The 72,089-nt window shown below is 37.9% G+C and overlaps 1 protein-coding gene across 1 annotated transcript; it reads right to left on the bottom strand.

Annotated features, from left to right (window-relative positions):
• Positions 1–41,325: 41,325 nt before the first annotated feature.
• Positions 41,326–70,678, bottom strand: LOC128643629 (guanine nucleotide exchange factor DBS; the record flags this gene model as incomplete). The annotated part of the gene is given in 4 exon segments (XM_053696462.1): positions 41,326–43,770; positions 43,862–43,965; positions 60,365–60,471; positions 70,548–70,678. Coding segments are annotated over 4 exon segments (437 nt in total), but the record flags the coding sequence as incomplete, so codon positions are not given.
• Between the last annotated feature and the right edge of the window lie 1,411 nt (positions 70,679–72,089).

Below are 72,089 nucleotides of genomic sequence, written 5' to 3'. Positions count from 1 at the left end.
CTGCAATAACTTGCTAACTGGCCTCCCTCTCTCCTGCCTCTTTCCCCTTCAATCCATCCTAAATGCATCTGCCAGGCTAATCCACCTCTCTCGACGCTCCGTTTCTGCTGCACCTCTTTGTGAGTCCCTTCACTGGCTCCCCATTCACAGCAGAATTTAATTAAAAATTCACACCCTGATCAACAAAGCCCTCACCAATTCTGCCCCACCCTACCTGTCCTCACTCATCACCAAATATACTCCAGCCCGCCCCCTAAGATCCAACAATGACCTGCTCCTTGCGTTCTCTACTATCACCTCCTCTCATGCTAGACTACAGGACTTCTCTCATGCGGCACCAACCCTCTGAAACGCACTTCCTCGAGCAGTCAGACTTCCCCCAACCTCTCCTCCTCTAAACGTTATCTAAAGACATTTTTGTTCAGGGATGCCTATCACCCGACTCATTAACAAATGAACTTCACTAACCCAACAGTTGCCCCATCTCCCCACTATCATTCCCACCTTTTCAGTCCCAACCTCCTGTTTCCCATCCTCCTACCCATCTAGATTGCAAGTTTCCACAGGAATAGGGCCCTCAATTCCCCCTGTATCATTCTGTAAAATTTTGTCTTTAATTGTATTGTTTCTCCGTTGTACTTCTATCCTTGTACCCATGGGCATGGAGCAATGCGGGACAGATGGCTAGCAACCCGGGACAGAGGGACAGAACCCTAAAATCAGGACTGTCCCGCGAAAATTGGGACAGTTGGGGGTATGCAGTTGCAACTTTCAAAAGAAGAAATCTGGGTCTGAAAAAACTGAATGCTGCTGGAGACAGGCATATTCTGCATTCTTTTTATGACAAATAGTCTGAATACATATCCCTAAGAATTATGGACAAATATGTCACAGAGATAGCCTTGATAAGTCAGTAGGGTGCATTTCAAATTCTAAAATTGCTCAATTTTAAGAGGTAAATTGCATAAAAGGAGGCAATTAAATAATTAGTGAAAAACATAATTTATGCTTACCTGATAAATTCATTTCTTTCATGGTGGTAAGAGTCCACAATCCATTACTCCTGGGAATTACCTTCCCTGCCACTAGGAGGAGGCAAAGATTCCCAAACACCAAGAGCTCTATATAACCCCTCACACCTCTATGGTAGTTAGTCTGATGTATAGCCAAGCAAAAAGAGGTAGAAAAAGCAATAAAGAGCAAAAAATATAGGACCCGGGAAAAAGATGTGCCACAACATAAAAACCATCACCAAAAAAACCCCAACAGGGTGGGGTCTTGTGGACTCCACCACCATGAAATAAATTAATTTATCAGTAATGCATAAATTATGTTTTCTTTCATAAAGGTGGTAAAAGTCAACAATTCATTACTCCTGGGAACCAATACCAAAGCTGTGGAAAATCCACGAGTAATAAAAAGATAGAGTGGGATATAAAACATATTTTTCAATACGGAAACTAAATTCACAACCCTCAAAAGAAAGTACATATATTTTTATGCACTTAAAAACAGCTAACCAGGCAAAATTACACAAACACATACAAACGAAAACATCAAAATGTATGTACAAATTTGGTCAACAGAAGCTTTATTCTTGAAAGCCCAAAAAGTTTCTACTGATCCAGTAGAATGAGCAGTAATCCGATTAGGAGAGGTCTGACCTTCCTTCAAGTAAGCTTCACGAAGAAGCCAAAGACCTTGGCAAAGAAGATCTGGCCTCAGAGGAAGAACCCAGGGAGAGCAACTGGACATCTGGATCAGATCTGCATACCAGACTCTGCAAGACCAGGCTAGATCAATTAGAATCACTGATGGATTCTCTTGCCTGATCTTGGAAATGACTCTTTGAAGAAGTACTAGAGGAGGAAACACATAGGGAAACTGAAAGGACCATGGAACTATCAGAGCATCCACAAAATCTGCCCGAGGGCCCCTTGCCTGTTATGTCCATGAAATGTTTCTTTATCAGACCAATCCTGGCCAGTAGTCTTCTTATCCCGGCTTCAAGTGGAAAGATAAAGACAAATTCCAGGATAGACTAGATAGGATTAAAGGAATGAGGAAAAGCAGATATAAAGGCACAGAATTGGATAACAGGAAATTTTAAAAGTACCAAGGGCAAGCAAAAGATTAGGACTCAAGGCAAAGCAGGGTTCAGCAAGAGGTAATTATTCCAATCTTTTAAGGTACTAGAGGGCAAGGCAAAAGGGTTGGTCACAAGGCAAAGCAGGATTCTGCAACGGGTAATCAGATACAATGAGTAACACCAAAAACTGACACTAATTACACCCAGGAAAGCACAAGGCAACCTATACTTGGGCCCAGAGAAACAAAGTGAGGTTGTCACACTGCTCCGCTCCACTTCCTTTCCTGTGGCCGTTGCCACAGACGCAGTTGGCTCTTTCCAGTTGCTGGGATGGTTGTTATGGACGCGGCGGTGCTCTGGGGGCACTTGCTGCAATGTCATCCCTCTGAGCCTCCTGGAACTGTTCCTTGGCAGGAACCTGGGGCTATGTAAGTACCTCTGTTCTATACTTACATTGCCCAAGTATAGGTGTTACTTTTCGTGCTCCGGGGTGCTGTGTACTTTATTACTGGATTGCTATTACATTACTGAACTCTGCCTTAGAATTTCTCACCTTGGCACATGAAACCAGCTGGGATTGCAGTACTCTCAAGGCGGCCTTTCGGAGAGGTCTACATGAACGCATCAAGGATGAGCTCACATCATGATGTTCCATCTACCCTGGATGAATTTATTAAGCTTTGTATTAGCCTGGATTCTCGCTTTCAGGAGCGACAAGCTGAGAGAGAGAGAACTTGCAGAGTCCTGCCGTCTCGTCCTCCTACCCAAATGGCAATAAAAAGCTAAAAAAAACTGCCAAAACAAGCTCACACCCGAACACACCTGTGCACACTCACATACACACACATCTGTGCACATCCGTGAGCCCTTACACATGCACCAAAGCACGCACCCACATGCACTTGTGCAGCAAAAAATAAAGTAACTTAAAATTAATAAAAAAAAACAATTCCCTGGAGGATAAATAAACTATATATTTACCAAAAAAAGAACCCCTTAAATATGTGAAGAAAGCAAGTGATCTGACTCCAGGCTAGATATATATATATATATATATATATATATATATATATATATATATATATATATATATATATATATATAACAGAACAAAATGCTTGCACTCACTGGTCTTTTTATGAAAAACTTTTACTTAGAACAATGGAAGGTTTAAACACTCACCAGGGGAGACACGTCCTTGATCGCTACAGACCCATACCACTGCAACACTACACAACGCCGTGTACAGAAACCCGGAACTAGCCAGGTCAATCACGTGGGGGGCGATGAGCCAATCACAGGAATTGTGTACTGCTGCCATGGTGATTGATCGCACCGAGCCATACACAGCAGCGCGGGACTAAGAGGAACAGATAATCACACTGTCAACAAAGATTTATAGTTTTAACGTGACAAATATACCCACATACACAGGGGGTATAATCATAGAGGATCAGCCAACACCGCTAAGAGAGTCACCCATACCACCTTACATATCAGTAGATCTTACGAACCAGCTACTGTAAACGTATGTACACACACCACCATAAATACCCATACAAACTAAATGCTGGGGCTAGTGATATTAGTTACAAACCTCAACTGCGTAATCAATTACAAAGCGCATATACATTGCGCCCTTTAAATTGATATGTCAGATTTACTAACTAGATAGATTGCTGACAATGGAATGTGGCCAAAATAGACCCATCCATGCCACGGTAGGGGTTCAACTAAGCATTTTTCATCCATTCGAGAGCACATTCATATAGTGAAAAAATATTAGAACATGCAAGTACCAAGACCCACTATTCACCAGTGGGGACTATGAACAGAATAAGCAGCAAAGGTGTATATAGGTTAGTACAGCACCAGTGGAGATAATTGTTGCATTAAATGATAAGTGGACTCTCTTGGTCCGTCATAAGAGGTTAGAAGAAAATGACATTCAGCAGGAAATGTCCATCAGAGCAGCATACATAGCTATAGAAAGCAGTGCCAGTCAAACATTGTGTTTTGTCCATGGGGCTGCAAGGTGTTTAGCCGGAAGATCCACTTGGCCTCAATCTGTAAGAGAAGTGTATCTCTATCACCCCCTCGCCTTAATGGGGGGACATGGTCTATCAAGGTGAATCTAAGGTCCTGGAGACCGTGGCCTTTTTCCACGAAATGCCTAGCCACAGGTTGGTCGCTTGAACCCTTTTTAAGGTATGTCCTAATGGAAGACCTATGGTTGGCTAACCGAGTTCTGGCATCATCAGTGGTTTTACCCACATAAAAACGCCCACAACTGCAGTTTAATAGATAAACCACATGTGTGGTAGTGCAGGTCAGCACATGTCTAATCTTATATCTCTGGTTACGATGTGGGTGGCCAAAAGTGGCCCCTGGGATCATAGAATTGCAGGTAGTACATCCCAAGCACCTGTAACATCCCGGTTTCTTTTTTCTTCCTGATAACCATGTCTCAGCAGTATAACAATGGGTTGGGTCAGTCAACATCAAAAGATCTTTTAGATTTTTGTCTTGTTTATACCCCACTCTGGGGTGTTGCCAGCCATTAAAAGGAAGTCGAGGATCACCTTTACGACTATATACAGCCCCTTAACTAGATCTTTGGGAAAATCATTGCGTGAACATTGGCACATTGTACAAGGTGATCCTCGACTTCCTTTTAATGGCTGGCAACACCCCAGAGTGGGGTATAAACGAGACAAAAATCTAAAAGATCTTTTGATGTTGACTGACCCAACCCATTGTTATACTGCTGAGACATGGTTATCAGGAAGAAAAAAGAAACCGGGATGTTACAGGTGCTTGGGATGTACTACCTGCAATTCTATGATCCCAGGGGCCACTTTTGGCCACCCACATCGTAACCAGAGATATAAGATTAGACATGTGCTGACCTGCACTACCACACATGTGGTTTATCTATTAAACTGCAGTTGTGGGCGTTTTTATGTGGGTAAAACCACTGATGATGCCAGAACTCGGTTCGCCAACCATAGGTCTTCCATTAGGACATCCCTTAAAAAGGGTTCAAGCGACCAACCTGTGGCTAGGCATTTTGTGGAAAAAGGCCACGGTCTCCAGGACCTTAGATTCACCTTGATAGACCATGTCCCCCCATTAAGGCGAGGGGATGATAGAGATACACTTCTCTTACAGATTGAGGCCAAGTGGATCTTCCGGCTAAACACCTTGCAGCCCCATGGACTAAACACAATGTTTGACTGGCACTGCTTTCTATAGCTATGTATGCTGCTCTGATGGACATTTCCTGCTGAATGTCATTATCTTCTAACCTCTTATGACGGACCAAGAGAGTCCACTTATCATTTAATGCAACAATTATCTCCACTGGTGCTGTACTAACCTATATACACCTTTGCTGCTTATTCTGTTCATAGTCCCCACTGGTGAATAGTGGGTCTTGGTACTTGCATGTTCTAATATTTTTTCACTATATGAATGTGCTCCCGAATGGATGAAAAATGCTTAGGTGAACCCCTACCGTGGCATGGATGGGTCTATTTTGACCACATTCCATTGTCAGCAATCTATCTAGTTAGTAAATCTGACATATCAATTTAAAGGGCGCAATGTATATGCGCTTTGTAATTGATTACGCAGTTGAGGTTTGTAACTAATATCACTAGCCCCAGCATTTAGTTTGTATGGGTATTTATGGTGGTGTGTGTACATACGTTTACAGTAGCTGGTTCGTAAGATCTACTGATATGTAAGGTGGTATGGGTGACTCTCTTAGCGGTGTTGGCTGATCCTCTATGATTATACCCCCTGTGTATGTGGGTATATTTGTCACGTTAAAACTATAAATCCTTGTTGACAGTGTGATTATCTGTTCCTCTTAGTCCCGCGCTGCTGTGTATGGCTCGGTGCGATCAATCACCATGGCAGCAGTACACAATTCCTGTGATTGGCTCATCGCCCCCCACGTGATTGACCTGGCTAGTTCCGGGTTTCTGTACACGGCGTTGTGTGGTGTTGCAGTGGTATGGGTCTGTAGCGATCAAGGACATGTCTCCCCTGGTGAGTGTTTAAACCTTCCATTACTGAGTTAATGCTCCCCTTGTTTGATGGATATGGAGTTGAAAGCGTTAGTTGAATGACCGAATGTACACTATCATTCCGCTTTTTCTGTTCTGTGTGTTATCCGCCTCAGTCTCTATTTTTCCACAGTTCCTCTATACAGCACCTGGGCAGTCACTTTTAATTTTGGAGCCAGGATGGCTTATACATAATTTTCTAATAATATGTTAACACTTGATTGTTTATAGTGTGACTCATAAGTCACCATGGTTACTTGTTTGGCGTTTTTTTTGCTCTAATTGGGGGGAGGGGTTTGTTTGCAACATTGTATAAAGTCACTATTGTTTGATGCACGCGTTGTCTGAAGAAGGGGATATTGTCCTCGAAACGTCACAGTTTTTGTTCTAAGTAAAAGTTTTTCATAAAAAGACCAGTGAGTGCAAGCATTTTGTTCTGTTATAACTAAGTCTTACTAGCACCCTGGCAGTCGGCGATAAGTGAGAGTGCACATCTTCGCTATAAATATATATATATATATATATATATAAAACTGCCAAAAGATGGTTAAAAAAACCCACAACACTTACCTATAACATTCTCCTACTATGACGGATAGCATGAAACCAATCCTGTACTGAAAACATATCAGCAAAGGACATAATGAAAAAAGCATAGGTGTGTAGCCACCATTTACTAGTTAGCTCCCAATAAATAAATAAATAAATAAATAGATAAGAGGGCAGTCTGCAGATACTTAGATACAAGGTAATGAAAGAGGTAAAAAGTGTATTAATATCATAGTGTTGATTATAAAAAACTATGGAATGGGTAATAAAGAAATTATCTATCTTTTTAGACAATAGATATTCTGGAGTAGACTGTCCCTTTAATTTTTTTTTTTCTTCCATATCCAGAATATTAATGTGTTGTGCCTTTAATACAATTTTCCTCAGAGGTAAAAGTTTTGAACTAAACATAAAAAAGTGTAAGGTGTTCAGCAAATCTCCAGTGAAATTGTTTTTTCAAGAAATTAAATGATGAATTTGCTGCATATGATGTTCACAGAGATTTGGAAAGACCTAACAACTATTTTTAGAGTAAGACAAAAACTAAATCAGCAGGTAAAATAAATGTTATATTTTCCCTTCTAGCACTGTACTAAGTAAGATTTTAATCGACGTGCACAATCAAAAATAGTTGATTTGGCTGAATTGTTCATCAAGAAAAATGTATTTATTTTGTTTCATCTGATATTTGCTTATGCGTCATTCCGAATTTGTTAACAAAAATCAATTAACCCACTATTTCTTGGAAGCAGCGTAAACATAATTAAAATTGAAGTAGCAGCAAGTGCTTCTGCTACAAGCCAGCAGCTACAGCAAAAAAACAAAACTTTTTTCTTCTTTCTTTTATTGGGTCAAGATTTACCAAGAACAAAAGTAAAGCTTACATACTTATTGGCTGACACAGGAATCAATCAATTTACAAGGACATTGCTAGATTATTGAATAACTAGTCCTAAAGCCCGTGTACACGGGCCATTTTTTGCAGTACAGCGGTCGCTCCCCTTGCTCTCTCCCTCCTCTCTTTTGATCTCTCCCTCCTCTCTTTTGCTCTCTCTCTCCCCCCTCTTGCTCTCTCTCCCCCCTCTCTTTTGCTCTCTCTCTCCCCTTCTCGTTTGCTCTCTCTCTCCCCCTCTCTTTTGCGCTCTCTCTCCCCCTCTCTTTTGCTCTCTCTCCCCCCTCTCTTTTGCTCTCTCTCTCCCCCCTCTCTTTTGCTCTCTCTCTCCCCCCTCTCTTGCTCTCTCTATCTCCCCTCACTTGCTCTCTCTCATCCCCCTTTATTGATCTCTCTCACCCCTCTCTTGCTCTCTCTCTCACCCCCCTCTCTTGCTCTCTTTCTCACCCCCTCTCTTGCTCTCTCTCTTCCCCCTCTCTTTTGCTCTCTCTCTTCCCCTCTCTTTTGCTCTCTCTATCTTCCCTCTATTTTGCCCCCCCCCTCTCTTTTGCTCTCCCCCCCCTCTTCAAGTCAAGTAATTTTTTTAAGTTGCATGCATTTGTTTAATAATTTACTCATTTTTTATAGCATTTGTTTTAATTATCAATGGTCCACTCCATTGAGTATCTTTAGCTGTTATTCAAAATGCTAAAAACATATTTCAACATTACAAATACAGTATTACAATGTTACCAATAATATATTTTTTCCTTATTGAAAAAAAAGTAGTCAATTAATTAATTTGTGATATACCCCATATCTTCCAATACTTCTCTGGGTACAGATTCACTTACATTTTTGTAAGCAATCTATTGTTCCCTCCTTGAGACTATTTTAAAGAAAAAATATTATTTTACTCTCATCTATACACACCTTACTTGTCTCTGAAAAGCAGTTGCATTCATGTACTTGCATTCAATAGCTTATGATTTACAGGACATGTGAAATATGTAGGGCTAGAAGTAAGCTTTTTGCACACAACAGGTTGCTGCTCATATTATGAGTTGAACGTAAACTGTTTTCACTCGTGCGCCAAAAAGCAGAACTTAGAATATTGCGTTTACGTATTACCCCATAAAAGTCAATGGAAAAAAACACCCTACTTGCACGCAAACCCCGATCGCATATTGCCATGTGCGCTGACTCAACTATATATATAATACAGTAGTTACATATTTACATGATTGTACATAGGTATAGATATATACAGGAATATATTTATAAATACATATAACATATTCTACTATGTGAAGAACATTGGAATGGAAAATATTACAGTAAATACACAGTATGACACTTTATTAAATATGAATATAACAAATATGATTTTACATGTTTTCTTCTACTTCAATGCAAAGGGTTCCAATGCACTTATATACTGTATATGACTATATATGTATTTGTGTTTATATGTGTATATATGTCTGTAAATACATATATACACAAATAAATACATATATACACAAATAAATACATATATACACAAATAAATACATATGTACACACACACACACATACATATACATATTTAGACATATATATGTATGTATCTCTATGTTAAAGTCTTTTGCTTTCCTTTTATTTTCTAACACCTGAGACCTCATCACTTTTGTGTGCAATATTTTTTTAAATAATTGTTATTAGATGGTGTTATTATGAGTGTAACTGTACTTTGTAATGTATTTTTTATGTGTTTTGTGGCACTTTTTTGTTTTGAAAATCAGTTAACCAGAGCGCTGAGGACGCAGTATTCATTCTAGCGTAAATCGCGATTGCCCTCAAGCGATTACATTTACATTCAACCTGCAATACCAGTGTTAAACCCGATGCGCACAAACACCCATGATAACCCCCTTATTGCTTGCACGCAAATGTTTGCGCAACTCATAATCTGGCCCGTAATGTCCATGAGTCTGCTATAATCTTGGACTGTGAATAGGAGGATGCTTCAATTGTTATGGAAATAAGTTTTTATTATTATATCATTCTTATAATGTGCTAGCATAAATTATATAAAAAGTAACAAAGTCCTCCAGCTTTTCAAGTAAAAAAGACCTTTATTAGTATTCCATCATGGGTCACATAATCAACCGCAACGTTTCGGGCCTAACTCAGCCCTTTCTCATGCAGCCCTTCCTCATGCTGGTGAGAACGGCGGGAGGTAGGCAAGTTTTTGGCCCAGTGGAGGAGGGGGAAGGAGGGTTCTCTACAATACAGAAAATTATTTTGAAGTGAGAGAAAGGGATGAAGTCCTACACCACGGAAAAATATCAGCTCGAGGAGGGGAGGAAGGATCCTACACTACAGAAAAATAAGTGAGGTTGGTGAGGGGAGTTCCCTACATTACGAAAAAAAAATAAAAAAAAATATAAAATAGCTACAAATAACATAAATGGTGGGGAATAGTGGAAGGGTGGAGGGTTAGAGCGTTGTTTGGGGAGGATCAAAGAGGAGAGTGTGTGGGGAGGGATTCCTACACTACAAAAAATGTAAGATGGTGGTAACCTGCCTGATTAAATTAATCCCTTCACTGCCTGGAATTTCAAAATTGTGGGGCACAGCTGCAATAAGTGGCATTCTTATTGCCAAAAACCAATGGTAAAGCCATGCATGTCTGAACAAAGGGGATGCCAGAGAAGCTTTTACAATCATTTGTCTTATGACTGCAGTAGTTGTGTGTAAATAATTTCAGTGAGCAAGCCAAACTTTGCAAAAAAAAAAATATATTTTTTTTTATTCATATAATAGTATTTGAGGACCAAATAGTGGCATGAAATCTACCAAAATGGGACTAGATCAATACTTTGGGTTATCTACTTTAAATATATAAATAAATATAGTATATATAAATTGTATAGGTAAATAAAATTTAAAAAAAAAAATATTTCGGTTTAAACGGAGTGATAGCAAAAATGCTAAAAATTATCCAGTATTTTGGGCAAAGTTTTTCTCTGAAATGCCTGGTAGCAAAAGGGTTAAACCGTCAGTTAATTCATGATTTGAAAAACTCTGCTTAATAAAGCCCTGATTAAATGTATTAGTCATCTTTTTTATAAATATTTATTTATACCCAATTAAAGATACAGCATACAGAAAATAACAGAAACAGGGCGTATTAGATTAAATCCACTTACTCATCTTAATTGATTAATGCGACTAAGGGATAAGTGTAAATGCATTAAAGGGACCGTCTACACTAAAATTGTTATTGTTTAAAAAGATAGATAATGCCTTTACTACCGATTCCCCAGCTTTGTACAACCAACATTGTTAGATTAATATACTTTATAACATTTAAACCTCTAAATTTCTGCCACTATAGACAGCTTTTGTATTTGCTTTTCACAACAGGAGACTGCTAGTTCATGTGGGCCATATAGATAACATTGTGTTCACGCCTAGGAGTTATTTAAGAGAGCACAACACAGTACTACATGCAAGTCAATAGATAATAAATAAAAAGCAATGTGATCAGGGGGCTGACAGAAGATGCTTAGATACAAGGTAATCACAGAGGTAAAAAGTATATTAATATAACTGGGTTGTTTATGCAAAACTGGGGAATGTGTGAAAAATGGATTATCTATCTTTTAAAACAATAACAATTCTATGTTTTAACCCTTTGAGTGCTAAGCTGGATTAAATGTTTTCATTTTTTTACTATTTTTTTTTTTTTAAAAGCCCCCCCCAGGTTAGGCGATTACCTTTCCAACGGTGGGTCTTGGGGGTCTGTAGCTGTTTAGATGCCTGAGATACAGGCTTCTAAGCAGCATGCCCCCTTTCCCTATACTTTGTATTGTAAATTTTAAATAAAGTTGTGCGGTGACGTCATCACGTCGTTGCGCGTGACGTCATCACACGTAACGGGAAGCCCCAGCGATGTCTGTCCCTATACAGGCCCGATCGCTGGGGTGGGAGTCGGTAGGAGCCCCCAGATTGCAAAAAAGGTTTGTAACATTGTGCACCGTACTTAGGATACAGAATTTGTACTTCCAGTCTTTCTAGGGAATGTGGGACAAGCAAAATAGGCAAAATAATTAATGAAAGTATATATTGCAATATTGTATCATTTTCATTAACTAATTACTTAACTAATTTAGGTGGAATTTAATTTAAATAGAGATAATACAAAGTTTAAATGCACGTGTAATTTTGAATAGAACCATTGAACCAATTTGAAACCTTTTCTTAAGATTCTGCTCTAGTTTAGAATGATGAAAACATGTTGAATCCTGATAAGCCTGGGTGTTCCAAGAGGTTATGTCTTAAATACATAGGTAAAGTGCTACTTACCAGGATTGTGCAAAAACGCTTGAGGCTCATGACGCGACTTTACCTTTGTACTACAAAGTGCCTTTAAAAAGTTTGCAACGTATATTTATAGTTTAGATGAGAATAATGAGTGGCGCTAATGAAAGCTGAGGTTATATAATATAAAAAAATCGGATTCAATTCAATTGCGTAAAAAAAGGTTTATTAACCCTAAACAAAGTAATATAGTACAGTACTTGATTTAAAATCAGCAAGAAAATAAAAAACGAATAAAAAGAATATAGTTGTGGCCACAACATATAAAGCTTATGTCTATCCTGGATGCATATACTGTATTTAAAATGAGCTATGACAATTTTGTTAAGCCGTTTAACATATTAAAAAAGTGAGGCTTAAAGTAAGCCTAAAAAAGCATAAAAAAGTACAATATCTCAAGGTGAGTATAAGATACATTTGTATCAACATATAAAATAATATAAAATAATGCTGAAATCTAACCGCTAAGCCTGAACAGGGATCCGACGATACTAATCTCTAAATACCTGACCGGTCAGGAACTACTATTATCAACACTATTTTACGATTTTCCTAACTCTCACTGGTATTATATTACCTTCTATTTAAACAACCATTTACAAAAGGTAGACTATTGCTTTCTTTTTTCTACACACTACTTTCACTAGATTGTAACTAAGAGAGATATTTATCAATTCCTCGAAATCTGCTTACACAGGGATATCACAAAGATACCCTTACTAATAAAGACACTTTTTTCCTGAATCACCTACTAAGTAACGCATTGAATAGCAAATATACAAAGAGTTATACGGAGCTCTGGAAGCATTTTCATCTTTTTATTTTTCATTTTTTCTATATCTTTTGGAAATTGACTTAGCGGCATGTCATATGTATCTACTTTATGCTGAATATTGTTATTATTTAATATGTTGATACAATTGTATCTTATACTCACCTTGAGATATTGTACTTTTTTATGCTTTTTTAGGCTTACTTTAAACCTCACTTTTTTATATGTTAAACGGCTTAACAAAATTGTCATAGCTCATTTTAAATACAGTATATACATCCAGGATAGACATAAGTTTTATATGTTGTGGCCACAACTATATTCTTTTTTATTTTCTTGCCGATTTTAAATCAAGTACTGTACTATATTACTTTGTTTAGGGTTAATAAACCTTTTCTACGCAATTGAATTGAATCCGATTTTTACAGAGATTATTTAGGACAAGTATTCCAGTTTTTTTTTTTATATTATATATCCTCAGCTTTCATTAGCGCCACTCATTATTCTCACCTTTAACCGTGTAGAGAGATCACAGTTTAATTTATGAGAGGCTAAAAGGATTAGACTAAGTCCAGATATTATATTATTTGTTTTTTAGTATATTTATAGTTCGCATGACCAGCTTTTGCTTTAATGTACCTAAACATTTTTTGCCTTGTTCAAAATTAGTTTCCTTTGCTCTTGGTCTATTATCACTTAAAGTGAAGGTCAATTTTGACGAATTAGTGCCCAGTTTTTAATAATCCTACTAAAAACAGGGGCACTTTAATTCATTAAAATTGACATTTCAAGCGTTTTCTTAAAAAAAATTACCTTTTAATCCTGAGAGCCGCTGCAGCGCTTCCTCCGCTTGACGAAAATCCTCTTTGTGGGTCCAAAATGACGAATCCAGCTTCATCCAATCACGGTGTTCCCTCAGGCCATGATGCCCCCGGGGGGGAACGCCGTGATTGGAGGAAACCGGATTAGTAATTTCTGAAGTAAGCAGAGGGTTCCGACGGCCGGGGGAATCGATGGAGCAGCTTTCAGGATTAAAAGATAAGTTTTTGAAGAAAACGATTGAAATGTCAATTTTGATGAATTAAAGTGCCCTTGTTTTTAATAGGATTATTAAAAGCCAGGCACTAGGGGACTTCCGGGCAGCGGCCATCTTGCTGGTCGCACTGAGCTTCAGCTCCTGAGTTACTTACCAGATTCTCCTAAGTTTACCTTGAAGTTTTGGTGACAGGCCATCCAAACTGGTAGAGCAGCTCAACTGAAGGCACTCTGACACAAACGACAGGGGTTTTTGGAATATAGTGTGGCTTCCCAGCCCTCAGTACCGGACTTTCAATTTGAGGCCTTCCCCTGTGTATGAAGCCTCACCTGTCCTCACCATTGCCACACCATTGCCGTGTGGCCAGTGCCTTTCGGTGGCAAACTATCCAACTGATTAACCTACGTTGGGTTAATAAGAGAAAGCTACAAGAATACTGATATAAAATGGATCCTAGAGAAGCATCGCTAATTGCCGTCATTACCAAACTACTAGACGACCAACTCACAAGCATCTCAGACCACCTGGCATTAGAATATGGCGGAATCTGCACTTCCAAGACCGCAACAAGCTCCCCAAAGAGGCGAGAAACTGCAGCTACTGTAGGAGAGGAAGTTACTTGGGAAAAATATATCTCGCTTGTGGTGACAGCTGTTGTTCAGCCTGATTCCGAGATCGGAGGTGAACAGGAAGCTGCCCCTGAAAATGGAGGTCTGAGCGGGTACCCTGAAAGAGAGGAGCTCTCTGTTGAACTCATACCCCAGAGCTTACAATTTCCACCGGGAGCACAAACGGTGTCGGCACAGATGGAGAGAGGGCATGATCTACCAGCCCGCTATACCTACGCTGGCTGTAGAGCAACATATGGCATGGAGATGCCTGCTGTAGCTGACGGGGATCCTAGATCAGAAGATGTTCTGCGTCTAGATATAGGAGCAGCGGCTGTATTCACTCATGCCGTAAAGAAGGAGGCCACTGCAGAAGCAAACCTGCGTGCTTGTCACTAATGTTAACATTGCAGATGCACATACATAACTTCTACTACCACTGGGACAATATACTAGGATCTAAGTATGTGTGTGAACTTTCTCTTTTGAATATTATTGCCCACTATGCTTCCTTCTTCACTTTGTCCCCTGTGATCTCCGGTGTGGAGTCGGGTATGAAGTTGAACTTTTATATGTGTTTGCCGGGAGGTATATGTGTGTCCTAGAAGACCTCTAAGCTTTTTATAATGGTAAACGGGTACTTTTTACATTGGCACTCTTATGAACCAACAGGCTGATCCCCCTACATAATCTATAGCTTATTCTACTGCTACTATAGTATCTTCATGCTTGGCCCTGTTAGGTGCACTTGGGCATTTGAAAGCTGTGCTGCACTGAGAGACGTAGTCTGCACAATATATATTAGAAGTTAACTCTTAAATTTAAGAAACACAAAAGGTGAGAGTTGCACACTAATAAGTAATTAACTAGAGAACAGGTGCTTCCTAGAAAGATACATATGAGAACAACATAGAAAAGGAAGTGGGGATTTCACAATAAGAAATTCCCAAAAGTCTAGGTAAATCCAGCACAACTGTAAAATTGAATAAAAGCGCTACAAAAAGCTTGTATGTCAAAAACAATGTAAATATTTATTAAACAAATGCACAATACACACATTCACATTCATACAGGGGATCCCACACAAAGCAGTATTTATGAAGTACTGGCCAAAAAAATATTATCTGGTGCACCAGGGGAAATAGACCAAAAACAGTCCATTTAAAACTTGCAGGTATTTGTAATCCAATAAGTGCAGCGTTAATGCAAGAAATGGATGCAGTTATACAGTCCCCGGTGTATAAAAACCAGTTACTTCAGACTTGAACCCCCAGAGTTAATGAGTCGGTTGGTGCTTAAAAGACATAGCATAGGAGGAGCAATAGAAACACGCGTCTTTATTCACAGGTGCTGTATTCCTTTAAGACAGTGATATTCGGTGTACAGATGCGTATAACATATTCTACCTGTATTTGTTCACGCGGTCGCTCCTCCTAGCTGCCTTGTTCATGGAGTGTCCAGACATCAGGGGTAAGTCACGATGAGCAGGGGATCTGCTGTAAGGGCTGCCAAGCACGACGAGTCCAAACGCTCGTTTCGCTCCTTCAGTCAGTGCAGCATGGAGCTTCTTCCAGGTGCTAACGACACCTTGATTACCAGCCTTTTTATTGGATACCGGTTTCCAGAGTCTTTTCAATTTGATGAAATTTATGTCAATCACAATTAGCCGTTGTTGCAATGTCTTTGCAATTGTTACTTTTAAATACAGCTAAATTCAGGGCTTCTCAAGTAACCAAGGTGAGGTATTCAATAGCAGAAGTTGGTTATATACAATTAAATGATTCAGATACTCACTCACACACACATCCGCAACAAATCATATATACAAAATATGCTAAAAACAGTTTTATTTTAATACACCATTGTGCAATATTTAAAAGACAATACTTAATTATAATGTTATGTGTGTCAAATTATTCTAACAGCAAATATGTGCATTTTAGCTCATCATAGTAGTATATATTTACACTTTTGATTTATTTTATTACTTTTGAGAACCCATTATCCATACATATATGGAAATAAATGGAAATGTGCAGATAAAGTAAGGTATAAGGAATTAGCCTAAAAAGGAAGCAAATTCCAATTTTTCATTTAAGCCATTAGGAGATAGAGTGTTTAGTTTGTACATCCATCTTGTTTCTTTTTGTAAAAGAATTTTATCAATGTCCCCCCCGCGCATGCTCAGTTTGACTGATTCTATTCCAATGAAGTGGAGTTCATCAATTTTTGATTTGTGAAATTGAGCAAAATGTCTCGCCACTGGGCTGTCAATATTGAAGTCCTTTATATCGTCTCTATGTTCTGTAATGCGGGAGCGTAATTCTCTAAAAGTTTTACCCACATAAAAGCATTTACACAAGCAATAGAGAAGATATATGACTCCTTTTGTGGAACAATTAATAAAAGAATTGATTTTATATGTGACACCTGTATTCGTGCTAAAAGTCTTAGTTTTCTGCACGAATTGACAGCAGACACAGTGATTACAGGGGGAACTGCCGACTATTTTTTGGGCATTGCGTTCTAACCAGTTAGATGTAGGCACTTTGTTAAATTCGCTCTTAACAAGGAGATCTTTCAAATTGTTAGGTCTCCTTGCTGTCATTAGGGGATAGTCCCCCACATGTTGGTGTAATGTAGAATCATTAGTCAGCAAATGCCAGTTATTGTTAAGAATACTTTTAACTTTACTCCAATGGGCATTATATTTAGTAATAAATCTGATTTTAGTGTCTTCCACATTCTCACTTTTGGTATTCTTTTTGTACAGAAGATCTTTTCTTTGATGCTGAGATGCTTTATAGAGTGCTCTTTTTACACATCTTTTTGAATAGCCTCTCTCAAGGAAACGAGTCGCCATATCTTTGGCCTGTTGTTTAAAGGTTTGATCTCCAGAGCAAATTCTGCGAAGGCGCAGAAATTGCCCATAGGGAATACCCCTCTTAAGATTTTCAGGATGATGACTCGTTCCCAAAAGAAGGCTATTAGTTGCAGTCGGCTTTCGAAACACTTCTGTTTCAATTTTGCCTTCGTTCTTACTAATTTTTAAGTCCAAAAAATTGATGGTAGTAGAATCATAACTACAAGTTAAGAAGATATTTAAATTATTCTTATTCAGGAGGGAAACAAATTTAAGTAGATCCTCCTCACTGCCATCCCATAGCAGGAGGATATCATCCACATATCTGATCCAGAGGGCTACATGCGCCTCAACTATGTCAGAATGCTCACCAAAAACAATTTGATCTTCCCATCCACCAAGGTGTAAACAGGCATATGTTGGGGCGCATGTAGCCCCCATTGCTGTCCCTTGTTTCTGTTTATAGTATTTGCCATCAAAAATAAAAATATTGTTTTCCAGAACAAATTTCAAAAGTTTACTTACAAATTTAGAATGTTTGCTATAGCCCACTCCTCTTGTATTGAGAAATTTTTCACAAGTTGCAATTCCAATAGAGTGGGGAATTGAAGAATATAAGAATTCAACATCCAACGAGACCAAAATGGTCTTGTCAGAAACATTGATTCCATCGAGTTTTTTAATCACATCTGTTGAATCTTGGACAAAGGTACGTAAGTCATTTACAAACGGCTGTAAAAACCTATCAACATAGTTACTTATTCCTTCAGTGGGGCCCCCCATTCCAGAGATGATGGGGCGTCCAGGTGGATTTTTAATGGATTTATGTAACTTTGGTATCCAGTAGAAAACTGGTGTTTTTGGTTTGTGACTATACAGGAAGCCAAACTCTTGGCTTGTAATCAAATTATTTCTACGTGCTTCATAGGGGGAATGAGGAAAGGTTGACAATACCCATTTTATGAGAGGGGTGTGGGCCTAGAAGTGAGTCACTTTCCTCTTCTAGTTGTAGTACTATGATTCAGGTACAGATAATTCTGATATGGATTCTGATGGTGAAAATAAAAATAATGATTCAAATAACCAACGTATGCACCCTTTAGGGGTAGGACTAGACGAGGTGGGAGGAGGAGGCACGGGAGGGCAATCCCAAGAGAGGAGAGAAGGAAGAGGGAGGGGGAACAGACGACATCAGGGACAATATATGATGACCAGAAATCGTATGAGATACAACTAGAAGAGGAAAGTGACTCACTTCTAGGCCCACACCCCTCTCATAAAATGGGTATTGTCAACCTTTCCTCATTCCCCCTAAATCGCGAACATATAAAGGTACTGGAAAAGGGACTTAGTTTTTGCCCTTCTAATAGTCTAGATCTATTTGAGGTCACCAAGGACTTACATCTTTTTGCGAGAAAACTCGCATTAAAAAAGATAATGACGCCAAAAATACAAGTAGATCTGGCCTGTAGAAAAGAGAGAGATACTCTGGATTGTCTGGAGACTCTTCTCTACGAACAGAGTAATGAAATTACAGATATCCTTCCAAAAACAGATTTAAAGAAAAAATCTACTTACATGCCCTCTTTTTCTTCCATTCCAAATATTTCGGTTTTTGTTCAAAATGTCTCCCAGGAGTTGACACAAATTCAAACTACAAAGATTGTCAATGATAATCTTACTAAATCTGAACGTAGAGCCCTTAAAGAACTGATTAATCATCAGGAATTGGTCATAAAACCGGCCGACAAGGGGGGTAATGTTGTCATTCTTAATCAAGAATACTACATCAAAGAGGCAATGCGGCAATTACTTGATGAAACACAATATGCCAAATCTTCTTTTGAAGAATTTCATAGATCTCACAATGAACTTCTTTTTTTACTAAATGAAGCACGTAGAAATAATTTGATTACAAGCCAAGAGTTTGGCTTCCTGTATAGTCACAAACCAAAAACACCAGTTTTCTACTGGATACCAAAGTTACATAAATCCATTAAAAATCCACCTGGGCGCCCCATCATCTCTGGAATGGGGGGCCCCACTGAAGGAATAAGTAACTATGTTGATAGGTTTTTACAGCCGTTTGTAAATGACTTACGTACCTTTGTCCAAGATTCAACAGATGTGATTAAAAAACTCGATGGAATCAATGTTTCTGACAAGACCATTTTGGTCTCGTTGGATGTTGAATCCTTATATTCTTCAATTCCCCACTCTATTGGAATTGCAACTTGTGAAAAATTTCTCAATACAAGAGGAGTGGGCTATAGCAAACATTCTAAATTTGTAAGTAAACTTTTGAAATTTGTTCTGGAAAACAATATTTTAATTTTTGATGGCAAATACTATAAACAGAAACAAGGGACAGCAATGGGGGCTACATGCGCCCCAACATATGCCTGTTTACACCTTGGTGGATGGGAAGATCAAATTGTTTTTGGTGAGCATTCTGACATAGTTGAGGCGCATGTAGCCCTCTGGATCAGATATGTGGATGATATCCTCCTGCTATGGGATGGCAGTGAGGAGGATCTACTTAAATTTGTTTCCCTCCTTAATAAGAATAATTTAAATATCTTCTTAACTTGTAGTTATGATTCTACTACCATCAATTTTTTGGACTTAAAAATTAGTAAGAACGAAGGCAAAATTGAAACAGAAGTGTTTCGAAAGCCGACTGCAACTAATAGCCTTCTTTTGGGAACGAGTCATCATCCTGAAAATCTTAAGAGGGGTATTCCCTATGGGCAATTTCTGCGCCTTCGCAGAATTTGCTCTGGAGATCAAACCTTTAAACAACAGGCCAAAGATATGGCGACTCGTTTCCTTGAGAGAGGCTATTCAAAAAGATGTGTAAAAAGAGCACTCTATAAAGCATCTCAGCATCAAAGATCTTCTGTACAAAAAGAATACCAAAAGTGAGAATGTGGAAGACACTAAAATCAGATTTATTACTAAATATAATGCCCATTGGAGTAAAGTTAAAAGTATTCTTAACAATAACTGGCATTTGCTGACTAATGATTCTACATTACACCAACATGTGGGGGACTATCCCCTAATGACAGCAAGGAGACCTAACAATTTGAAAGATCTCCTTGTTAAGAGCGAATTTAACAAAGTGCCTACATCTAACTGGTTAGAACGCAATGCCCAAAAAATAGTCGGCAGTTCCCCCTGTAATCACTGTGTCTGCTGTCAATTTGTGCAGAAAACTAAGACTTTTAGCACGAATACAGGTGTCACATATAAAATCAATTCTTTTATTAATTGTTCCACAAAAGGAGTCATATATCTTCTCTATTGCTCGTGTAAATGCTTTTATGTGGGTAAAACTTTTAGAGAATTACGCTCCCGCATTACAGAACATAGAGACGATATAAAGGACTTCAATATTGACAGCCCAGTGGCGAGACATTTTGCTCAATTTCACAAATCAAAAATTGATGAACTCCACTTCATTGGAATAGAATCAGTCAAACTGAGCATGCGCGGGGGGGACATTGATAAAATTCTTTTACAAAAAGAAACAAGATGGATGTACAAACTAAACACTCTATCTCCTAATGGCTTAAATGAAAAATTGGAATTTGCTTCCTTTTTAGGCTAATTCCTTATACCTTACTTTATCTGCACATTTCCATTTATTTCCATATATGTATGGATAATGGGTTCTCAAAAGTAATAAAATAAATCAAAAGTGTAAATATATACTACTATGATGAGCTAAAATGCACATATTTGCTGTTAGAATAATTTGACACACATAACATTATAATTAAGTATTGTCTTTTAAATATTGCACAATGGTGTATTAAAATAAAACTGTTTTTAGCATATTTTGTATATATGATTTGTTGCGGATGTGTGTGTGAGTGAGTATCTGAATCATTTAATTGTATATAACCAACTTCTGCTATTGAATACCTCACCTTGGTTACTTGAGAAGCCCTGAATTTAGCTGTATTTAAAAGTAACAATTGCAAAGACATTGCAACAACGGCTAATTGTGATTGACATAAATTTCATCAAATTGAAAAGACTCTGGAAACCGGTATCCAATAAAAAGGCTGGTAATCAAGGTGTCGTTAGCACCTGGAAGAAGCTCCATGCTGCACTGACTGAAGGAGCGAAACGAGCGTTTGGACTCGTCGTGCTTGGCAGCCCTTACAGCAGATCCCCTGCTCATCGTGACTTACCCCTGATGTCTGGACACTCCATGAACAAGGCAGCTAGGAGGAGCGACCGCGTGAACAAATACAGGTAGAATATGTTATACGCATCTGTACACCGAATATCACTGTCTTAAAGGAATACAGCACCTGTGAATAAAGACGCGTGTTTCTATTGCTCCTCCTATGCTATGTCTTTTAAGCACCAACCGACTCATTAACTCTGGGGGTTCAAGTCTGAAGTAACTGGTTTTTATACACCGGGGACTGTATAACTGCATCCATTTCTTGCATTAACGCTGCACTTATTGGATTACAAATACCTGCAAGTTTTAAATGGACTGTTTTTGGTCTATTTCCCCTGGTGCACCAGATAATATTTTTTTGGCCAGTACTTTATAACACTGCTTTGTGTGGGATCCACTGTATGAATGTGAATGTGTGTATTGTGCATTTGTTTAATAAATATTTACATTGTTTTTGACATACAAGCTTTTTGTAGCGCTTTTATTCAATTTTACAGTTGTGCTGGATTTACCTAGACTTTTGGGAATTTCTTATTGTGAAATCCCCACTTCCTTTTCTATGTTGTTCTCATATAACTCTTAAATTTCTCACAGTCGTTAATAGAGCTTAGTTCCACTTGCACCTTTTAGAAACAGAATGTATTAGTAAGATGCTATGGATTGACCTTTTGAGATGAGAAATAATGATAGTGTATATATATATATATATATAGATTGCCATCCTTGTACCATAAGCCATGACATCTTCAGCTTTCTATAAGCCTAAGGGCTCTAAGTCAATTAAATTATATAGTTTAGGTTATTTATGTTTTGGCTCTAAGTATATTTATATAGTATGTGTTTAATATTGCAGGTTTGTGCACTTCTAGACATATAGCTATTTTTAAATCCCCTTTCATACTACTATATATGGGGTAGCACCTAATTTTCTAGCCATAGCAAATTCATGTCTGAGAGTAATGACCCAGGATAATTAAATATATTTTTCCTATCTAATAGCTAGCTCATGGACCGTAAGGAACACTTTGGTTTTTAACTTGCATTTTAGTTATTACCCTGAATCTCTCTCTTGGGAGCCTGTATAACAGTCACCGCCATTGCCTATTGTATAACACAGCATTGCCTAGTTATTTGTTTTACATATAGCACACTGTAATATGGCTGTTTTCTGTGTACATGTTGGAAAGTCATCGGCCAGTTTATTTAATGGATTATTTTAATATATCTCCTAAGCTCACATGTCCTCTCATCTAAGCTGGTATTCTATAACTTAGATGGATAAGCTCAACATATACATATGTATATATAATGTTCAAGGATATATGCTTCACTAGTTAGAAGTTTCCATTTATACTTACATTTTGATACCCCCTTAAAAGTTATATAGTTCTAGACCTGAGAGGTCTACTAAAAAGACCTGCATCAAGGGGTCCCTCGACACCACAATTTTTATTTTCAATATTATCTTTTGGCACATATAAGTGAAGTTAAATTAGATGATATTATCATTATCCAAAAAAAAAAAAAAAAGAGGTCCGTTAGTAGAGACCCATGAGTGGTCTCCTTAGTCATAAATGTCCACCTATAGCGTGAATAATTCCAGTTATTTCTAGAAGTCCAAAAGTGCCCTCTTGCTTCATGCAGGTGGTCTCTAGATGACATACTTTACCTATATTACTCACATGATAGTTGTATTTTCTTATTTGTATTTCTCATGTTTTATTCGTTGTTTACCTAACATTACTCCATGTGATGTATGTTTTGCTTTTACATTGTTGTATGTCTTTGAAGAAACCTCAATAAAATATTTAAAATAAAAAAAAAAAAAGCCAGGCACTAATTCGTCAAAATTGACCTTCACTTTAATTATAAGGTAAAAATGGTGCATTGCTCTCAAGAACGTCTTACATTCCCCTGACCCTGTCATCAATAAATGTGCTGCCGCTCTGCAGCACTGCTCCATATTTCCCTATTCTCTTCACAGGATCTGTTAGCACAGCGAAAGTGCTAACAGATCCTGCATGTGTCCTGTCCTTTTTGTTGCATTTTCTGCAATGAATGTTTACTCCAAATTCCTCTAAAAATATTCCCCTAAGAGGTTCATTACCTCTGTTTCCTTTAGCCTATTACATCTTATCTTTCAATTTCTAAAAGAGAGTTTAATTTATCTTTATTTATTTGGTATAGCGGTTTATTTGAATCATATATTGCATTATAGGCCCATATCTGGAATTTGAATTAGGAGACATTCAGACTGCACAACCAAACTGGTAATATGACAGCACTGGGGTTCACACATGACATAAAGTGCACCCTTAAAGTAATAAAGAATATTATAATAATGGCTCTGTACAGAATAAGTGAATATGCTGAACTTGATGAGGGTATATCCTCAAATGCATTTTCTTTGGATAGTCTTTTTTTTTATCTCACAATCATAACAATAGGAATCTTTGAAGACCTCAAACAAAAGGAGAGCAATATCCACACAAAGAGCTATTCTGTAACCACATAGACATTCTTCCAGCCCCAAATGGGCTTTACTCACATCTCAATTTGAGATACCAATGGGTGACACTGGGACCTTCTGTTAAAATGATTTTGTTTAAAAAAAAAGTTAATAATATACTAAACCATCATTCAGAATTGTAACCTGAAAGGGATCATTTACATTATGATTATATCATCAGGTGCATTCTTCCTTGTGATGTGCCTTATGGTCTCAATTAAAGGGACAGTATACTCCAAAATTGTTATTGTTTAAAAAGAGTATCCCTTTATTACCCATTCCCCAGTTTTGCACAGCCAACATGGTTATATTAAAGGGACAGTCTACTCCAAAATTGTGATTGTTTAAAAAGATAGATAATCCCTTTATTACCCAATCCCTAGTTTTATATAACCAATACTGTTATATAAATATACTTTTTAACTCTGCGATTACCTTGTATCTAAACCTCTGCAGAATTCTCCCTTATCTCAGGGCTGTTTACGACTTGCATTTTAGCCAATCAATGCAGTCTCATTTGAAACTCCACAGAAGTGAGCACAGTGTTATCTATATGGCACACATTAACTAGCTTTGTCTTGCTGTGAAAAGCTTATTAAATGAACTGAGATAAAAGCAGCCTGCAGGGGCTTAAAAAAACAGACAAAGATTTTGAGTTTTAGATGTTATAAAGTATATTATTATAACAATATTGGTTACGAAAAGATGGGGAATGGGTAGTAAAGTCGTTAAACTATCTTTTTAAACAATACATTTTTTGGAGTATACTGTCCCTTTAATACAGTATACTTTTTACCACTGTGATTACCTGCTTCTAAGCATCTGCAGACAGCCCCACTTATCTGATAGCTATTTGTTTATTTTTTTATTTATTATCTATTGAATAGCATTTTAGCCAATTAGTGCTGTGTCCTGCACAACTCCACGGGAGTGAGTACAATGTTATCTTTTTGGCACACATGAATTAACAGTGTCTTGTTGTGAAAAGCTGATACAAATGCATATGATAAGAGGTTGTCTGTAGTGGCTTAGAAACAGGCAGAAATTTAGAGGTCTAAATTATAGACTAATATGTTGGTTGTGCAAAGGCGTTATCTATCTTTTTAAACCATAATAATTTTGGTGTAGACTGTCCCTTTAAGGTCCATAAGGATTCCTGCTATCAAGATTGTGAGAGGAAAAAAAAGACTAAATGAATAAAATATATTTGTGAATAATATTCTCATCAAGTTCAGTATACTATCTTATTCTGTGAACACTAATTATCATTACAAAACAATATAAGGTCAGTAATGCATAGTATTAGAATAATCTAGAGCATTTAAATGTTTACTTCTAAATTCCCTATTAAGGACTAGATTACAAGTTTATCTAAAAATACCGCTTCAGTGAAAGCGATATTTGCACACAACTTAGTAATACCAGTGAATGCAAATGTGTGCTGGTATTATAAGTGAGGTGCAATACGAATGTGACCTGGCGTTCACATTGCACGGAAGCTTTGCGCTCATGAGAGTGCGCTTCCCAAGGCTCCATAGGAAGCCTCGTCCTCATGCCGTCAAACACGCGCATCAAAGTGGGTAAGTCGCACAGCAATGGGCAGCAAATATATATTTATATGAATATATATTTATGTGTTAATATGTGTATATACACATATTAACACATAAATATATATGTATAAGTATATGTACTGAGAACACACAGTCCCCATAGACTGCAATGTAAAGGCTTTTTTTTGGTGCTGTTTGTTTTCTAACACCCCATACCCGCTCACTTTAACCCCTGATAATTGCAGTTTTTATTTTTTTTTAAAAAGATGCAAATATTTTTTATTTTTAAAAAAGCACTCTACACTGTATTTTGGGGGACAGTTGGGAAACATTTTTTAAAATGTAATTTTTTTGAACACTAATTGCTACCGTAAGCTCGTAATAGCTATTTTTTTTATCGCTGCGCCCGTAAACAGGTGAATTTGCCCATTTATGGGCACACAATAAATTAGTATACAAGGGAATGCAGGAATCTGGGGCCAAAAAACAAAAGCTGTTAAAAGATCAAAACTTTATTGTCCATTATTTAAAACCAAAAGGCAGTGTTTTAAAACAACATGGAAAATAGTAGAAAAGATGTACAGACGCTGCTGAACAAGCTTACGCGTTTCGGCCCGTAGCCTTACTTTTAGCCTGTTTTAAAAAACACTCACAGCCGTGTATTTATAGGGGGTTGTGATGCTGTGATTGGTATAAAAACAAATGGGGCGGTACTGCTCAATTTAAACACCACTTAGTAGAATTATCGTGTGTGTTAATAACAATATATATGTGTATTCTCAACTGCATATTTAACCAAGATACCCTAAAGAAATGCCTTCAGAAAAAAGGGGACCCTGATCAGGGTCTACTTAGATTCTACTTTACTATTTGAGCCACAGTGGGACTGAAAATGCTGTTTACCTAAAGTAATGTAGTACACAATAAGTATAAATATACATATAATCATAAAACCCTCTGGCGATCAATCCATTACTGAAAATACATTATCAATGTATAATTCATACTTATAAATCACATAAACACATAGATAAAGTTCTCGACATGAGCTAATCCCTAAATTCAATATTAGCTAGTTTTAGTCTGGATGTTAGTTCTAGCTCTAATAAGAGACTAGGCGAGCTTAAAATATATCCACAAGGTTGGAGTATAAATATACTCCACTTGTGGCTTTAGACTGACAGGAGTCTGTGATACAGACATTAGAGAGGGGGAAATTTTACTACTCCCAATAATTAATTAACTCATATTGGGAATTTAACCCTCCCGGGTACCTGGTTTCTTAATGGAAGATCCAATACATCTCCCTTTTGTAGAGGAGCATTTCCCTGTCCCCACCCCTTTTAGGGGTGAAGACCTGTTCTATGGCTTTCCATCTAAAGAAAGATAAATCTTTCTGATGTTTTAATGAGAAATGTGTCGCTATTGGTGTAGTTGCTTTTCCTACATTGATGGAACTAAAGTGTTCTCTTATGCGGGACCTGGTGTCCCTTGTAGTGAGCCCTATATACTGTACCCTACATTGGGTGCATTGAATCATGTAATGATTAATAAAGAGTATAATCTATCTAGGAAGGAAAGGGAGGCTCCAAATAACCTTAATAAGAATCAGACCATTGTGATAAAGGCTGCTGATAAGTGGGGCTCAGTTGTGGTACAAAATAGAACAGATTACATCACGGAAGCCCATCGGCAACTTCTTGACCAGGACAGCTATACTAAGCTGGACTTTAATCCAGTCTTGATATTCCAGAGACAACTGAAAAGCTTTTTGGATGAAGGCATGGAATTTGGCTTCTTGGATAAGCAAACACTTGATTACCTCTTAGTCAAGCATCCTGTAACTCCAATCTTTCACCACCCTCCAAAGGTCCATAAGTCTTTGGAGGAGGTGAAGGGTAGCCCTATAGTGAGTGGCATTGGCTCACTATCTGAAAATTTATCTCAGTGGCTGGATGCTATTCTCCAACCTTTTGTCCAGAAATTGCAAAGCTATCTCAAGGACACTACCCATGTTTTAAATGTTCTTTAAAAAGTAACATGTAAACCTGAGTATGTGTGGGTTACGGTAGATATGGTATCTTTATATTCGACAATTCCCCACACTGAAGGGGTGAAGGCTATACGCTATTTTTTTTTTTTTTTAATTTTTAAAAGTTTTTATTTGAAAAGTTGCACATACATAAAGAACCCAACATCTCATCGGGTATAGACAGATACATGAAGAATATCTCTTTTATATCTAAAAGTCCATCTTTCAAAAGTCTCTGTAGCTGATTCGGGTATGTCAAAACGACTTGAACAAAACATATAAACATTTTCTCTTAATTCGGGCATATAGTTTAGAAATAGTTCAGTTTTGCATCAGCGTCCTTGTTATATGCCCTCGTAACCAAAGTTTGAGTATATTTATGTATAATTTCCATGTACTTATCAAAACTAATTAGCAATTGTGTTAGGTCTCTATCATGACAAGGATATTTAAATATAAAGGAAGAAAAAAAAAAAAAAGAAAGAAGGAAAAAAGGAAGCAATTACAAAAAATCAACAAATAACATAGACCATTAACTCGTATGATCAACAATTACAATACTTTCTAATATATGTTTCAACTATGCCCGGGGTAGCTCGGAGGCCCATGTCTTATGATTTTTCTCTATTTAAATTAATAGCTTGTATAACATACCGCTAGTTATTATTCACCCAATGATCACAGGACACTAGAGTGAGATCTAAAGGGGAGCTGTGTTTTTTTTTTTAAAGCCCTTGTCTAAAACAGTCACTGTCTGCTGTCTGTTAAGGTATTTCAGCAAATTTGTATTGTTCCCATAAGAAAACAACATCATGATATATATTTAATCTATTATGAGAGAAATAAAAGAACCGTTCCATTTTAATTATGAATTCCACTTGTTTTTTCCAATTATCAAGAGAAGGGATTTGCGGGGATTTCCATAGTCTTGGAATCAATCTTTTGGCTGCATTAATCATAATCTGAATTAGAATACGTCGTAATTTACAAGGGACGTTGGAGAGATCATTAAAAATTGCCAGATTTGGAGAGAACTCTAGTCTAAGGCCCGTAGCCTTCTCCATTTCTTTATAGATAGCTCTCCAGAACAGACGTATGTGTACACAGTCCCACCAGATATGACACATATTGCCCTCTATCTCACAACCCCTCCAACACTTATTACTAGCAGACCTAAACATATGTTTCAGTCTGTTGGGTGTTAGATACCACCTCAGCAAGACCTTCAGGTTAGTTTCTAGACAGTGAGATGAGTGTGAGGATTTAGCCGTGAAGGAAAACCAACGTTTCCATTGCTGGGTGGAAATTTGCGTATTCATCTCTTTTTCCCATCTCTGTGTGTAAATGGGTCTGGTCGGGATGTGTATGTCTCTGATATGTTTGTAAATGGTGGAAATAATTCCTGTCAATACTGGAGACGTACCTAAACATAGTGACTCAAATGCAGTTGGTGCTCGCAAAAAGTCTGTTCTATTTTTATGTGTTGATATGTAATATCTAATCTGGTGATAAGTATACCACGACTGGAAATAATTATAACCTTGCTCCAGTAGAACCTGTCTGCTGAGTAATTTTCCATCTTTTACTAGACTATTTATCGGAATTAAATTCTCCAAATTGCTCGTTTCACTATGAGTCCATCTACCCCCAGGTCTACTTTCTTCTAATTCTTTATTACATATCAGTGTAGTCAATGGTGCGTAAGGTGTGGATATCTTAACGAATCTATTTCTATAGTATAGCCAAGTGGACCAGGTCTCATTACAAATGTTATAAGGTTTGCTTATATTCAGCAAAGTTGCTGAGATTGATGGCGCCCAGCATATTCCACTCATATGTGGTATATTTAATACTTGACTCTCTAACTGGACCAGTTTTTTGTGGGAGAACTTATTATGTCTACACCAGTCCACTACTCTACTCAAGGAAATAGCTGCTTTATACCAGTGTAAATTAGGGACTCCTAGGCCGCCTCCCTCTCTGGGGGTGTAGATAGTGCTCTGTGGAAGTCTAGGTGGTCTTCTCTGCCAGATATACGAGTTTAATATTTTCTGTAAGGTATGTATGTCTTTAGTTACATTCCCTATAGGCAGTGCCTGAAGAAGATATAAAGCTTTTGGTAATAAAATCATTTTAGCTGCCGAGATTCTTCCCAACCACGATATATTTTGCTTTGGTAACCATCTAGAGGTCAGAGATTGAAACTCCGTTATGAGTCTCCCATAATTTAATTTACGCAGTTGACTTTCATCTGAAGTTAAATAAATGCCCAGATATTTTAATGATGCAGAGTTAATTTTAAATGGGCTAGTTAGTTCTATGTCTCTCAGCAAATCCTCTGAAATATTAATCGGGTACACTTCAGATTTCGCTGAATTAATTAAAAAATTGGATACTTCCCTATATTTTAATAGTTCCACTTGAGCTTCTTTTAAAGAAGCCTTCGGGTTGGACAAGGACATTAGCACATCGTCCGCAAACATAGCTAGTTTATAAGATGTATTATTGATTTCTATGCCTACAATATCTGGATTATTACGAATACGACTCGCTAGGGGTTCCAGTGATAGTACAAAAAGCAGGGGGGACAATGGACACCCCTGTCTTGTCCCATTACGGATTTCGAAGGCGTCCGACAGCTGACCATTGACCCTCACCTGTGCTGATGGGTCAGAATACAGGGCTAGAATTTGGGAAATAAATTTAGAAGGGAAGCCAAATTTAATTAGAGTGGAGTGTAAAAAGGTCCAGTCCAGCCTGTCGAATGCCTTCTCTGCATCTGTGGAGAGGACAGTTGGGGTTCTAGTAGTTTTAATATGGTCTATCAAGGTAACTACCTTACCAACATTATCCCTAGCTTCTCTACCTTTTACGAATCCTACCTGGTCTTCGTCCAATAATTTAGGTAATAAATCGTTCATTCTAGTCGCCAATATCTTGGCATATATTTTTAAATCCACATTCAATAATGAAATAGGTCTAAAATTAGCTGGTGTTGTGGACGGCTTCCCAGGCTTAGGAATAACTGTTATATGGGCTTGGAGCATAGTATCTGGAAAACCATCTTGGTCAGAGATAGAATTGAACAGACGCTCCAAATGTGGACTCAATTGGGACCTAAAAGTTTTATAATATCGATCAGTAAAGCCATCTGGCCCCGGGGCCTTATTAGGCTTCAAATCCATGATTGCCTTTTGAATCTCCTCTGCACTAATAGGTAATTCTAATGATTGTACGTCCTCTTCTGATAATTTTGGGAGGACTATATCTTTCAGATATCGCGCGCATTTCTCGCTATGGGACAATGAAGGTCTATCTGTATGAATGTTATAGAGTTTATGGTAGTACTCCTGAAAATTCCTAGCTATAGATAAAGTATCCTCTATGTGAGATCCCGACTTTGCCAACAGGGAGTATATATAAGACTTATGTTGTTGTTTTTTAAGGGATCTGGCTAAATATTTACCTGTCCTATTGCTCTCCCCATAAAACCTTTGTTGTAGGAATAACATCTTCCTCTGGGTTTCAAGTTGTAGATGCTCATTCAATAACTCTCTTTTCTGACTGAGTGACTGTATTACTCCCTCGTCTCTGGGATTAAGTTTCGCTAAATAATCTAATTCTGCAATCTCACTTGCTAATGATAGGTATATTTCTCTGTTTGCCCTATTCTTGCCTGCTTTGATTTTAATAAGTTCCCCTCTCATATACGCCTTATGCGCTTCCCATATGATATTTAATTTAGTATCTGGGGTGGTGTTAATTGAAAAATAGGTATTCATCTGCTTAGTGAGGTTTTCTACTGTTTGTGGATCCAGCAACAATGAGTCGTCCAGTCTCCAGCCAAAGGGGCGCAAGGGAGCAGACGGCCACTGTAAGGAGCATTCTACTAAAGAATGATCTGACCATGTAGTATGTTTTATTTCACAGTGTTTTATGTATGAGAGGGCCAAATGATCAGTGAAGATGTAATCTAGGCGGGAGTAGCTCTTATGTGGAAATTAAAAGAATGTGTAATCCCTTTTATTTGGATGTAGATAACGCCATGTATCGTGTAACATTAGTGACTTAAGAGATTGCCAGATAGATCTGGAAACCCTTTGTGGTATAGAACTATTATCACTTGAGCTATCTACCGCTGGATGCAGTGGGATGTTCAAATCTCCTCCCATTATCAATGGGCCTTTAGAGATAGTCATAATTTTCTGCATAATTTGTTTAATAAAGACGTCTTGACGTAGGTTAGGGACATATAAATTAACTAGGGTTATTGGCTTGCCATAAAGCAATCCAACTATACATAAAAATCTACCCTCAGTGTCTCTGTCAGTATGGAGCACCTTAAATGGGATGGAACTATGAATAAGAATACTAACCCCATTTATTTTTTTATGTTGGTGTACACTATGGTAATGTTGGGGAAACTGAGCAGAGAAGTATCTCGGCGTGCTATTTTGTTTAAAATGGGTTTCCTGCAAGAAAAGAATCTTACCTCCCCTTTTGTGTAAATCTAGCAGAGCCATATTTCTTTTATTAGGAATGTTGAATCCCTTAACATTTTGGGTGAGAATATGCAATAATTGAGCTTTACCTTGTGTAGTCATCAAATTGAGTCAAGCGACATTTCAGCTGTTAACAGATGTGTTTGTATAATTACCAGAGCCTCACGAGCAAACCCCAGGCACAGCATCAAGAAAACAATCAGAAAAAATTAGAACAACTTAGTTCAAACCTCATTTAACTCTTTCCGTATAAGCTTGTCAAACAAATACGATCAAAATCAAAGAAAATTTGAGAAAAAAGGGGGGGAAGGTGCCATGTTAGGCCAAGCATTTGTAAAATCATTGGTATTTTGGGGGTATACCTAATTGCAGTATATACTGATCAATCATTCAAACTTCAGATCAAAAATAAAGTTATTCAACAACTCTGAATTTAAGAGGTTTACTTAAATAAGTACATATCTTAACTATTTCTAGAGTCTAATGGATAGTGAACATTATGAAGACTGTTAATATCTTGCTAAACATGATAATTTCTATATTAATTCTTACCATCTAAGAAGTATATTTTCAGAATACAACGGAATGGATCGCAGACTCCCAGTGTTAGTCTCTCTAGTTGCAAATAATGTCCATTCATGCTTTATGTAACTTCTTGCCTTGGTGCATTAGTGCTGTTGTGTGAGGGAGTGTGCACGTTACCCTTCCGATGTGATATCTTCTGCCACTCCGTTCTTTGGGGGAGAGGGGTTTCCCTGTTGATAAGCTTCCCTGGAGAGCTCTTCGAACCCTCGGACACCTTGATCGGATCAAGCCTCAATTCTTTGCAAACTGATGTAATCTCTTCTGGTGATTGGCAAAAAACTCTTTTTCCTTTCCACTGGATCTGCAGACTAAACGGGTGACCCCATCTATAAGGTATGTTTTGCTGGCGAAGCTTGGTTGTGAGTGGCCACAGTTCTCTTCTTTTCTGCAGGGTCCTTGCTGATAGATCTTCGAACAACTGGAGGTTGCTTTCTCTAAATTTTACTGGGTGCTTCTGCCTTGCCTTTTTCATTAACATTTCCTTTATAGGGTAGCTGGATATTTTGGTGATGACATCTCTTGGGGGTTGTCCTTCTGGCGGTTTGGAGCGTAAAGCTCTATGAATCCTATCCAAAGCGAAGGTAGAATCATCTCCCTCCTCTGTCAGGAAGGCAAATAATTCTTGAACATAGGTCTCTAATTCTTGGGGGGCCACCTCTTCTGGTATGCCCCTAATCCTGATGTTTTGGCGGCGGCTCCTATTCTCTAAATCATCAACCTTGTTTTCAGGTTGTAAAATAATTAAATCTTGTTGTGACATCTTTTCAGAGAATGTGTGTAGAGATTTTCCCTGTATATCTGAGTCGCCTTCCAGCTTTTCCACTCTCTGGCCAATTTCTGCAAGATCTTTCTTTATATCTGCTATTTCCTCTCGGATACACTGCTTCACCTGTTGCACTAAAGATGTAAAATCTTTTTTGGAAGGTAGCGAGTCCAGTAATGCTTTTGGTATTGTGACTGGTTGACCAATACTTTCTGTGTCAGACTCTGAAGACGTAGAATCGTTCCCCAGGCTAGGCTCTATATCAAGAGTATTTTGGCTTTGTGGAGGATCAATGCTTTTAAAAAACTTATTCACTGATGGAAGGACATTAGATTTTTTCTTCATAGGCTTATCCCCTTTGGAGCCTTTTTTGGGGGACATGGTAATAGGATTTTCTTAGTATTTATAATTACGGGGTTAATATTCTTTATCCAACTGTGTATGCAGCTTCAATAAACCTCCTATTTGCTCAGAGTTTTATGAGTCGGCCTATGACTTTAAAGAATAACAGTGCTCTCTGTAAGTACTCAAAACCGAAAGGTTCATGTAATAGTGTCAGTAATATTCAGCAGCAAACCAGAGTGATTTCAAATAAATCCCAAGTGGCTGGGAGCAAGTAATTCTGAATCGTTTTTAAAGATACAGTTTAAGGGTCTCCATATAGATATTACAGTTAGTATATAGGAAAGTCAGTATATTAACATCTTCGTTATGTCCTCTTGTGATTAAATTCCTTCTTTCTATATTATTGCAGGCATCCTGTCATAACCGTTAAACAAGCGTGGTCTGTAAGGCTGCATGGGTCTCACAGTAGGCCTCTGTAGCTCCGTGCTGCACTTACTGAGTGACGCACTATCTATTTATCAAAGCAATGTTAATGTATTACATGCATCCGTCACAGTTCATGCTTTTAAACTATATTTCACTTGTTTAAGTCTGCTTCATAGTACTTGCAAACATGTCCATAGAGTACCAATTCTTCCCTCAGAGGTTTGGGAATCACCTAAGGTCTGTGCGGGTGTATTATGCAGTTATGCTATATCGCTGTGATTATCCAGGTTTTAACCGCAACGATAAATTATTCTCACCTCACTGATCGCCTGTTTGGCGGTTTGCTGCTCACATTATAATACCTCCGTCTAGGTCTGCTTCGCCCCGTTACTCAGAGAGCCAATGCTCCGGTGAACGTCTATGACGCTGCTAGGCCTCACACGGCGTGTATGTGGAGGGTCCGAGTCTCCTCTAATTCACCTCTTGTTCTCTCTTAGCCTCGCTGATCACCACATCATCTAGTAAAGTGCGCTTCAGTATCGTTCATAAGTGATTCTCTGGTATATATATGATCGGCATGCCCCTATATTATCTGCTTGGCCCACTTTAGGACACGGAGCTCACTATGGTGCAGCCATCTCGGATGAGCGCTGGCTCCGCCCCCCTATACGCTATTTTTTAAATGAATATACCACATTTTCCATACCATTAAAAAACTTTGTGATACAAGTAACATTATTCTTGCTAACTCATAACTATTTTGAGTTTGAAGGGTATTATTTTCTGCAAAGTCGTGGGACAGCTATGGGGGCTAAATTTGCCCCATCCGACGCGAACCTATATCTAGGGTGGTGGGAACTGTCCCACGTCTATGCACAAAATAATCCCTTCATAGAAGACAATGTCGTCTATCGACAATTCATAGATGACTTGCTCCTGGTATGGAAGGGGGGAACAGAGAGAATCCAACAATTTGTAGATTGGATCAATGTTAATTAACTCAATCTGGCCTTTACATTTGAGACCCATGCCAAAGCGATACACTATCTGGATATAACAATGAAAGGTCTTGATGATGGTAGAATTGAAACCACAAGCTACAGAAAGCCAATTTCTGGCAACACTTTACTCCATGGAAAAAGCTGCCATCCACCACATGTACCCTATGCAATTGCCAAAGGTCAACTCATCCGACTTAAAAGAAACTGTTCGGATGAGTGTTCCTTTATGGATCAGAGTCATTAATAGGTCATCTAAAACAACAAGGCTATAAAAATTCAGACATCAGGAAGGCCCAAAATGAAGTAGAAGGGATTGATAGGAAAACTCTCCTCACTACAAAGGGTAGGAATAAAGAGGTGGTTCCCTATAAAGGTGTCACATTTGTGACCAGCTATAGTTCCCAATATAAACAGGTATGTGGTATCATCCGAAAACATTTTGGTCTACTGCGAGCGGATGATAAGCTGGTAAATACAGTTGAGGGTGGCCTTAGGTGTTCATACAGAAGAGCTAGCACTATTGGGAATGTAGTATCTCCCTCTCAACTAAAAAATGATCAGAGAGAAACAAGCTCATGGTTATCCCATAGAGGCATGTTTAAATGTGGCCACAGGAAATGCAAGCCCTGTGACCATGTGGAAATAACCTCTTCTTTTACATCTACTGTTAACAGTAGGTCCTATGAAATTGAACAGTGTCTAAATTGTTCCTCCTCAAATGTGATCTACATGATTCAATGCACCCAATGTAGGGTACAGTATATAGGGCTCACTACAAGGGACATCAGGTCCCGCATAAGATAACACTTTAGTTCCATCAATGTAGGAAAAGCAACTACACCAATAGTGACACATTTCTCATTAAAACATCAGAAAGATTTATCTTTCTTTAGATGGAAAGCCATAGAACAGGTCTTCACCCCTAAAAGGGGTGGGGACAGGGAAAAGCTCCTCTACAAAAGGGAGATGTATTGGATCTTCCATTAAGAAACCAGGTACCCGGGAGGGTTAAATTCCCAATATCAATTAATTATTGGGAGTAGTAAGATTTCCCCCTCTCTAATGTCTGTATCACAGACTCCTGTCAGTCTAAAGCCACAAGTGACAAGAGTATATTTATACTCCAACCTTGTGGATATATTTTAAGCTCGCCTAGTCTCTTATTAGAACTAGAACTAACATCCAGACTAAAACTAGCTAATATTGAATTTAGGGATTAGCTCATGTCGAGAACTTTATCTATGTGATTTATAAGTATGAATTATACATTGATAATGTATTTTCAGTAAGGGATTGATCGCCAGATGGTTTTATGATTATATGTATATTTATACTTATTGTGTACTACATTACTTTAGGTGAACAGTCCCACTGTGGCTTAAATAGTAAAATAGAATCTACGTAGACCCTGATCAGGATCCCCTTTTTTCTGAAGGCATTTCTTTAGGGTATCTTGGTTAAATACAGTATGCAGTTGAGAACACACATACATATTGTTATTAACACACACAATAATTCTACTAAGTGGTGTTTAAATTGTGCAGTACCGCCCCATTTGTTTTTATACCAATCACAGCATCACAATCCCCTATAAATACACGGCTGTGAGTGTTTTTTAAAACAGGCTAAGAGTAAGGCTTTGGCCTAAACGCGTAAGCTTGTTCAGCAGCGTCTGTACATCTTTCCTACTATTTTCCATGTTGTTTTAAAACACTGCCTTTTGGTTTTAAATAATGGACAATAAAGTTTTGATCTTTTAACGGCTTTTGTTTTTTGGCCCCGGATTCTTGCATTGCCTTGTATACATTTATTTGCCGGCTGTTTTGGAATCTGAGTAGCCCTGGAGTTTTTTGCCCTAGGGGACCTAACAACCAATAGGTGGTGGTGGAGCAAGCGTTTGTGTGTGACGTATTGGATTTCCGAGTATGGCATTGGATACGAGCAAGTATTAGGAAACACAGGCTATGGGCGAACAGGCTACGGATGCCCCATGGATACATGTGAGTTAGTGGCTGCCCAGGACCGCCGTGCATGCCGGTTTCCCACAATGGATTATCATCAACATAAACTGGCTGTGTCCCACAACGGATTATAATCAGTAAGTAGTTACTCAACTTTAATGAAGAGCCCTACATACCATGTTTGTATTTCCGGTTGAAGAGGTATTATAGTTTATTGCACTTGTTTTCCTCAACCGCTTTGGGGCAGCGGTATTACTGTAGTGCATTATTGAAAGAACTCTGCATTACACATTACGTTTATCACACATTTTTCTCCTACGGATTATTAGAGACTTGTCAGAGGTATAACAGTGGGAGAGTATAATTAGGAAATGAATATGTCTATTTAGCATTATTTGTTGCTACAACCCCCACTTTCAAGCAAAGTATTGTGTATGAATGCCTGACAGTCTCTGCATGTAGTGAGTAAAGCACGCATCTCCACCACCAGATTTTCTTGTCCCTAGGGCAAGTACCCCTAATAATAATAATAATATTATTATCTTTTGAGGGGTACTGTAGGTTTCTCACAAGTAAACATCTTCACCTTCTCTTTTTCACACAATAAATTAGAGCTTAGCTGTAATCTTGCCCTAAATATGTTTACTCTGTAGAGGGATTTGTTTTTGTTGATGCCCCTATGAATAGCAGTAAAATAATTTATGTTTGATAGGTGGCAAAGTATGTTACCTGGGTTTATATAGAACATAACCAATCCTCACTGATTTTGCCTCTGTAAAACTAACCATTTACTTCAACACCCAATCATAGTTCAGAAAATCTCATGGAGGTCGCAGTCAAAATAAAAGCATAAACCTCAAGCGAACAAAAAGTGGTCACAACACACCTTATATATCATACATTAAAAAGCATACACCAATCATCTGTTCAATCGGAGGGGTTATAGCACATACCTTAGCAACAGGTTCATTAAGAAATCAAAACATTGCATAGTCAACCCTTACCTAACAGCAACATATTGGAGTACCTATTAAAAATAAAACAGCAGACAGCTTAATTAAAGGGACAAGATAAGAAATTAGCCTCTAGTTATAAATATCTATGGATTCAAAAGCACATACAAAAAATGGATTCATAAATGTTGTAAGGTTATACTGTTACTAAAGGACTTTGTCTCAAATGGAAGGAAGTGGAAATCCCTGTTTAGGCCCTTTGGGTACATAGTGTTAGGTTGCCAGATCCACTAGGCTTCTTTTGTGAAGCAAATCCTTAATCCGGTCACCACCCCTTAGATTTTTGTTGGCATGATCTATAACCTCATCTCAAGAAAATGAGCCGGCACAGGTAAATAAGCTGTAGATCCATTCCTAATTGTGGATTTGTGTTGACAAATACGATCTCTGATCTTTTGGGTGGTCTCACATGAGTACCCCACATGGGCATTTGATGACATATACCACATAGGTGGAATTGCATGTATAATACTCAGATACGCTGAATTTCTGGAGATTGTAGCACCACCAATACGTTGAACTTCATTTATTCTTTGAGCATAGCCTTTACTATGGCATGTGAAACATCCAAGTTCACACCTCTGAGGTGTGAACTTGGATGTTCGGTGTGTCGAGTGGGACCCAGACTGTTACCGCTGTTCATTGTACTCTGACTGGGGATTATCTACGCTTACCTGAGTGTAAATTGCTATGTATTATTGTATTGCTCTATTTGAATAAATTACTCAAGATTTTTTGCGCTTCTCTTACCTCTTTGTTTTAGTTTTGCCCAAACCTTTGGTGATCAGTGGAAATATCACCTAATGAGAGCAGCATTAATCTTGACAAATTCCTAAAGCCATTTCTGGACTTTAATATCTACTCATCTATTCATGGGACTGTAATATCTATCACATTTGGACTTTGGGTATCGTTTTGTGCCTTTTATATTATATATATTGTATTTTTTTTTTTAAATTTAGTTTGTGTTAAAGTAAGTAATTGATTTTGCTGCACACCATTATTGTTAACATTGTTGTTCATTATTTTTTATGTGCTATATTTGTATTGGCTAGATTTATTGTTACATTTGGGTTTTATTTCAGTGTAATTCATTTTTATTTTAGTTGATTAGCGCTGACATATACTTTGTTCCTAGAGAATGCAGAGTACTGCACAAAGTACCAACAAATTCTTAATAATAGTTCTATGGATATTATTATCTTAAACATCGAGTTCTCAAATAAAGAATTGCAAAGTCTAGCAATTAGTATTTAAGAACAGAAAGAAAAATGACGCTCCATTGTGGGTGATGAGGAATTTCAACGGATCTATAATGAGTTAAAAGAAATGACCGGTACCTTTAAACAAGAGGTAGAGGAACGCAAACGCTGCAAGTATAGATGTGGCGAGCAGGATTACGCCACTGGCAATGTGTATAGGTGGACACGCCCACAAAGGAGATCAATGTTAACTACGCAAAGACATGAAGGCACACATTCCAGATTTCCACGTGACCCTGATAGCCGACCGTCATCAAGATCCGACAGTATGGGAGCCGGACAGATACAAAGATTCGAGATTCAAGGTACATCCTCTACCAATACTTTTCTAGAGAACCCGGGAACAACGGGAGGTACAGACGCAGGACAAGACATGGCGGGAGGTGCAAGAGGCATGGGGACTCGCTCACGTTCAGGCCCGAGACAGAGGAGGTAAATGTTATCAACTTATCCTCCAAACAACTAAAATGACAATGAGACCAAGGTTTTAAGCATGGGATTGTCTTTTTGTCCCACAGAACATCCAAACTTCTTTAATATCATGGAAAATGGAAATAGATGGCACTGGTCTTGGTAAGAAATCACTTTCTCTAATAATAGAGAGAAAAGGACTTGATATACGTATTAAAATCCAGTGAATAATGTGCAGTATACTCACTCCTTAAGTAGCATGAGTTCAGCTTGTGAGAAGTGTCTCTCTCTGTAATGATGGTGATGTGATTCCAAAGAAAGTATCAGCTGGGCTAGGAGTGGAATGAAAACTCCATCAATAGTCTATTAGACCATTCATAACAAATTAAGTAGTAACTTACTTATTGGATATAGTAAGTCCGGCTCATCACAGTAGAAAGAAAAAGGAAGGAAATCTCCTGTTGTATAAAAACATATATTTATTTCAGCTCTATGCGTTTCAACGCACAAGCGTCTTTTTCAAGAGCAATAATAAAAGCAGGTAAAAGTTTTCAAAACTACTACTCTACTACTATGTGAGTGAGACAACCCAAAAGATCAGATTTGTCAACACAAATACACAATTAGGAACAAATCTACAGCTCATTTACCTGTGCCAACTCATTTTCTTGAGATGAGGCATCAGGTGAGTCAGTTTAGATTTATAGTTATAGATCATGCCAACAAAAAACTAAGGGGTGGTGACCGGATTAAGGATTTGCTTCACAAAGAAGCCTAGTGGATCTGGCAACTTAACACTATGTACCCAAAGGACCTAAACAGGGATTTCAACTTGCTTCCATTTATTTGAGATAAAGTCCTTTAGTTACAGTATAGCCTTACAACAGTTATCTATTTATATGAGCTTTTGAAGCCATAGATATTTATAAGTAGAGGCTAATTTCTTATCTTGTCCCTTTAATTAAGCTGTCTGCTGTTTTATTTTTAATAGGTACTCCAATATGTTCCTGTTAGGTAAGGGTTGACTATGCAGTGTTTTGATTTCTTAATGAACCTGCTGCTAAGATATGTGCTATAACCCCTCCCATTGAACAGGTGATTGGTGTATCCTTTTTCATGTATGATATATAAGGTGTGTTGTGACCACTTTTTGTTAGCTTGAGAAAGGGGCAGGAGCCCAAAAAAGTTGCTTTTCAATAAAGGTTTATGGAGTGCTACCTCCTTGATTTTTTTCTGAAATTTATGATTGGACTCTTTGAGGGGAGCCTGGCAAGTGTTGCAACTTCTACTAATACCTGATTATGAAAAGTTGAAGTGCTGATCCTATGTGCTTACTTATTTACTTCAACACCAATATCTTCATTAAATGTGACCATTAAATATATGTTAATTAATTGAATTGTGACAGAATAATTACAACTTTGAAAATTCAACCAATAAGAAGTACAATATAACTTATAGTTTGTGTTGCAAAAACAAGTTGTTGCAGAACTCAATAATAATATAGACAATAAAAACAAACATACACAAGGTCAGTCTGGCAGGTTATGCCGAAATGTATTCATCAAACCATTATACATACAATATTTACCATTCTGTAATGAAATTTACATCGGCAGTAGAAAAAAAGCAGTTGAGTTGTGGTCTTTAAAGTGCAGTAACAAATACTTTAAAAAAAAAAATCACAGATATAGCTGGACAATGTGTGGTAGAGAAAATTGCTACACATTATATTTAAGAACAGTTATTTTACAAATCATTTACAAATAACTTACAACTTAGAGAGAAGCCCACATGTGCAAATTGCTAGATTATCACAACTGCAGGAACTTCAGTACAGTTTATCCTTGCAAGAGTGACTCTGTAGGGACTATAGATTGTCATGTGTTCCTGAAATGCTCTGTGGTATATCTTACAGGAGAACTTATAAAGAAAAGGGGATTTCTAATACAAGATAATAACGTATTGCAATATTTTGTACAAATATTATGTCTTGTTTAAAAAGAATCTGATTGGTTGACTGCAGAATTAACTAATTATTAGACAATAAAACCCTAAATGTATCATTTACAAAACACATGAATTATATGTTAAAGATCCACAAATGTAAAGTGCTTTAAAATTCTGCTAGATTTTATTGTTACAAGTTATTTTTTGATAAATTACCTTCTATGCAAATATGGCAAGTAATAAACTATATTATTGTATTTATTTTACTTAAAGAAGATTGTAAAAAAATGTATCTTAGTAAAATACTAAAATATTTTGTTGTCATTGTATGAGAAATCCCCCTTTTAAATAAATATAACTTATTCCTTTATTGCATATCAACCTGCCTATAATTAAATGGGGAAAGAACATTTTATATTGAGGTATTAGCACAAATTATATAATTGGGGAAAATACAATTGTAGCAGCAAATGTTATCATCTTGATTTTAGAAATATACATACATAGACACATAGATGCATTATATATATATATATATCAGATTGCAGAAAACTTAGTGGACATTAGGTCAAATAGCAAATACAATATGAGACCTTTTTCATACAGGGCAAAGAAAAGTTTTTCCCAAAAACCCCAAAATGATCTAAATGTATTCTTTAGAAGTATATCCTCATTAAAAGTTAGAAATAATGTTGAAATGCTGACCAATTTAATTTTGACTCCATAATATCTTTATATAGGAGCTACTGATGCTATGTACTTGTTATAGCTTACAAATACATACTAAACTAGAACACCTTAATTGTCAATAAAAATATTATTTAAAAAAAAGCAAGCAAATGTTGTATGTATTGCAATCAAAAAGGTGCTGAACAAAATGCGCCTTTCTTCTTCAAGTGAGCCCGACTGGTTTGCTGACAAATTAAAGAAATCAGTTAAATTTGACTCATTTTGACAATCCATGTGGGGTAACAGCACCATATGATATAGTGAGATGCTTATTGGGTTTTGTGTGACCGAACCCAGTGCACTCAAGGCGCTGACATCAGAATACAATATTGTTCTGATTTCATGTATAAAAAGTGCTGTGTATAAATATTTGGTTGTAACTATGATTAAATATTAATCTATATTCATAACAGTATCTACATTAAAATTCCCCAGGCTACTCCACAGCTGAATGCTTCAAATTAGTATAAATGGCATAAAGGTTGCTTTTATACCATCTTTTTATAGCTATTTTCATTTTTCTCAGCACCATCTAATAACATTGCTAGACCATTTTTTCTGCACTTACAAATGTTTGGTTCTAAGAGAGTGGAAAAATAACTTTGTATCAAATTTCCTAGCAAATTACTGTAATATGCAAAAACGGATATGGTTTTCTTTTGTGACTTGATTCGAGGCAAAAAAAGGACCGCAAACTGGCCCAAGCACTCATTAAAAAGTGTAAAAGGCAAAAGTCTCGGTTCGTTTTGTTTTTCATGTTGATGCACAGAGCCTAAAAGAGCTGGGTAATCTTGTGTGGCGCTTGGGAACGCAAATCATGACAGCAAACTGGCATCACAGCTACAGTACGTCATACTGAGGTCCAACACTCATATACACAGTGAATGTGAAATGCTGACAGTGTAAACACAGGTTCCAGAGCTGTAAACTGATCTCCAAACAAGTGATATTGCAGACTTATCCCTATGTGACTCCTCCAGGCACAGTTCAGTAGCATGCATTCCCTCAGAATAAAAAATATGTAAGTCTGTGCACCATCCACTTATACAAGTAATCAGCTCATTAACACCAGACGGTTTCAAGTTACTGTGTTAAAATAAAGGAAGGTTTTTTCTTCTTCCCATTTCCTATTCGTCCTGCTGAGCAAACAGTGCTGATTGGCTGTTCAAGAGATCCTCCATGTTCTGATCACTGATCTTTAGCTCAGCTTTTGATATCTGCAAAACTGATGCTGCTGGCATTACAACTCTCACTACAGCTGGATGATGAGCTTAAAGTGCTTGAGGCAGTTCCTGATTCTACATGGCAGAAGAGAGAAAAAAAAGGAATTAAGAAGAATAAATACTGATGATCTATCTATCTATCTATCTATCTATCTGAACAACTTACCTGAGCTGCTTAATGAGTGGGCAGATTTAGAAGGGGTAATGAGACTCATTAGGTTGCTGGAGGGCACAAGTCCTTCTTTGTTGCTGCTCAGGTTTTTCACACACCTGCAGAATGTGTTTTGTCATTAGTGCTGATCTTTTCTTATATGCAAATCTTTATTCATCTATTGATACAAATAATGCCAGTGACACTATTGCTCTCAGAACTGCTCTTTATATCTAATTAAAAAATAGCCACATACAGCTCAATGAAATCTACAAGCAGGGAAACGTCACGCACATTAAACACCTTTAGATTTTTACCTAAAATGTTTAATTATGTGTAATAAAAAATTAAGGACTTTCTAATTGTCAGAACTTAAAATGCACCCTACTGACTTATCCGGGCAAACCCTGCTACATAGAAGCTCCTAAGTGGCTTTAATTGCAAAACTGTGCACTTTATACTAACATTATGACTATATCTAGCCTTGCAGTCTGCTGACTAAAGCCCAGATTGGATCCTCTAAAATCAGGGAAATGGTGGGTGGAGTTTTGCTATTGATAAACAATTGCAGTAAATAAAAACATGTTCATTTTATTAAAAACATTTAAACTTGGCTGATATGTTTTTCTACAGCAGAACAACAGAAATGTTTTGTAATTACAAGGTGTTTACTGTCCCTTTAAGCGCAAAACATGTTGTTTTATGTCAGGTCACAGGGTAATAGAAATATCAGAACAAAAGTAGTTTTAAAGGGGCTATTGACTCTAAATATGTCTATTGTGGATGTGAAAAACCACTATTTAAACTTGTTCTATATTTTTTCATGGAAGGAGGTGCATGTCTGATAAGCAGAACTCCTACTGCTTTATTAGTACACACCGACATGCCTCAAAAGCATTGTTCACACATTTAAAAAAAAAAAAAAAAAAAAAAGCAAGTGCTACTCAGCAAAGGACTCAAACACATAGATAAATTGAGCTCTGGAGCAGTATTGCACTGCCTAGTTGAACACGGGAGTGAAATGCGTATGTGTCCTGCTGTGTCATTCACAGGCCTGTGTCCAGCTCAGGAGCATAATTGTGTTGCTTCTCCAGAGCAAAAGTGGTTAAACACAGTTCTAGATAAGCAATAGTAGAATTGTTCTAACACGTTTAAGCATTTTCTTATTATAGTTTTATATCCTTTTAAAGTAACATTGAAGTATGTTTGCTCTGTTTCATCTAAGGGAGGGCAAATAAAATTAATGTCTGCCTGGAAAACACCTCACTGGGTGCAGTTAAAGGGACATGAAACACAATTTGTTTCTTTCATGATTCAGAAAGAGCATGCAATTTTTAACAACTTTCCAATTTACTTCTATTATTTAATTTGCTTCCTTCTCTTGTTATCCTTTGCTGAAAGGTTTATATAAAAAAGCTCGGGAGCAGCAAAGAACCTAGGTTCTAGCTGCTGATTGGTGGTTGCATATTTATATGGTGATTGTCATTGGCTCACCCATATGTTCATTTAGAAACCAGTAGTGCATTGCTGTTCCTTCAACAAATGATACCAAGAGAATGAAGCACATTTGATCATAGAAGTAATCTGAAAAGTTGTTTAAAATGGTATGTCCTACCTAAATCATGAAATAATTTTGTTTGTGTTTCATGTCCTTTTAAGTTATGTCAAATGTTAAACAATCTACCTGCCCACCCCTGCAAGATATGTTACTGATGCTGAGGGACCATGTTATGGTAAATTTTGTGTGCCAGGTTTAACACTGCTGTAAGGTACCTATCAAGGAGCTAAAAGTGCTCTGTTGTAGGTCATTCACAAGGAGTTAATACAACGCTATATGTGTGTCTAGCAAGGGGTTAACACTGCTCTATATGTAGCTTAAAAAGGAGACATACAGCTCTGTATATGGCACACACAGGGAGAATTAAAGATCTGTATATGGCACACACAGGGAGAAATAAAGATCTGTATATGGAACACACAGGGAGAAATACAGCTCTGTATATAGCACACACAGGGAGAAATACAGCTTTGTATATGGCACACACAGGGAGAAATACTGCTCTGTATATGAAACACACAGGGAGAAATACAGCTCTGTATATGGCACACACAGGGAGAAATACAGCTTTGTATATGGCACACACAGGGAGAAATACTGCTCTGTATATGGCACACACAGGGAGAAATACAATTCTGTATATGGCACACACAGGGAGAAATACAGCTCTGTATATGGCACACACAGGGAGAAATACTGCTCTGTATATGGCACACACAGGGAGAAATACTGCTCTGTATATGGCACACACAGGGAGAAATACTGCTCTGTATATGGCACACGTAGTTGACGCCGGAAGTTTTCACGTAGTTGCGTCATTTTTGGCTCTCGTGTTTGTTGCAGACGTTTTTGGTGCCAAAAAATATGTGGGCGTCATTCTTGGCGCCAGATTTTTAACATTATTTAAGTCTCATTTTTTAGTTGCTTCTGGTTTCTAGAGGCCTGTTCTGTTTGCATTTTTTTTCCCATTCCTGAAACTGTCATTTAAGGAATTTGATAATTTTGCTTTATATGTTGTTTTTTTCTATTACATATTGCAAGATATTTCAAAAACTGTTCCTGTATCAGAAAATGCTGAGGGATTTCTGATGACTGATATCAGTCCTACCAAAGCTAAGTTCATTTATTTTAATGTTATGAATGTTTATCTTTAGCTATGGTTTGTAATAAGTTATCATGATAAACTTTTACATGCAGAGTCCATTAGTATTTATGCTTTATATATTGCTATACTTTTTACATCTAATGTACAAGATATACTTAGGAATTTATAAGAATATTTTTCTGATTCTATTCTAAGGCTTTGTCTGACATCCCGCCTTCTAATAAAATTTTTAGGTCTTTTTTAAACTTCTCATTTAGTTGATGAAGTTTCAAATGACCAACAACATACTGAATTATCCTTCTCTGATGGTGTTTTTTCTCATTCAGAATTTTCTTCATCAGATAGTGACACTAACAAATCTACTTTTTATTTTTAAATAGAGTACATTCGTTCTTTGTTGAAAAGGTGTTGATTATTTTGGATATTGAAGTAACTAGTTCTTTTGATTTTAAGACTAGCTAACATTTAAATTCTGCTTATTAACCTTCTGTGGTTTCTTCAGAGGTTTTTTTCCAGTTCCTGATACTAGGGAATGGAATAGGCCGGGAATTTCTTGTATTCCTTCTTTAAGGTTTTTAGATTGTATTCTTTGCCGGCAGTTAGTTTTAAGTTTTGAGGAAAGATTCCCCAAGTTAATGGGGCTATCTCTACTCTTGCTAAACATACTATTATTCCTATAGCAAATAGTATTTATTTTTTTCCTTCAGATGGGAAACTTGTATCTTATTTAAGGAAAATTATTTATTTTCAGGTACTTTTCTTAGACCTGTAATTTATTTGGCTGATGTTGCAACTGCTTCAACTTTCTGGTTGGATACTTTAAGTGCAACAAGTATCGGATTATGATTTGTTTAGCATTCTTAAGTTGATCAACATGCTAATAATTTCATTTGTGTCATCATTTTTTTGATATTTTCGCAAATGAGGTTTAATCTGTCTTTAGCTATTTTAGCTAGAAAAACTTTGTGATTTCAATCTTGGAATGCTAATTTGATTTCTAAATTCCATATTTCTTTTTTTCCAAGGTAATCAATTATTTGGTTCACAATTGGATTCAATTCTTCAACTGTTACTCTGGGCTTCAAGATTGAGTTCTAAGACTAAATTTTAAGCTTATATTAGTTTTTGTTCTTACTAAGGAACGAAATCCTAAATTCTTCCCCAAGTAACATGTTTATAATTGGAAGTTTTCTTCATTCAATTTAAGCCATTTAAAAGATCAAAGTCAGCTCCCCAAATTTGCATGTAGGTGCGGTTCTTATTCCAGCTTAGCTGGTAAGGGGCAGGTTAAGACTTTAAAATTTTGGTTCAATTCGGTCCAAACTTCTTTGATTTGGGTACAGAATAGGATTCAGAGTAAAACCGTCTGTGAGAAGTCTTTTTTTCTCTAACATATTCCGGCTATTCCAGTAAGGCTCACACTTTCCTGAAGTGTGTTTCAGACCTGTATGTATTGGGTACTTGTGAAGCGCGGCTGGTCACCCGTTGGGGCTCAAGGTGCTGCTCAGACCTGGAGTTTTCTGGGGTATTTATACCAGTTCCATTTTAGGAACAGGGTTTGGGGGTTTTATTTAAAACTATTCATTGTCCCAAAGATAGAAAATCTTTTTGAATTATCATATAAGTGTACCATCTTTTATATGGTTTATTCTGCCTTTTTGGTCAGTGATGGCATTATTTGTTTACAATAGATGCATATCTTTATTTTCTGTTTTTATTCAGATTATTTTCATTTTCTGAGATTCTCTTTTTTTGACAAGCATTACCAATTTGTTGCTTTTCCTTCTGGTCTAGCGACAGCTCTAAGAATCTTTTCAAGGTTCTCAGTGTTTCCTTATTTGGACGGTCTCGTGGTACTGGCTCAGTCTTTTTGTTCTGCGGAATCTCATACGATTCAACTTTGTTGTTCCTTCAAGACATGGTTAGAGGATCTTTTTATCAAAAGCTCCTTGATTCCTCACACAAGGGTCACCTTTTTTTAGGTTTCCAGATAGATTGTGTCAATGTCTTTGTCTCTAACAGACAAGTGACAATTTTATTGGGTTCCGTTTGTCGGAACCTTTAGTCTCTATTATTTCGTTCCTATGCATGGAAGTTTTAGGTCTCATGGCTGCAGCATTAGATTCAATTCCCTATGCTCATTTTCATAGGAAACCTTTCCAGTTTTTTATGCTGAATTAATGGTGCAGGGATTCTAGGATATCACTTTTTATATCTTTGAATCCCAATGCCAATGTTTAACTATCTTTGTTTTGGTGGTTAAGATCACCATCATTTAGTTCTACGGGTCTCTTCGGTTCATTCAACCTGGACCATGATCTCTACAGATGTGAGTCTTTTAGGTTGGGAGGCTGTCTGAGGATCTGTCAGCACAATGTGTTTGGAAATCTCAGGAGGCGAGATTAACATTTGATATTTTGGAACTCCGTGCATTTCTCAGAGTTCTTCAGTTTTGGCTTCTTTTTGAAGAAAGAGACGTTTATTGTTTTTCAGACAGACAATGTCACAACTGTGGCGTATGTCAATCATCAGGGTGGGACTCTCAGTCCTTAGGCTGTGAAAGAAGTATCTCGGATATTTGCTTGGGCTAAATACAGCTCTGAATATGGCACACACAGGGAGAAATACAGCTCTGTATACGGCACAAACAGGGATAAATATTGCTCTGTATATGGCACACACAGGGAGAAATACAGCTCTGTATACGGCACAAACAGGGATAAATATTGCTCTGTATATGGCACACACAGGGAGAAATACAGCTCTGTATATGGCACACACAGGGAAAAATACTGCTCTGTATATGGCACACACAGGGATAAATATTGCTCTGTATATGGCACACACAGGGAGAAATACAGCTCTGTAATGGCACACACAGGGAGAAATACAGCTCTGTATATGGCACACACAGGGAGAAATACAGCTCTGTATATGGCACACACAGGGAGAAATACTGATCTGTATATGGCACACACAGGGAGAAATACAGCTCTGTATATGGCACACACAGGGAGAAATACTGATCTGTATATGGCACACACAGGGAGAAATACTGATCTGTATATGGCACACACAGGGAGAAATACTGATCTGTATATGGCACACACAGGGAGAAATACAGCTCTGTATATGGCACACACAGGGAGAAATACAGCTCTGTATATGGCACACACAGGGAGAAATACAGCTCTGTATATGGCACACACAGGGAGAAATACTTCTCTGTATATGGCACACACAGGGAGAAATACAGCTCTGTATATGGCACACACAGGGAGTAATACAGCTCTGTATATGGCACACACAGGGAGAAATACAGCACTGTATATGGCACACACAGGGAGAAATACTGATCTGTATATGGCACACACAGGGAGAAATACAGCTCTGTATATGACACACAGGGAGAAATACAGCTCTGTATATGGCACACACAGGGAGAAATACAGCTCTGTATATGGCACACACAGGGAGAAATACAGCTCTGTATATGACACACAGGGAGAAATACAGCTCTGTATATGGCACACACAGGGAGAAATACAGCTCTGTATATGGCACACACAGGGAGAAATACAGCTCTGTATATGGCACACACAGGGAGAAATACAGCTCTGTATATGGCACACACAGGGAGAAATACAGCTCTGTATATGGCACACACAGGGAGAAATACAGCTCTGTATATGGCACACACAGGGAGAAATACAGCTCTGTATATGGCACACACAGGGAGAAATACTGCTCTGTATATGGCACACACAGGGAGAAATACTGCTCTGTATATGACACACACAGGGAGAAATACTGATCTGTATATGGCACACACAGGGAGAAATACAGCTCTGTATATGGCACACACAGGGAGAAATACAGCTCTGCATATTGCACACACAGGGAGAAATACAGCTCTGTATATGGCACACACAGGGAGAAATACAGCTCTGTATATGGCACACACAGGGAGAAATACTGATCTGTATATGGCACACACAGGGAGAAATACAGCTCTGTATATGGCACACACAGGGAGAAATACTGATCTGTATATGGCACACACAGGGAGAAATACTGCTCTGTATATGGCACACACAGGAAGAAATACTGATCTGTATATTGCACACACAGGGAGAAATACTGATCTGTATTTGGCACACACAGGGGGGAAATACTGCACTGTATATGGCACACACAGGGAGAAATACTGCTCTGTATATGGCACACACAGGGAGAAATACTGATCTGTATATTGCACACACAGGGAGAAATACTGATCTGTATTTGGCACACACAGGGGGAAATACTGCTCTGTATATGGCACACACAGGGAGAAATACTGCTCTGTATATGGCACACACAGGGAGAAATACTGCTCTGTATATAGCACACACAGGGAGAAATACAGATCTGTATATGGCACACACAGGGAGAAATAAAGCTCTGTATATGGCACACACAGGGAGAAATACAGCTCTGTATATGGCACACACAGGGAGAAATACTGCTCTGTATATGGCACACACAGGGAGAAATAAAGCTCTGTATATGGCACACACAGGGAGAAATACTGCTCTGTATATGGCACACACAGGGAGAAATACTGCTCTGTATATGGCACAAACAGGGAGAAATACAGCTCTGTATATGGCACACACAGGGAGAAATACAGCTCTGTATATGGCACACACAGGGAGAAATACAGCTCTGTATATAGCACACACAGGGAGAAAACATCATTTATGTAAGAACTTACCTGATTAATTCATTTCTTTCATATTAGCAAGAGTCCATGAGCTAGTGACATATGGGATATACATTCCTACCAGGAGGGGCAAAGTTTCCCAAACCTCAAAATGCCTATAAATACACCCCTCACCACACCCACAATTCAGTTTAACGAATAGCCAAGAAGTGGGGTGATAAAAAAGTGCGAAAGCATATAAAATAAGGAATTGGAATAATTGTGCTTTATACAAAAATCATAACCACCCCAAAAAAAGGGCGGGCCTCATGGACTCTTGCTAATATGAAAGAAATGAATTTATCAGGTAAGTTCTTACATAAATTATGTTTTCTTTCATGTAATTAGCAAGAGTCCATGAGCTAGTGACGTATGGGATAATGATTACCCAAGATGTGGATCTTTCCACGCAAGAGTCACTAGAGAGGGAGGGATAAAATAAATAAAAATTCAAACTGAAACCGCTGCCTGAAGTACTTTTCTACCAAAAACTGCTTCAGAAGAAGAAAATACATCAAAATGGTAGAATTTAGTAAAAGTATGCAAAGAGGACCAAGTTGCTGCTTTGCAAATCTGATCAATCGAAGCTTCATTCCTAAACGCCCAGGAAGTAGAAACTGACCTAGTAGAATGAGCTGTAATCCTTTGAGGCGGAGATTTACCCGACTCAACATAGGCAAGATGAATTAAAGATTTCAACCAAGATGCCAAAGAAATGGCAGAAGCTTTCTGGCCTTTTCTAGAACCAGAAAAGATAACAAATAAACTAGAAGTCTTTCGGAAAGACTTAGTAGCTTCAACATAATATTTCAAAGCTCTAACAACATCCAAAGAATGCAATGATTTCTCCTTAGAATTCTTAGGATTAGGACATAATGAAGGAACCACAATTTCCCTACTAATGTTGTTAGAATTCACAACTTTAGGTAAAAATTCAAAAGAAGTTCGCAACACTGCCTTATCCTGATGAAAAATCAGAAAAGGAGACTCACAAGAAAGAGCAGATAATTCAGAAACTCTTCTGGCAGAAGAGATTGCCAAAAGGAACAAAACTTTCCAAGAAAGTAATTTAATGTCCAATGAATGCATAGGTTCAAACGGAGGAGCTTGAAGAGCCCCCAGAACCAAATTCAAACTCCAAGGAGGAGAAATTGACTTAATGAACCAAAGCTTGTACAAAACAATGAATATCAGGAAGATTAGCAATCTTTCTGTGAAAAAGAACAGAAAGAGCAGAGATTTGTCCTTTCAAAGAACTTGCGGATAAACCTTTATCTAAACCATCCTGAAGAAACTGTAAAATTCTCGGAATTCTAAAAGAATGCCAAGAAAAATGATGAGAAAGACACCAAGAAATATAAGTCTTCCAGACTCTATAATATATCTCTCTGGATACAGATTTACGAGCCTGTAACATAGTATTAATCACAGAGTCAGAGAAACCTCTTTGACCAAGAATCAAGCGTTCAATCTCCATACCTTTAAATTTAAGGATTTGAGATCCTGATGGAAAAAAGGACCTTGCGACAGAAGGTCTGGTCGTAGCGGAAGAGTCCACGGATGGCAAGAGGCCATCCGGACAAGTTCCGCATACCAAAACCTGTGAGGCCATGCCGGAGCTACCAGCAGAACAAACGAGCATTCCTTCAGAATCTTGGAGATTACTCTTGGAAGAAGAACTAGAGGCGGAAAGATATAAGCAGGATGATACTTCCAAGGAAGTGATAATGCATCCACTGCTTCCGCCTGAGGATCCCGGGATCTGGACAGATACCTGGGAAGTTTCTTGTTTAGATGAGACGCCATCAGATCTATTTCTGGAAGCTCCCACATTTGAACAATCTGAAGAAATACCTCTGGGTGAAGAGACCATTCGCCCGGATGCAACGTTTGGCGACTGAGATAATCCGCTTCCCAATTGTCTATACCTGGGATATGAACCGCAGAGATTAGACAGGAGCTGGATTCCGCCCAAACCAGAATTCGAGATACTTCTTTCATAGCCAGAGGACTGTGAGTCCCTCCTTGATGATTGATGTATGCCACAGTAGTGACATTGTCTGTCTGAAAACAAATGAACGATTCTCTCTTCAGAAGAGGCCAAGACTGAAGAGCTCTGAAAATTGCACGGAGTTCCAAAATATTGATCGGTAATCTCACCTCCTGAGATTCCCAAACTCCTTGTGCCGTCAGAGATCCCCACACAGCTCCCCAACCTGTGAGACTTGCATTTGTTGAAATTACAGTCCAGGTCGGAAGCACAAAAGAAGCCCCCTGAATTAAACGATGGTGATCTGTCCACCACGTTAGAGAGTGTCGTACAATCGGTTTTAAAGATATTAATTGAGATATCTTTGTGTAATCCTTGCACCATTGATTCAGCATACAGAGCTGAAGAGGTCGCATGTGAAAACGAGCAAAGGGGATCGCGTCCGATGCAGCAGTCATAAGACCTAGAATTTCCATGCATAAGGCTACCGAAGGGAATGATTGTGACTGAAGGTTTCGACAAGCTGAAATCAATTTTAGACGTCTCTTGTCTGTTAAAGACAGAGTCATGGACACTGAATCTATCTGGAAACCCAGAAAGGTTACCCTTGTCTGAGGAATCAATGAACTTTTTGGTGAATTGATCCTCCAACCATGATCTTGAAGAAACAACACAAGTCGATTCGTATGAGATTCTGCTAAATGTAAAGACTGAGCAAGTACCAAGATATCGTCCAAATAAGGAAATACCACAATACCCTGTTCTCTGGTTACAGACAGAAGGGCACCGAGAACCTTTGTAAAAATTCTTGGAGCTGTAGCTAGGCCAAATGGCAGAGCCACAAACTGGTAATGCTTGTCCAGAAAAGAGAATCTCAGGAACTGATAATGATCTGGATGAATCGGAATATGCAGATATGCATCCTGTAAATCTATTGTGGACATAAAATGCCCTTGCTGAACAAAAGGCAAGATAGTCCTTACAGTTACCATTTTGAACGTTGGTATCCTTACATAACGATTCAATATTTTTAGATCCAGAACTGGTCTGAAGGAATTCTCCTTCTTTGGTACAATGAAGAGATTTGAATAAAACCCCATCCCCTGTTCCAGAACTGGAACTGGCATAATTACTCCAGCCAACTCTAGATCTGAAACACAATTCAGAAATGCTTGAGCTTTCACTGGATTTACTGGGACACGGGAAAGAAAAAATCTCTTTGCAGGAGGTCTCATCTTGAAACCAATTCTGTACCCTTCTGAAACAATGTTCTGAATCCAAAGATTGTGAACAGAATTGATCCAAATTTCTTTGAAAAAACGTAACCTGCCCCCTACCAGCTGAGCTGGAATGAGGGCCGCACCTTCATGTGGACTTAGAAGCAGGCTTTGCCTTTCTAGAAGGCTTGGATTTATTCCAGACTGGAGATGGTTTCCAAACTGAAACTGCTCCTGAGGATGAAGGATCAGGCTTTTGTTCTTTGTTGAAACGAAAGGAACGAAAACGATTATTAACCCTGTTTTTACCCTTAGATTTTTTATCCTGTGGTAAAAAAGTTCCTTTCCCACCAGTAACAGTTGAGATAATGGAATCCAACTGAGAACCAAATAATTTGTTACCCTGGAAAGAAATGGAAAGTAGAGTTGATTTAGAAGCCATATCAGCATTCCAAGTTTTAAGCCATAAAGCTCTTCTAGCTAAAATAGCTAGAGACATAAACCTGACATCAACTCTGATAATATCAAAAATGGCATCACAGATAAAATTATTAGCATGCTGAAGAAGAATAATAATATTATGAGAATCATGATCTGTTACTTGTTGTGCTAAAGTCTCCAACCAAAAAGTTGAAGCTGCAGCAACATCAGCCAAAGATATAGCAGGTCTAAGAAGATTACCTGAACACAGATAAGCTTTTCTTAGAAAGGATTCAATTTTCCTATCTAAAGGATCTTTAAACGAAGTACCATCTGACGTAGGAATAGTAGTACGTTTAGCAAGGGTAGAAATAGCCCCATCGACTTTAGGGATTTTGTCCCAAAATTCTAATCTGTCAGACGGCACAGGATATAATTGCTTAAAACGTTTAGAAGGAGTAAATGAATTACCCAATTTATCCCATTCTCTGGAAATTACTTCAGAAATAGCATTAGGAACAGGAAAAACTTCTGGAATAACCACAGGAGATTTAAATACCTTATCTAAACGTTTAGAATTAGTATCAAGAGGACCAGAATCCTCTATTTCTAAAGCAATTAGTACTTCTTTAAGTAAAGAATGAATAAATTCCATTTTAAATAAATATGAAGATTTATCAGCATCAATCTCTGAGACATAATCCTCTGAACCAGAAGAGTCATCAGAATCAGAATGATGATGTTCATTTAAAAATTCATCTGTAGAGAGAGAAGTTTTAAAAGATTTTTTATGTTTACTAGAAGGAGAAATAACAGACATAGCCTTCTTGATGGATTCAGAAACAAAATCTCTTATGTTATCAGGAACATTCTGCACCTTAGATGTTGAGGGAACTGCAACAGGCAATGGTACATTACTAAAGGAAATATTATCTGCTTTAACAAGTTTGTCATGACAATTAATACAAACAACAGCCGGAGGAATAGCTACCAAAAGTTTACAGCAGATACACTTAGCTTTGGTAGTTCCAGCACTAGACAGCGATTTTCCTGAAGTATCTTCTGACTCAGATGCAACGTGAGACATCTTGCAATATGTAAGAGAAAAAACAACATATAAAGCAAAATTGATCAAATTCCTTAAATGACAGTTTCAGGAATGGGAAAAAATGCCAATAAACAAGCTTCTAGTAACCAGAAGCAAAGAAAAAATGAGACTGAAATAATGTGGAGACAAAAGCGACGCCACATCCGGAACGCCGACATTTTTGGCGCAAAAGGACGTCAAAAAATGACGCAACTTCCGGCGTCACGTATGACGCCGGAAACAGAAAAGATTTTTTGCGCCAAAAAAGTCCGCGCCAAGAATGACGCAATAAAATGAAGCATTTTCAGCACCCGCGAGCCTAACAGCCCACAGGGAAAAAAAGTCAAATTTTTAAGGTAAGAAAAAATGATTGATTCAAATGCATTATCCCAAATATGAAACTGACTGTCTGAAAATAAGGAATGTTGAACATTCTGAGTCAAGGCAAATCAATGTTTGAATACATATATTTAGAACTTTATAAATAAAGTGCCCAACCATAGCTTAGAGTGTCACAGAAAATAAGATTTACTTACCCCAGGACACTCATCTACATGTTTGTAGAAAGCCAAACCAGTACTGAAACGAAAATCAGCAGAGGTAATGGTATATATAAGAGTATATCGTCGATCTGAAAAGGGAGGTAAGAGATGAATCTCTACGACCGATAACAGAGAACCTATGAAATAGACCCCGTAGAAGGAGATCACTGCATTCAAATAGGCAATACTCTCCTCACATCCCTCTGACATTCACTGCACGCTGAGAGGAAAACCGGGCTCCAACTTGCTGCGGAGCGCATATCAACGTAGAATCTAGCACAAACTTACTTCACCACCTCCATAGGAGGCAAAGTTTGTAAAACTGAATTGTGGGTGTGGTGAGGGGTGTATTTATAGGCATTTTGAGGTTTGGGAAACTTTGCCCCTCCTGGTAGGAATGTATATCCCATACGTCACTAGCTCATGGACTCTTGCTAATTACATGAAAGAAATACAGCTCTGTATATGGCACACACAGGGAGAAATACAGCTCTGTATATGGCACACACAGGGAGAAATACTGATCTGTATATGGCACACACAGGGAGAAATACAGCTCTGTATATGGCACACACAGGGAGAAATACTGATCTGTATATGGCACACACAGGGAGAAATACTGATCTGTATATGGCACACACAGGGAGAAATACAGCTCTGTATATGGCACACACAGGGAGAAATACAGCTCTGTATATGGCACACACAGGGAGAAATACAGCTCTGTATATGGCACACACAGGGAGAAATACTTCTCTGTATATGGCACACACAGGGAGAAATACAGCTCTGTATATGGCACACACAGGGAGAAATACTGCTCTGTATATGGCACACACAGGGAGTAATACAGCTCTGTATATGGCACACACAGGGAGAAATACAGCTCTGTATATGACACACAGGGAGAAATACAGCTCGGTATATGGCACACACAGGGAGAAATACAGCTCTGTATATGGCACACACAGGGAGAAATACTGATCTGTATATGGCACACACAGGGAGAAATACAGCTCTGTATATAGCACACACAGGGAGAAATACAGCTCTGCATATTGCACACACAGGGAGAAATACAGCTCTGTATATGGCACACACAGGGAGAAATACAGCTCTGTATATGGCACACACAGGGAGAAATACAGCTCTGTATATGGCACACACAGGGAGAAATACAGCTCTGTATATGGCACACACAGGGAGAAATACAGCTCTGTATATGGCACACACAGGGAGAAATACTGCTCTGTATATGGCACACACAGGGAGAAATACAGCTCTGCATATTGCACACACAGGGAGTAATACAGCTCTGTATATGGCACACACAGGGAGAAATACTGCTCTGTATATGGCACACACAGGGAGTAATACAGCTCTGTATATGGCACACACAGGGAGAAATACTGATCTGTATATGGCACACACAGGGAGAAATACTGCTCTGTATATGGCACACACAGGAAGAAATACTGATCTGTATATTGCACACACAGGGAGAAATACAGCTCTGTATATGGCACACACAGGAAGAAATACTGATCTGTATTTGGCACACACAGGGGGAAATACTGCTCTGTATATGGCACACACAGGGAGAAATACTGCTCTGTATATGGCACACACAGGGAGAAATAAAGATCTGTATATGGCACACACAGGGAGAAATAAAGCTCTGTATATGGCACACACAGGGAGAAATACAGCTCTGTATATGGCACACACAGGGAGAAATACTGCTCTGTATATGGCACACACAGGGAGAAATAAAGCTCTGTATATGGCACACACAGGGAGAAATACTGCTCTGTATATGGCACACACAGGGAGAAATACTGCTCTGTATATGGCACAAACAGGGAGAAATACAGCTCTGTATATGGCACACACAGGGAGAAATACAGCTCTGTATATGGCACACACAGGGAGAAATACAGCTCTGTATATTGCACACACAGTGAGAAATACTGATCTGTATATGGCACACACAGGGAGAAATACTGCTCTGTATATGGCACACACAGGGAGAAATACTGCTCTGTGTATGGCACACACAGGGAGAAATACTGATCTGTATATGGCACACACAGTGAGAAATACAGCTCTGTATATGGCACACACAGGGAGAAATACTGCTCTGTATATGGCACACACAGGGAGAAATACAGCTCTGTATATGGCACACACAGGGAGAAATACTGATCTGTATATGGCACACACAGGGAGAAATACTGCTCTGTATATGGCACACACAGGGAGTAATACAGCTCTGTATATGGCACACACAGGGAGAAATACTGCTCTGTATATGGCACACACACAGAGAAATACTGCTCTGTATATGGCACACACAGGGAGAAATACTGCTCTGTATATAGCACAAACAGGGAGAAATACAGCTCTGTATATGGCACACACAGGGAGAAATACAGCTCTGTATATGGCACACACAGGGAGAAATACTGCTCTGTATATGGCACACACAGGGAGTAATACAGCTCTGTATATGGCACACACAGGGAGAAATACTGCTCTGTATATGGCACACACAGGGAGAAATACTGCTCTGTATATGGCACACACAGGGAGAAATACTGCTCTGTATATGGCACAAACAGGGAGAAATACAGCTCTGTATATGGCACACACAGGGAGAAATACAGCTCTGTATATGGCACACACAGGGAGAAATACAGCTCTGTATATGGCACACACAGGGAGAAATACAGCTCTGTATATGGCACACACAGGGAGAAATAAAGCTCTGTATATGGCACACACAGGGAGAAATACAGCTCTGTATATGGCACACACAGGGAGAAATACAGCTCTGTATATGGCACACACAGGGAGAAATACAGCTCTGTATATTGCACACACAGTGAGAAATACTGATCTGTATATGGCACACACAGGGAGAAATACTGCTCTGTATATGGCACACACAGGGAGAAATACTGCTCTGTGTATGGCACACACAGGGAGAAATACAGCTCTGTATATGGCACACACAGGGAGAAATACTGCTCTGTATATGGCACACACAGGGAGAAATACAGCTCTGTATATGGCACACACAGGGAGAAATACTGATCTGTATATGGCACACACAGGGAGAAATACTGCTCTGTATATGGCACACACAGGGAGTAATACAGCTCTGTATATGGCACACACAGGGAGAAATACTGCTCTGTATATGGCACACACACAGAGAAATACTGCTCTGTATATGGCACACACAGGGAGAAATACTGCTCTGTATATAGCACAAACAGGGAGAAATACAGCTCTGTATATGGCACACACAGGGAGAAATACAGCTCTGTATATGGCACACACAGGGAGAAATACTGCTCTGTATATGGCACACACAGGGAGTAATACAGCTCTGCATATGGCACACACAGGGAGAAATACTGCTCTGTATATGGCACACACAGGGAGAAATACTGCTCTGTATATGGCACACACAGGGAGAAATACTGCTCTGTATATGGCACACACAGGGAGAAATACTGCTCTGTATATGGCACAAACACGGAGAAATACTGCTCTGTATATGGCGCACACAGGGAGAAATACTGCTCTGTATATGGCACACACAGGGAGAAATACTTCTCTTTATGTGGCTCAAACAAGTAGATAATTCTGTGTCTGGCAAAAAGGAGTTGATCACTGCTGAGTAAACTTCCTAGACGTGAATGCTGACTATAATGCTATTAAATATCCAGCACTGCTACTGCCGGGTCCTCACGTAGTAAAAATATGCCATAATCTATACATTCTGCTATGTACGGCGATTTATACATAAATACAAATTCTACCAAAGGAAAAATATTTCATACTCACCACATTCCATCATCATCTTCACGTATTAACTGAACTATATCCCCACACTTGACCCGGAACTCATCACATTTCTCGTAATCGGCCACAACGGTGTATTTACCAGGAACCTGAAATGAAAAGCAAACAAATACTAAGACAGAAACACAGAACCTGCTGTTATTTCCACTGAAATGCGATATGAATGCAAAGCAAGCAAATATTAACAGAGATTGCCTAAAGTCTCACAGTTAGTGTGTAATCTCCTTATTGTTAAACTGCATTTGTTGGCAGGAAACTATCAATATATAAACATGCTAATTCTTTATTGGCCTAATTTAATGTTTAGAAAACATTTGCTCATGTTACCTTGGTGTAAAGACTGTTTAATACATTCTTTATACTTACATAGACCTTAGACATAAAACTCGTTGAGTTTGTAAGATAAAAAGTTTAATTATGTGTTGTACAAAGAAAAGTCAGCTTTGCAAGTGCACACCGGCTTCAGAAGCCTAACACTTGACATATTTGTCCCAAACTGTCCCCAGCAGGGATGAGCAGAAAAGGAAATGCAAATCAATGGAGATGTTAACTTCAGAAACAACAGATTGGGCGCTTTAAATAAGGCAAGTGGTGGGCGGAGTTTGGCTCTTAAAAACAATTGCAGCAAAGTATTAATTTGTTCTAAAAACTTTCATACTTGGCTGATATGTTAATAACAAGCAAAAGAAAAGCATAAAAGAAAAATTCCTTTAAAATAGGTTTAAAAAAAAAAAGTGGCATAAAGAATAAATATATGTTTAAAACATTGTTTTGTTGTTAGGTAAATATTGCAGGGTTTTACTGTTTCTAAGCAGTCCTCCCACCCTGGAAGTCCTTTTGGGTATGTTTATCTGGTGTACACCCAGATATAAATGAACTTGTGCACAGAATTAAGTAATCCTTATGCAGCATGTTGCAGGATCAGTAAAGCTGCACTATATTCATTAAACTCAAATAATTTATACCAGGCGTATAAAAGCAATATTCAAAACATTCTAAAAAAATTTGCATTAAAAAAAAGTTTAATTTAATCTTTGAAATGAACTAAAAGCACATATCAGTGTACAATTCATCCCTAGGGACAGCAACAACTCAAGAACGACTGCTACAGTGTTAAGGGAGAACAGGGACAAGCCTGACAAGCTTAAAAGTAAAAAAATAAATACATGAAAAATAAATAATAAACTTACAATTTAAATGCATTTTAAATGCAATAAAGATAACAATACGTTATTCATTAAAGTGATGGTAAATTCATACCAACTGCTCAACATATTTTAAAAGCTCTTATCCTAACTAGCATATTAAAAACATCAGTTTACTGAATAACTTCAATTTTATTACGGTAACGTTACAGTTTTATATTCAGCCTCTCTCGAAAATTTTCTAAGCTACTGCTTTCATTGACATACGTTTTAGCCAATCATCAGCTCACCATGCACCCCATGTTAAAAAGTACCTAAACGCTCCCGTGCTCTGAACTCACTAATTACGATGCGCAAGAGCAACTCTTACACTACTTGCGCATTTGAAATAGAGAATCCTCAGCTCTAGGATTCTCTATTTCAAATGTGCAAGTAGCGTAAGAGTTGCCCATGCACATTGCATCACAATTAGTGAGTTCAGAGCACGGGAGCGTTTAGGTACTTTTTAACATGGGGCGCATGGTGAGCTGATGATTGGCTAAAATGTATGTCAATCAAAGCAGTAGCTTAGAAAATTTTCAAGAGAGGTTGAATATAAAACTGTAACGTTACCGCAATAAAATTGAAATTATTCAGTAAACTGATATTTTTAATATTAAAAAAGCATATCGATATGCTAGTTAGGATAAGAGCTTTTAAAATATGTTGAGCAGTTGGTATGAATTTACCATCACTTTAAACACTTCTAGGCTGTAATATGAAATGCTTAACTATGCACAGTAAAGCAAATTGCAATATACTTTTATAATTTATTTGCCCCTCAATTCAAGCAGAAGTGCAGACTTCAGGCTCCACACTACATTCTGCACAGTAATTGGTTCCACAGTCCTACATTCTGCACAGTAATTGGTTCCACACTCCTACATTCTGCACAGTAATTGGTTCCACACTCCTACATTCTGCACAGTAATTGGTTCCACAATCCTACATTCTCCACAGTAATTGGTTTAAAGGCTCCTACATTCTGCACAGTAATTGGTTGCACTCTCTAGTGACCCATTTATAACGCTCGCTAATTTGTCTCAGCAGAGAAGAAAATCTGCCAGTACAACATGGTGGTCCCCAAAGTTTTATGGACACTAAAATGTTAAAAAAAAAAAAAAAAAAAACCCAGCTAATTGCAGTTCCCTAGTAAGCCCCAAACGTTGCTGTTTTTGGACCTCCACCTTGTAATAAAGTGAGTTAGACTTTTATGTGCTCTGGGACTTAGTGTTCTTTGATGCAGTAATTGAGGCCTGCAGTGGGTCTCTTGTCTTGCACTTGCACATCACTAAAGGACTGATTGCCATTTCCCATTTTGGGTTTTATGCAGTTCCCTAGTAGCCAAGCCGTTGTCATAAAATGTGTTAATGTAGGAATTGTAATATTTTAAATATTCTGTTTTTAAAGATGGAGGGGAGGCTATATGCTTATGACATGATTTGGTGCAAGTACAAGTGTTAGAAACATGCCTGCCTTCAATTGCGCCTACTTGTAGAATATTAACCCTTGTGTGTCACTATGCCTACAACATGACCATTTGTCCCTAGAGTATTATTTTGATACAGTGATGTAAACACTGCAAGTTTTTGGGGCCACATGTGTTTAACTTGAGAACTTGTCTGCACTGCTTTGTGGGAGTGTAATGCCTCACGCGATTAGCCTGTCAATCACCCCGGGTGAGCGAGATTGTGGTGATTTCTCTCCGCCAACTCAGAGGTCTAATGATGACTGTTGCTTCTTACATAGCGGAAATAAGGCTTCGCAAGGTCTCTGAAGCAGCTTACGCAACTTACCACCCCTGTTATGGCCGTGAAGAAGTATATACATATTATATATATATATATATATATATATATATATATATATATATATATATATATATATCAAAATAACAAGAGTATTGCATTGAGCAATGATACTTTTTTATTGGACTAACTATACATTTATAAGTTGATAATATATATATATTATAAATATAAATAAATGTCTCCGCACTCAAATGAGTAATAATGGGTCAAAACAAGCTAATGACTCAGGAATGTAGCTTCAAAATGAATATAACATTTAATGAGAACATGATGTACATACCTAATACCAAAATCACAAAACCCTAAATTAAAGGACATAATCAGAACAAATGCATACAGAACAAACATACAACATAACACATACTGATACTGGGCATCCCCAGTTAGAGAGAAAAGATTCAGAGCCAGTCCAGACTGTAATTAGTGTATATGCTTATAAGCAAAGCAAATGGTTATAGCAAAGTAGGATGCAAGCGGCAATGCAAAGCAGTTCATGCAAGTGTCGCAATTTGTGGCAACTTGAAAGTAATGAAGCAGTTTATGCAATATGATTCTTGCCCACGGCAACGTGCTGAACAGCAAGAATAAGCAGGAAATATAAGCTTGTAAATAAACAGTTCCTGTTATGAATCAACTTATAAACCCAGGTAACCGGTGGTGTAAGGGTTAAGCTATCCCCTGTGTATATGAAAAGATTTGGCCTGTCGCTCCAGAAAAGCCTCCTTCTTTTAAGGCTACTAGAACAGAATCGCTAATCCATTGGCTACAAATAGTAAGACATAAATAATTGATTTTTGTCTTACTATTTGTAGCCAATGGATTCGCGATTCTGTTTACAGTCATATGTTACACTTTTGTTGTCAAGTATTCGTCTGTCAAAATGCCAATTTCTAAAAGCTATACCTAGGACGCCAGACCGAAAGCCAATGCAAGCGGGGTTACTTGAATTTACCTGCGGGAGTTTCCTGTTTTAAGTGCTTCACCCCAGTATCAGTGAGACGCACTTCCAGACAACTGTGGATTTCATCAGCAGGACTGCTGCCAAGTAACTCTCGAATCCAGACGGAGTGGGTGAGATCGCTCATAGAGCTCAACTTTAAGGGCATTCCCTGTGTGTTACCGGCGGACTTCGGTCCTGGAGAGCTGGTGCTGTTCAAGTCTTTTCATATACACAGGGGATAGCTTAACCCTTACACCACTGGTTACCTGGGTTTATAAGTTGATTCATAACAGGAACTGTTTATTTACAAGCTTATATTTCCTGCTTATTCTTGCTGTTCAGCACGTTGCCGTGGGCAAGAATCATATTGCATAAACTGCTTCATTACTTTCAAGTTGCCACAAATTGCGACACTTGCATGAACTGCTTTGCATTGCCGCTTGCATCCTACTTTGCTATAACCATTTGCTTTGCTTATAAGCATATACACTAATTACAGTCTGGACTGGCTCTGAATCTTTTCTCTCTAACTGGGGATGCCCAGTATCAGTATGTGTTGTGTTGTATGTTTGTTCTGTATGCATTTGTTCTGATTATGTCCTTTAATTTAGGGTTTTGTGATTTTGGTATTAGGTATGTACATCATGTTCTCATTAAAGGGACATTAAACACTAAATAAATGCTAGATAGAATGATGCATTCAAAGAAAAGATTAGTTTGAGAATAACCTGTAGATGTATTTTTTAAAGTTTCATTAGTTGTTTAAATAGTGACAAAATAAGTGTAAAGTTTTACGGCTAGATTTGGAGTTTGGCGTTAGCCGTGAAAACCAGCGTTAGAGGCTCCTAACGCTGGTTTTAGGCTAACTCCGGTATTTGGAGTCACTCAAAAAAGGGTCTAACGCTCACTTTTCAGCCGCGACTTTTCCATACCGCAGATCCCCTTATGTCAATTGCGTATCCTATCTTTTCAATGGGATCTTTCTAACTCCGGTATTTAGAGTCGTGTCTGAAGTGAGCGTTAGAAATCTAACGACAAAACTCCAGCCGCAGAAAAAAGTCAGTAGTTAAGAGCTTTTTGGGCTAACGCCGGTTCATAAAGCTCTTAACTACTGTACTCTAAAGTACACTAACACCCATAAACTACCTATGTACCCCTAAACCGAGGTCCCCCCACATCGCCGCTACTCGATTAATTTTTTTTAACCCCTAATCTGCCGACCGTCACCTACGTTATACTTATGTACCCCTAATCTGCTGCCCCTAACACCTCCGACCCCTGTATTATATTTATTAACCCCTAATCTGCCCCCCACAACGTCGCCGCCAGCTACCTAAAATAATTAACCCCTAATCTGCCGACCGCAAAGCGCCGCCACCTACATTATAGCTATGTACCCCTAATCTGCTGCCCCTAACACCGCCGACCCCTATATTATATTTATTAACCCCTAATCTGCCCCCCTCAACGTCGCCTCCACCTGCCTACACTTATTAACCCCTAATCTGCCGAGCGGACCTGAGCGCTACTATAATAAAGTTATTAACCCCTAATCCGTCTCACTAACCCTATAATAAATAGTATTAACCCCTAATCTGCCCTCCCTAACATCGCCGACACCTAACTTCAATTATTAACCCCTAATCTGCCGACTGGAGCTCACCACTATTCTAATAAATGTATTAACCCCTAAAGCTAAGTCTAACCCTAATACTAACACCCCCCTAAGTTAAATATAATTTAAATGTAACGAAATTAATTATCTCTTATTAAATAAATTATTCCTATTTAAAGCTAAATACTTACCTGTAAAATAAATCCTAATATAGCTACAATATAAATTATAATTACATTGTAGCTATTTTAGGATTAATATTTATTTTACAGGCAACTTTGTAATTATTTTAACCATGTACAATAGCTATTAAATAGTTAAGAACTATTTAATAGTTACCTAGTTAAAATAATTACAAAATTACCTGTAAAATAAATCCTAACCTAAGTTAGAATTAAACCTAACACTATACTATCATTAAATTAATTAAATAAAATACCTACAATTACCTACAATTAAACCTAACACTACACTATCAATACATTAATTAAATACAATATCTACAAATAAATACAATGAAATAAACTAACTAAAGTACAAAAAATAAAAAAGAACTAAGTTACAAAAAATAAAAAAATATTTACAAACATAAGAAAAATATTACAACAATTTTAAACTAATTACACCTACTCTAAGCCCCCTAATAAAATAACAAAGACCCCCAAAATAAAAAATGCCCTACCCTATTCTAAATTACTAAAGTTCAAAGCTCTTTTACCTTACCAGCCCTGAACAGGGCCCTTTGCGGGGCATGCCCCAAGAAGTTCAGCTCTTTTGCCTGTAAAAAAAAACATACAATACCTCCCCCAACATTACAACCCACCACCCACATACCCCTAATCTAACCCAAACCCCCCTTAAATAAACCTAACACTAAGCCCCTGAAGATCATCCTACCTTGTCTTCACCTCACCAGGTATCACCGATCCGTCCTGGCTCCAAAATCTTCATCCAACCCAAGCGGGGGCTGGCGATCCATCATCCGGTGGCTGAAGAGGTCCAGAAGAGGCTCCAAAGTCTTCATCCTATCCGGGAAGAAGAGGCGATCCGGACCGGCAACCATCTTGATCCAAGCGGCATCTTCTATCTTCATCCGATGACGACCGGCTCCATCCTGAAGACCTCCACCGCGGACCCATCTTCTTCCGGCGAAGTCCAACTGAAGAATGACGGTTCCTTTAAGGGACGTCATCCAAGATGGCGTCCCTCGAATTCCGATTGGCTGATAGGATTCTATCAGCCAATCGGAATTAAGGTAGGAATATTCTGATTGGCTGATGGAATCACCCAATCAGAATCAAGTTCAATCCGATTGGCTGATCCAATCAGCCAATCAGATTGAGCTTGCATCCTATTGGCTGATCGGAACAGCCAATAGAATGCGAGCTCAATCTGATTGGCTGATTGGATCAGCCAATCGGATTGAACTTGATTCTGATTGGCTGATTCCATCAGCCAATCAGAATATTCCTACCTTAATTCCGATTGGCTGATAGAATCCTATCAGCCAATCGGAATTCGAGGGACGCCATCTTGGATGACGTCCCTTAAAGGAACCGTCATTCTTCAGTTGGACGTCGCCGGAAGAAGATGGGTCCACGGTGGAAGTCTTCAGGATGGAGCCGGTCGTCATCGGATGAAGATAGAAGATGCCGCTTGGATCAAGATGGTTGCCGGTCCGGATCGCCTCTTCCTCCCGGATAGGATGAAGACTTTGGAGCCTCTTCTGGACCTCTTCAGCCACCGGATGATGGATCACCAGCCCCCGCTTGGGTTGGATAAAGATTTTGGAGCCAGGACGGATCGGTGATACCTGGTGAGGTGAAGACAAGGTAGGATGATCTTCAGGGGCTTAGTGTTAGGTTTATTTAAGGGGGGTTTGGGTTAGATTAGGGGTATGTGGGTGGTGGGTTGTAATGTTGGGGGGGTGGGTTGTAATGTTGCCCCAAGAAGAGCTGAACTTCTTGGGGCATGCCCCGCAAAGGGCCCTGTTCAGGGCTGGTAAGGTAAAAGAGCTTTGAACTTTAGTAATTTAGAATAGGGTAGGGCATTTTTTATTTTGGGGGTCTTTGTTATTTTATTAGGGGGCTTAGAGTAGGTGTAATTAGTTTAAAATTGTTGTAATATTTTTCTTATGTTTGTAAATATTTTTTTATTTTTTGTAACTTAGTTCTTTTTTATTTTTTGTACTTTAGTTAGTTTATTTCATTGTATTTATTTGTGGATATTGTATTTAATTAATGTATTGATAGTGTAGTGTTAGGTTTAATTGTAGGTAATTGTAGGTATTTTATTTAATTAATTTAATGATAGTATAGTGTTAGGTTTAATTCTAACTTAGGTTAGGATTTATTTTACAGGTAATTTTGTAATTATTTTAACTAGGTAACTATTAAATAGTTCTTAACTATTTAATAGCTATTGTACATTGTTAAAATAATTACAAAGTTGCCTGTAAAATAAATATTAATCCTAAAATAGCTACAATGTAATTATAATTTATATTGTAGCTATATTAAGATTTATTTTACAGGTAAGTATTTAGCTTGAAATAGGAATAATTTATTTAATAAGAGATAATTAATTTTGTTAGATGTAAATTATATTTAACTTAGGGGGGTGTTAGTGTTAGGGTTAGACTTAGCTTTAGGGGTTAATACATTTATTAGAATAGCGGTGAGCTCCAGTCGGCAGATTAGGGGTTAATAATTGAAGTTAGGTGTCGGCGATGTTAGGGAGGGCAGATTAGGGGTTAATACTATTTATTATAGGGTTAGTGAGGCGGATTAGGGGTTAATAACTTTATTATAGTAGCGCTCAGGTCCGCTCGGCAGATTAGGGGTTAATAAGTGTAGGCAGGTGGAGGCGACGTTGTGGGGGGCAGATTAGGGGTTAATAAATATAATATAGGGGTTGGCGATGTTAGGGCAGCAGATTAGGGGTACATAGGGATAATGTAAGTAGCGGCGGTTTACGGAGCGGCAGATTAGGGGTTAATAATAATATGCAGGGGTCAGCGATAGCGGGGGCGGCAGATTAGGGGTTAATAAGTGTAAGGTTAGGGGTGTTTAGACTCGGGGTACATGTTAGAGTGTTAGGTGCAGACGTAGGAAGTGTTTCCGCATAGCAAACAATGGGGCTGCGTTAGGAGCTGAACGCGGCTTTTTTGCAGGTGTTAGGTTTTTTTTCAGCTCAAACAGCCCCATTGTTTCCTATGGGGGAATCGTGCACGAGCACGTTTTTGAGGCTGGCCGCTTGCGTAAGCAACTCTGGTATCGAGAGTTGAAGCTGCGTTAAATATGCTCTACGCTCCTTTTTTGGAGCCTAACGCAGCCTTTATGTGGACTCTCAATACCAGAGTTATTTTTATGGTGCGGCCAGAAAAAAGCCGGCGTTAGCTTTTCGGGTCGTTACCGACAAAACTCCAAATCTAGCCGTTAGTGTCTATAAAACAATAGGAGCTGCCATGTTGTAACTTAGGTTACCTTCTCTGCTGTGGCCAATTAGAGACAGTTCTAAATAGGTCACTAGAGTGTGCAGCCAATGGCTGTGTGGAATATAACAGTGTTCTGTACTTCCATTTATAACAGGAATTATAAACCTCACAATTTCAGAATGGAATAACAGGAAAAGGGGACAAAATAAATAATGAAAGTATATTGCAGAGTTTTGTTTATATATACGATTTATCATTTTATATTATAATCTTAAAGTGCTTAATTTCCCTTTAAATGTTATATTCATTTTGAAGCTACATTCCTGAGTCATTAGCTTGTTTTGACCCATTATTACTCATCTGAGTACGGAGACATTTATTTATATTTATAATATTTTTTCTGAGGTATTGTGGTAGTAGTGTACCTCTGCCTCGGGCACTCCTCTTTTTTACTTGATTTTTTTCACTCCATTACATTGGTGCTTATCTCTTCAAAGTATTTTATATATATATATATATATATATATATATATATATATATATATATATATATATATATATATATATATATATATATATGTATATTTAATTACGGACATGTTTAATTGAAAGATGGATAAAAATTAGTAACAAAGTTTAATAATTGTTAAAATCAAATACAAAATTCTGAATGTTTAAGGGATTATATTGGGAAAGATCATACCTATATATAGCTAGCTACATTATTATTACTCTTATGGTCAGAATTTCCTTTTTTTTGGGAGAGCAAACAAAATAATAATAATAAAAAACATCCTGCAAGCACCCATGTATACCATACACTCAGCATATGTGTGTAAGCTGTGGGTGAACAGGGCTTACTGCAGTATGCGTGTACAAGAAAAGCTGCTATCACCATATATGGTAATAACCTTTTTAAGATATAAAAATAAAGCAGGTGTTGATGTGTTTTTTGTTACATTTGAAATACATTATTGTTTATTTGAAAAAACTTCCCTTTAATTAAATATATGTTGTATCTATGCCCCTTTAAACTTACACTCTGGCATTGTGACAGTTGACAGACAACTAATAATGCTGAAAATTAAATATGAAATGAAATATCAGTTAAACATTATTTAAATGTTTTACCAAATTTTAATTCCAGATAATTTAGATGTGAAATACCATTGATCTTACTAGTTTTTTTTCTTCTGTATTTTCTGTTACTTCTTCTTCCGCATCAGAGGAATTTAATGGATCTTCTCCACTTGACCAACCATCATTATTTTCTTCGGAGGCATCAAGAGACTGAGATGTTCTGTTCCAGCCTAATAATCATAAATGGACAAGATGAGCAAACAAAGATTAGAAGTCTCTATATTCTAAATCAGCAGTTCTGTCCCCAGGAAGCACCAACTGTCTAGGACTTCAATGACTCAATCACCTTTTTTTATGTTCAGGACAACCAAAATGTTTGATATCTCTCAATAATAAATTATATTTTATTATGTAATAATTATCTATTAATAATCCAATAACGTTGACATTAAAACTATCACTTTTGATAATTATCCGGTGCTATAAATATTGCAAAATAAATGTTATGTCAGATTTGCAGATCAGGTAAACTTGTAAAGCACTTATAAGCATGCAGTAACTGTCGTGTTAAAATAGACTATATAAAAATATATTTTATCAGTTTCTTAAATTTTGCATAGCTTTATGCTTTTGGAAAAATAAACTTTATAAATAAACTTTATAAATAAAATAAAATTTTCTGATGAGCACAGTATGTATTACATTGTTACAAACACTGTTGCAAACATCGCAACCACATAGATCTCAAAACACATGCACCCTCCTGAGCCTACCTAGATATGCCATAATGAAAATGAGCTAAAGATTTTCAAAGGATATTAAGAGAACAAAGTTACATTGATAATAAACAAACATTTTTTTTTTTTAATTGGATGCTCTATCTAAATTTAAACTTTCATGTCCTATTAATTTCATAATTTTGATTTACAGTGAAACTTTCATGCATTGTGGTCCTAAAGCAAATTGGCTATATTGTCGTACTAATCTTTTTTTTATTATTGTGACCCATAAGGCTTTTTCTCTAGTGTTACATATGTTACTTACTGCAGAGACCACAGTGTTTTTGAAATCCAGTCCAACAGGCCAGATTTTCATGATCTCTGAACACGAGCACAGGTAAAACAATCACATGATCAGTAACCATGGTTACTAGCCTGCTCTCACCCATCAGCTAATTATTTCACTTGTGATCTAGTACAGATATAAGGAAAATCTGGTTAGTTGGTGTACCCTGAGCACTAGAGTTGAAAACCATTGAGTTTGTGCATGTACAGTTGCGAACTCTTAGGAAAAAAATCCAAGGATGTCTCAGCAGCGCAACCAGGTAAAGAGGTGACAGGACTACTGACCAGACCATTGATAATTTCCAACATAAAACACCCAATGTAAATTGGAACCAATATACACAAAATAATAAATGTTGTATTATATTATCTCATCTAATCTAGTTGGTGGCAATCTAACATGATTGAGATGAACATAGTCTAGTGGCAAAAGTTTTAAAGCAGCAATAGAAAGTAATATCAAATACACTGGCCTTTCTACAAAGGGTAAATGATTGTTCAAATCAGTTCAAACAGAAAGTCCAAATCAAACTAATGATTCAGATAGAATATACAATTTTTAACAACTTTCCAGTTT

This window comes from Bombina bombina, unplaced genomic scaffold (genome assembly GCF_027579735.1).
Source record: "Bombina bombina isolate aBomBom1 unplaced genomic scaffold, aBomBom1.pri scaffold_1166, whole genome shotgun sequence".
NCBI classification, from domain to species: domain Eukaryota; kingdom Metazoa; phylum Chordata; class Amphibia; order Anura; family Bombinatoridae; genus Bombina; species Bombina bombina.
The sequence above is the reverse complement of the archived record's forward strand: the minus strand, read 5'-3'. Positions and strand labels throughout refer to the sequence as shown.